Source organism: Nuphar pumila, chromosome 1, assembly GCF_984573655.1.
Source record: "Nuphar pumila chromosome 1, dmNupPumi1.hap1.1, whole genome shotgun sequence".
Lineage (NCBI taxonomy): Eukaryota > Viridiplantae > Streptophyta > Magnoliopsida > Nymphaeales > Nymphaeaceae > Nuphar > Nuphar pumila.
The window spans coordinates 131604355-131676443 of record NC_143249.1 but is presented as its reverse complement, the minus strand read 5'-3'; the positions used below and the strand labels follow the sequence as shown (position 1 = coordinate 131676443).

At 40.6% G+C, this 72089-nt stretch overlaps 3 protein-coding genes across 3 annotated transcripts; all 3 read left to right on the top strand.

The window, feature by feature from the left end:
- Nucleotides 1-4567: 4567 nt before the first annotated feature.
- On the top strand, nt 4568-4951 carry LOC149849168 (uncharacterized). Its single transcript, XM_090007497.1, has one exon. It carries the CDS (start codon nt 4568-4570, stop codon nt 4949-4951), a length of 384 nt encoding a protein of 127 aa, XP_089863623.1.
- A 14266-nt stretch (nt 4952-19217) lies between these two features.
- On the top strand, nt 19218-19601 carry LOC149849167 (uncharacterized). The gene has a single exon (XM_090007489.1). The coding sequence runs from the start codon at nt 19218-19220 to the stop codon at nt 19599-19601; it is 384 nt and encodes a 127-aa protein (XP_089863615.1).
- A 12792-nt stretch (nt 19602-32393) lies between these two features.
- LOC149849166 (uncharacterized) lies at nt 32394-34095 on the top strand. The gene is made up of 3 exons (XM_090007478.1): nt 32394-32492; nt 33442-33498; nt 33628-34095. Exons 1-3 carry the CDS (start codon nt 32394-32396, stop codon nt 34093-34095), a joined length of 624 nt encoding a protein of 207 aa, XP_089863604.1.
- The last annotated feature ends 37994 nt before the right edge of the window (nt 34096-72089 follow it).

The window sequence follows — 72089 nt, the reverse complement described above, 5'->3', positions numbered from 1 at the left end:
CGCGATATGGGTTGTATGAGTTCGTGGTGATGCCTTTTGGTCTCACAAATGCTCCCGTAGCATTCATGGATTTGATGAACCGGATCTTTTGTCCATTTGTGGACTCGTTCGTAATAGTATTTATCGACGACATCTTGGTCTATTCGGAAAGTCCATAGCAACATCGAGAGCATTTACGAATTGTTTTAAGCACACTTCGTGAGCATCAATTGTTCGCCAAGTTCCCTAAGTGTGAGTTTTGGCTCGAGCGTGTCATGTTTCTTGGCCACGTGATATCGAAGGATGGAGTATTCATCGATCCAGCGAAAGTTGAAGCAGTTCTGGGCTGGAAGCATCCTCAGAATGTGTCTGAGATTCGTAGTTTTCTTGGATTGGCCGGTTATTATCGACGTTTTATCCAAGACTTTTCGAGGATCGCATTATCTTTAACTAAGTTGTTACGTAAGGGTGTTAAGTTCGTATGGAACAACGCCTGTGAGGACAGTTTCCAGATCCTAAAGACGAAGTTGACGATCTCGCCGGTGTTAGCCTTGCCCTTGGGTAGAGGTGGTTTTGTGGTGTACACAGACGCCTCCGGTACCGGTTTAGGTTGTGTGCTTATGCAGCATGGACGAGTGATTGCGATATGCCTCCAGACAGCTGAAGACTCATGAGCAGAATTATCCGACGCACGATCTAGAATTGGCAGCAGTTGTGTTCGCTTTGAAATCATGGCGACATTACCTGTACGGGGAATCGTTTAAGGTCTTTTCAGACCACAAGAGCCTCAAGTATTTGTTCTCTTAGAAGGAGTTGAATATGAGGCAGCGACGATGGCTTGAGTTTATCAAGGACTACGATTTCACGTTGTCTTACCATCCTGGGAAGGCAAACGTTGTGGCAGATGCGCTTAGCCGCAAATCGTGTGGTGTTCTGGCTAGTCTAGTATGGATCCAGAAGCTCATTGAAGATTTCATAGCCTGGAAACCTTTTTCTGTTGGTGATGGTTTGATCAGATTGTCTGGTATGACCATTCGATCTAAGTTTCTGCCAAGGATAGTAGAAGCTCAAAAGCTTGACGGTCAGTACGCCAAGTTTCTAGCCTTGTCAGAGCAAGCAGACTCTTCTTTTAGAGTGTCTGAATATGGCAGCGTTCGTATGAAAGATCGTCTTTGGGTACCTAGCGACCCTGAGCTGAAGAACGATATTCTTGACGAAGCTCATATGTCAAAGTACACGATTCATCAGGGAGGAACAAAGATGTTCAAGGACTTACAGCGGAAGTATTGGTGGCAGGGTATGAAACGTGAGACAGCGGCTTACGTTGCAAAGTGTTTGACTTGTCAGCAAGTCAAAGCGGAACATCAGCATCCCGGTGGTACCTTGCAGAAGATTGAGATTCCTCAGTGGAAATGGGAGGATGTTACGATGGATTTAGTGGTAGGTTTACCACTGTCTAGGCATAAACACGATGCGATTTGGGTAGTTGTGGACAAACTCACCAAGTCTGCCCACTTCTTGCCGATCAGGATCAGCCAGTCGCTTGAGAGCCTGGCCGATTTGTACATTAGAGAGATCGTTTGATTGCATGGTGTGCCGAGATCTATCATTTCTGATCGTGATCCCCGATTTACTTCACGACTGTGGGGTCAATTGCAATCTGCTTTGGGGACAAGATTGAAGTTTAGTACAGCCTTTCATCCTCAGACGGATGGGCAGTCCGAGCGGACGATTCAAACGGTGGAAGATATGTTGCGTGCTTGTATGCTTGATTGGAACGGTGAATGGGATTCACACCTATGTTTGGTAGAGTTCGCGTATAACAACAGTTACCACGCTAGTATCAGGATAGCCCCGTACGAAGCGTTGTATGGTAGACCTTGTCGGTCGCCATCTTTTTGGGACGACATCAGCGATAGAGCAAGCGAAGCGCCGATTGTTCTTCAGCACTACACGCAGCAAGTGCAGAAGATCCGTGAACGTTTGAAGGCAGCGCAAGATAGGCAGAAGAGTTACGCCGATAAGAGACATCGCGAATTGTCTTTCGATGTTAGAGACATGGTTTTTGTTAGAGTTTCACCGACAAAGAGCGTGTTTCGTTTTGGAAAGAAAGGGAAGTTGAGTCTGAGGTATTGTGAACACCCCAAATTTTTCAAAATCTTTTAAATATTCCCTTCTTGCCCCTAAATTCATTTTTTGAGCAAAAAATCTAAATTCCAGTTCTTTTCTCAAGCTTTACTGAAATTAAATTCATTTTAAATTGATTTTGGATCCGGATCCATTGTCCAGATCCAAAATTGAGTCTCATTGTTCGATTTTTAAGAAAATACCAAAAATAGTTTTCAAATAGCTCGGACAGTCCATCTGACATCTGTTTGGATCCATCACATTGTATTTCTCGATTCGAGTGTCAAAAACTCGGACATTTTCTCGAAACCTGGGTCCAAACCCATTTTCTGAAGAAATTTTCTCAAAATAGCCTTGAACTCTCAGAAAAATTCTCTCTTGTAAATACTTTGCAAAAATACAAAAAAATTAGTATCCAATCTTTGTTCTCTCGTAAAGTCTTAAATTTCTCTTCCAAAAATACAAAAAAAATGAAAAATAATTGGAAAAATCACGAGACAAACAAATGAGTTTTTACTAAAAAACCTCGTTTTCTTTTTTTTTGAAAAAAAAAAAAACTTTTGTGAAAATATCTTTTTGAGGGAGCCCCCTTTTTGTAAAAATCCTAAAAAACAAAGGGGCCCTTTCATAAATTTCTTTTTAGGGTTTCTTTAGAAAACCCTCGTAAGAAAAGAGGGGAGGCGGTGCCTCTCTCCCTCTCTCAGTCTCCTTCTTCTCACCGAAACCCTCAGCCGACGGCCCTTCGCACATCTTCACCTTCTGAACCACCCATCTCTAACCAACCCGATTCCCGAATCTTCTCCATCTTCTTTAAAAACCGCAAAGAAGAAAAACCTGGCCATCCATTCTCACCCCAGCATTTTCCTTCTTTCATCGCTTCACGCATCTTCTTTTCCCCCTTTTTCTCTTATGCGCGTTTTTTTTTTAAGGAGCTCCACGCAAAGGGGAGAAGGGAATCCCTCTCCTTCCTTCTTCAGAATCCTGCAAAGCAGAGGGTCCTCAACCCTAGCAACATAAACGAACCATAAAACTACTTTCCTCCAATCCCCTCTGCGAAAAAAAGAAAAAGAAAATCCAGTAAGTAGTTCTCTCTCTCTTCGGTTATTTCCAATTTATTCTTGCTTTCTCTGTTTAGAATCCAGATAACGCACCATCGGTGGTGTTAAGTTGCCTGTGCAACGTTAACCAACCCCTGTGCAACATCAATAGGAATCTTCGGATTCCAACATCCTCTTCCCCTCATTGTGATCTTCGTGTTTCTTCAATTTGCTTAAATCTTCAGCATTCTCTTCCTCTCTATTAATCGATTATTAGTACTTCTGATTTCTTATGCTCATTTTATTTATAAGGGATATTTTGATTCCTTGTTTTAGTATCATCATCGATATATTTTTTTTTTTTTTGCTTGTTTTTGTTTTCCTTCTTTGTGACTTTTTCCTGCTTGGGTTGTTATATTTTTTTGGGGATTCAATTTCCTGTCTCTCTTTGGCCACTGCAGTTGGATCGTGCTAACATCGTAATTCCCCTGAAATTTTCATACGGCTAAGTCTCGCTGTAGCAAGAACATTAGTCTTCTGAGCTGTTTTACTTTTGGTGTGTCGTAATTCTTTTTATCACTATGATTTCCTGTATATCTTATTAACTGGTATTGGTAATCTGTCATGGTATGTGGTTTTGTTGTTCCCTATATGTGTTTCTCTCTATTTATCTCCATTTTGTCGGTATTGCTTTGCCATCTCCGATCGCCCCTGAGGTCACAACTTTATGTCCACTTCTATCCAAAGGGTTCTGATTTATGACAAATGAAGAAGAATCATGACCTCTCAAGAGCACCGTCTGTTCTGGATAAACCACATGTACTGATAATTCCATTTACCACATCGGTAATGGTTTGAGCTCCTGTATGAAACTTTAATTCTGTGTTAACAAGGCCATAATCTTTCCTTTGATTCATTAAGGCAAGGAAATATCATGGGACACTGCCCTACCAATTCACGTGTTGGAGCTGGTGTTCATGCACTGGCCTCAAAGAGGTCTGAAGATGTATAGAAGAGAATGTTCTGATGATATATTTTAGGAAATTGTGGCTAGTAATGTACCCGCTCATCTGTGTGAAATTGACATTTTAGCTAAGGTTTTCTCCATGGTGTGTTAATCATTCGGGGGCTATTGAAGGCACACGTTAAAATTTACCATCTGAGTGGAGCTGTCGAGTTGAATCCATGTCAAGAGAATAGTCGTGATCATAGATTTAACTTCAGGGGTACCTTCAGCAGAAGAATTCGATTCACTGGTGTTACTGGTATGTCAATGTTACGGATATATTGTCGTTAAAAGTAACTTCCATGATTGATTGTTACAGATACCTTGCTGTTAGAAATGAGTCATTCTTCTGGAGCTATTGTCAGCAAAACCAGTCACCTAAAACCAAGATGAGCAGGAGCCAGAAACGGAGAACGCCATGCTGGGGTTGCAGAGTTATCGAAATTCTGTGTATACAGACAAGCTTGCGAAATTCCACGAGCATGGTCGCGCAGGAGAAGTCTGGTATGGCGTTGAAGTGATGAAAATCATGGCAGTTTGGACAAAGAATCTTCGTGTTAATTTTCCTCAAGTCTACTGTAAGGATCCAAGTGGTGAGATCATCCCCAAATCTAATCCTGATGATGAAGGTTCAAAGCTCTTAGCTAGTTGGAGTGTAGTTGAAATTGAGACTGGGAACGACTCATTTCTCCAAGAGCTTATGAAGCAAGGGTTCTCAGACCTGACTGGGATTAACTACAGTGAAGGAGCAGTTGAGCTTGCAAGAAATCTTGTTGATCGTGATGGTATTTCTGATTCTTGATTTGGTGCAGGTTTTTTTTTTTTTTTTTTTGTGATCAGGTTTAATCTAATTCTTGATGCATCAAGGCATTACTTATTGCTTGACTATTACTAGCAAAAACAATTTCCCTGATTCTATGCAGCAACTTACTTTTGAAGAAGAATCTATGATAAGTATTGATCCCTTCTGCAATAAGAATAGAGACGATTTCATAAATGTTAGATAATCCAGATTAAATGTGATAAATCTTGTTATATTGTGTTAGTTACATCATTTTTTTTTTTGCCAGCATTACGTTTCTTTGCATGTTCATTTGTTGTTAATATCATACCAGAAGAATTATACTTTTCAGCTTTCCTGCTCATGTTCCCTATTGCAAATCACCCACTCACAGCACCCACTGTACACACCACACTTGCTGTTAAACCTCATTCACCCCATCATACAGTCATTTCTGTACATAGAACCTGTATGTTATTTTAAGTCTCTGTTAAGATACAGAAGTGCTCTATAACTAGGCATAGCATTCATTCAAACACATAAACCAGGTCCAGCTGGACTTCAAATATTGCATTACACCTATATCTCTTGTTTTCCTGTTTTGCATTTCACTCTCAACGTATTCATAAGTTTATCTACTCTTTATACATTCTCATTCATAAGTGCATCATTGAATCACTTGCCATATATGTCATCCACCTGCATATTCTGCAAAAAGGCACTATCCATCTCCTGTCATCACTTAACTACCCATGTTAGCATCATACACCTCCACTGATGTGTCAAGCCTTGTTTATCCTCAGTTCATGCTGTGATTTCCTATATACCTACAACCATGACAGGCACTGTTGTGGCCTTCCTCCTAGTAGATACAGCAGTACCAAGCATGATTGTAGCTTGCTGCACCCTCACTGTACTGCATATCATCCTTTTTTTTTAGAATATTGTTGTGCAAATGCATAACATACCACTTGCATAACTTATCATTCATTGCACAAATTTTCATTAATTTAGGGCATTGTGTATGCCTTCTCACATACAGGTTTCATTGGACTAAAATATCACCTATATATATATATCTGTATATATGTCTTTGTTAGCATAAAATATATGTGCATTTTCTATTTTGGCTAAGCATTGCATCTGGTACATTCTTTTCTTCATTAGAATAGGTATTTTGAGCATATCTTTGGCTCTAATATGGCATTTTCAATTATGCTTTATATTTTGCCTTCTGTTGTCCTTTGATGACCCAAATTTGCAGAAGATATGTAGAGAGATGCTACTTGTTGGTCTTAGGGTAGGACTTTGATTTCCATTGAAGGATATAATAATTGGATCTTAAATGAGAATTTACATTTCCGGTTTTAGATTAGAATGAATGAGCATTATGAATTACTTGTTCTTCATGCATTTTTTCCTTTATTTCTCAAAATCTCACATTGATGAAACACGAATGGCATTATTTCGTAAGAGGTAAATTAATCCTAAGTTGATGATCCATATCAATGGCCATAGTCAGGGTGTGGACAAAGCTTAAGATTTTTATCTTTTACGAAATAACACTGGATCCATTTTTAAAATTCATCATATTTCCTTAAATATTTTCTCCTTTTATTAGAATTTAACTTAAAATTGACTCAAAATATATACCAATGGCCATAGTCAGGGTATATTGAGAGTTAATTTCATTTTAAATTCTATAAAAGTACCAAATGTATTTTATTCTTCTCTTGAATTTAAATATAGATTATTATATAATACATTCAATGACCATAGTCAAGGATGTATTATATCTTCAATCTTGTTTTAATTCATTTAAAGAATGGAATAGCTTTTCAAAAATCCAATTTCAAATTCTTCAAATTCATTCATCATTTAGAGTAGAATTACATCATACTTTCAAAAATTCATTTTTCAAAAACTCTAAGTAAATGTAAATATCTTCCTCAATCTATTCTTATAAAATCCAATTCATCCTTTCATTTTCAAATTCAATTTCATTTTAAATCTCAAAGTTCAATCTAACTTTGGGATTTTCAAATTCATTTTATATTCAAATTCAAATTTCAAAGTTCAATTTGACTTTGAAATTCCAAATTCATTTATGTTCAAATACTCCAAATCAAATCCAAAGTTCAATTTAACTTTGAGATTCCCTTCAAAATTCAAAGGTCTAATTTGACTTTGAAATTCATTTGTATATTCAAGATTCAAATTCTAAAATTCATTTCCCAAGTTCAATTCAAACTTGGAAGTTCTTAATTCATCTCCTGAATTTAACAACTCCAAATCCACTTTAGGATCCAGGATTCATATTAGGATCTCAGACTTCAGATCCAATTCCTCTTTAAGATCCATACTCCAAATTCACTTTGGATCTAAGACTTCAGATCCAATTCCTCTTTAGGATCCAGACTCCAATTTCACTTTGGATCTTAAACTTCAGATCCAATTTCCTTATAAGATCCAGAATCCAATTTCACCTCGGATCTCAAAATTACAGATTCAATTCCATCTTAGGATCCGGAACCCAAGTCTACATCGGATCTCAGACTTCAGATCCACAATCTATCTTAGGGTCCAGAGTCCAACTCTACCCTGGATCTCAGACTTCAGATCCAATTCCACTTTTTGGATCTCAGACTTTTAGATCCAAATCCGTTATAGGATCCAGAATCCTATTCTACATTTGGATCTCAGACTTCAGATCCACTCCATTTTAGGATCCAGAACCCAAGTCCATCTTGGATTCCAAATCTCGGATCCCATTCTGTTTAGTATCCGGAATCGAATTCCAATTTTAGATTTCAATTCCATTTTCGGATATAATCTGAATCTCTTAAATCCATTTCTATTCCTAAATACCATTTGATTATCTTGGATCCATTCCAAACTTAAAAATCCAAGTTCAATTCCATCTCAAGTATTCATTTCCTTTCCTAAATTCAAATTCAAATTCAAAGTCCATTTTTGACTTTGAAACTTCATTTCCTTTCATTTCAAAGCTTCAAGTCATTCTTTTTCATTTATCCTTCCAAATCCTGATTTACTTCAAAAGCTTAGAACTCCTCTGATCTATCTCAAGTTCTAAGTTAAATTAAATCATTTCTTCACTCATTTACCAAGTTCATCTCAGAATAACTTGGAAATTTCTAAATCAATTTTCAAAAGAGCATACATTCTTGCATTGCACAAGCATGATTCTTTGTGCATTTAGAGTTAGATTAAATTCTTAGATTATATTTAGGCAAAGCAAAAGGCATAGATTCGATCCTTGGTTCGATTACCCCTGGTAAAGGCGCCAGGAACGGTCGAACCTCGTACCGACGAGCGAATCCCGTCTCTCCATTTTCCCGCAATATTTTCAAAAACGGAGGCGAGTTATTTGCTAAATATTTTCAAATTAAGGTCAAGTGAGACCGCACAAAATAGTTCCTCTTCTCTCTTTCTTTCTTTTCTCTTTTCTTTCTTTTATTCTTCTCCCTTCAAAAAGGAGGAAAATAGAGGTTAGAAAAGGAAAAGAGAAGGAAGAGAGAGAAACCATAAAGAGAGGAAAAATTTTGCGATGATCACAGTTTTGGCGACCGTGATGGGACTTTGTCTCAGTCCGGTCGAATTTATGCCTTTGCTTTGCCTTTATATAATCTAAGTCTTTATTCTAACATATGTCAGCTATATTTTCCATGCAAACCTTAGGAGCCTAGACTCTGTCCTAAGCTGACATCATTGCATATAGGATCTAAGTATGGTTTGGTAGGACCATATTGAGGAGATTATTCCATGTTCACATTAGACTTAGGACTTAAATACAACTCTCCTCAATTCTAGGGATTGAATGCAAACAATGTATGCAAGTGTATGCTTCTATTCATTTAAATTCTATCTCTTCAGGACTTGCATTAGAGCCTTCTGATTTTATTGCATGCTGAACATGTTTTCAAAAAACCTCCTTACCTATATTGTCCCGGTCTTCACGTTGCTGGGCTGTCTCACTGAACCATAGTTCGGGAGAGAGCCTCACAACTGGACCACTTATTTGGGTTCGCGCCCCCCTACCACGTATCGGTAGGTGCTCAAGGATGTTGGGAAGCCATTACCTTAGAACCGAAGAGATATCTTATATGCCACGTACTTCGAGCTTCGGCTTGAGTATATCGGCATACCTTGATTGGAATCAGATGATATAAATCTTAGAGTTAGGATTAAGGTCCTATCAGCCATTTCAAATATTGCATATAGAGTCAGCTTTAGGGAGTGCTATTTGTGCATCCTTGCTTGTATATCTGTGATTGTATGATATTTTATATATATCTTCCTTATATTTTTCAAAACCCTAGGTATATACTTCAAAATTTTCTCTTTTGTTTCTAAAACCCAGGTGTATTTTTCTTCTTCTTTTACATTTCTTCAAAAATTCTTTTGATCCTGCCTGCAAGTTCTTCAAATTTTAAATCCTTACCATTTATTCTCGAATTCCATTTTTCCTTCTATTTTCTTCTGTTTTTATATTCTTGTTTATATTTTCATAAAAATCTCTTTTCGTTAAGAGATATCCTTTTCAAAATGGTATTTTCTTTCATATTTCAGTTGGTTACTCTCCCTTGTGGAGTAAACAACACAATTGTCACAAATTTGGTGGCGACTCAATCCCTAGTAATGGGATACAATTAAATTTTTAACCTAAATCCTTCCTCTTTGTCAAAATATCTCCAAAAATTTCTTTGGTCTAAAAATCTCCACTTTTTCTCCACAGAGAGTTCTGATATTTCAAAAATGGTCACTACAAGAGGGGGAAAAGAAACAGATCCTCAACTCAGCGACAGTGAGGCGGAAGAGATGAGCTCTCCTAAATCAGTCAGGGGACAGGGTCAGAACAAGAAAGATGACATCGACCCCGCTATGTATGACATGTTCCAAAAGATGATGGCAAGGATGATGTCGGAGCAAGCTGAGGCCAAGCTGAAAGAGGCAGCTCCTAAAAGCAAGCTGAAGAAGAAGCCTGTAAAGAAGCAAGTCAGAATCATCAGAAAGAAGGTGTAGCCAGATACTACTTCTGAGGAATCAGAGTCAGTCGAAGAAGAATCGGAAGAGGAAGAGCAGATTGTCTACAAGCAGAATCCTCCGAGACAGTCTGTAAAGATAGTTGCGGAAGAGCCCGAATCTGTCAACAAGCCCAAGTCTGGGGCTCCAGCAAAGGACCTGATGAGTAAACAGATGAAGGAAATGAATCGAGCTATTAAGGATATTCAAGCCAAGGGTAAGGGCAAGCAGACCTACACCGGCGAAGATTTCTATGATGGTCTAGATGGGGACGATAACTTGGAGAATCTTCCTCGTAAGTTTCTCAAATTTGACGGGACTGGCAACCCTAAAGCCCACCTGGCCACATTTTATGCAGAGTGCAGCCGTTTCAGGAAAGATAACAGGGCTTTATTCATCTGTTTTCCCCGCAGTCTAGAGGGTGTAGCAGCCAGATGGTATGCTGATCACGTGAATCCTATCGAACTACGAGAGTTCGATAAGGTAGTAAATCTGTTCATCGAACGCTTCTTATTCAACACTGAAGCCTCATCTACATTAAATCATCTTTACAACCTGAAGCAAGGAGAGAATGAAAGAGCAGGTGATTTCATTCACAGGTGGAGAAGCACCTGTAATAAGATGAAGGTACCCATTCCTGAGGAACACGCATTGCAGGTGATCCTCAACAATTTCTCTCAGCCTATAAGGAGCCTCATCGCCACTTCCCCGGCGAAATCCTTCATCAAGTTGATCGAGCGAGCTGAATGGCTCGAAGCAGGGATAGAAAGTGGGCTTTACGAGGGCACACCTCTGGTCAAGAATGTCCAAGACCAGAAGAAGAAGGCGCAATTCGCTCATTCAGTTGATGCCTCCTGCAATAATCTTGGCAGCAGCAACAAAGGAAACAAGAACAACAGTGGCAGTGGTCCGAGAGTAGATCAGAACAAGGGGCAAAAGGAGGGATCCTTTAAAAACAATGATAAACCGCTTCCGATTGGCCTTCAGCAAAAGGGTGATCTTCAAGAGAAGCCCAAATACATCAAGTGGGAGAAAGATCGAGTCTTCACTCCGTTATCTGAGAGTTTAGAAGTGATTATGAATTACCTTTTGAAGCACGGGATGATCAAACTTCCTAAGATCGCAGATCCTCCCGTAATGTTGGGAAAATTCAAGGACCAATTCTGCAAGTACCACAGGGCAACGGGGCATGATACAGAGCACTGCTTCATCCTCAAGCACATGATACAAGACTGCATTGACAGAAGTGAGCTGATAGAGGACGAGGAAGAAAAGCAGCCAGCAGTCCTGACAGAACCATTCCCGGACCACTCAAAGAATTGATAAAGCCAAAGTTTTTGTTTGCTTTCGTCTCTTTTTGTCAGTTGTCCTGTAGGGGCTAGTCAGCCCAGTCTTCTATGAGTCTTTTTCCTTTTCAAGTTCTTGTAAATATTCAGTTGTTATCAAGCCTTTGCTTATCAAATGAAATGTCGATTTCCTTTATATCTTTTATATCCAATGCTTCTGTTCCCTTTTGCCATACTGGGGCATTTAAATTCTTGTTTTTTTCAGAATGCGGGACAATTCTGACGTCATTCATGAGAGAAATGATATTACCTATGAGGGCCTTTTCAAAAAATCATGAAATTTTAAAAATCTTCGTCAGGACCAAGGAGTTCACATATTCCTTGGTCTAACCTTTGACAAAAAAATCAACCCTCGTGTTGATCATGTCTTCAAAAATAAGTTTTTCAAACCATTATATTGAAAGATCAACCCTGGTGTTGGTCTTATTTTCCAAAATGAATTTTAAACTTTTATATTCAAAAATCAATCCTTGTGTTGATCTTATCTTTCAAAATGGATTTTAAAATCTTTATATTCAAAGATCAATCCTTGTATTGATCTTATCTTCCAAAATGGATTTCAAATCTTTTTATTCAAAAGATCAACCCTTGCGTTGGTCTTATCCTCCAAAATTGATCTCAAAACTTTTCAAAGATCAACCCTGGCGTCGTTCCTATCTTTTAAAATGGGTTATAAATCATCATATTCAAAGATCAATCATTGCATTGGTCTTATCTTCCAAAAATGGGTTTTAAATCATTATATTCAAAGATCGACCCTGTGTTGGTCTTATCTTCCAAGATTGGTTTTTAAGCATTACCTTCAAAGATCAACCCTTGTGTTGATCTTATTATCAATTTTGAACTGTTATTTTTTTTTAGAAATCAGATCTATTGTTGATCTTCTTCTTCAAAATTAGGTATTCAAAACCATTGCCTTCGAAAATTAACCCTCATGATGATCTCTCATGTTCTATTTAAAGGATCAGATCTCGCGCTGATCATTCTTCTTGTGGTGGATTTTCTTCCCCCAAAATGATTTCTCATTTATCTTTTAAATAAACGTTTTCCTTCCAAAGATCCCATATGCAGGCAGGATAAAAAAAAAAAACTCCTTTTCTCAAATCTTGTAAATCTTCAGTTAGTTCTGATATCTTTATCAGTTTCATTCATTTTATTCATATTTTTATCAAGTTTACATTAATTTTTATCAAGTTTATCAAATATGTTCGCAAAATTCCATTAAATTTTATCAATTCCATTTCCCTTTTAGGTTAAGGGATAAACCTGATGCCTCTTTCCCATGAGGTATTTTCTAAATATTCTTGGTAGCCACCCTTTCAGGTTAAGGGATAAACTTGACCCTCGTTGTCCGAGGTGTTCCCGCTCAGGTTAAGGGATAAACCTGACCCTCGTTGTCCGAGGTGTTCCCATTCAGGATAAGGGATAATCCTGAAACCCCTCGTAGGAGCCACAATGCTACCTATGAGGATTCTTTTGTAAATACAAGTTTTGCCAATCTTTATTGATTTTCTAGATTTATATCAATTTACCTTCACTAAATTTTCTTAAATTCTATTCATTTTCCCATTCAGGATAAGGGATAATCCTGAAACCCCTCGTAGGAGCAATAACGCTAACCTATGAGGATTCTTTTGCAAATACAAGTTTTATTAATCTTTGTTGATTTTCTAGATTTATATCAATTTCCCTTCATTCAATCTCTTTAAATTCTATTCCTTTTCCCATTCAGGATAAGGCATAATCCTGAAACCCCTCGTAGGAGCAATAACGCTACTTACGAGCATTCTTTTATAAATACAAGTTCTGTCAACCTTTATTGGTTTTCTAAATTTATATCAATTTCCCTTCACCTTCTTAAATTCTATTCTTTTGCCCATTCAGGATAAGGGATAATCCTGAGATCCCTCGTAGGAGCAATAACGCTACCTATGAGGATTCTTTTGTAAATGCAAGTTTTTCCAATCTTTATTGATTTTCTAGATTTATATTAATTTGCCTTAAATTCTATTCCTTTTCCCATTCAGGATAAGGGATAATCCTAAAACCCCTCGTAGGAGCAATAACGCTACCTATGAGGATTCTTTTGTAAAATACAAGTTTTGTTAATCTTTGTTGATTTTCTAGATTTATATCAATTTCCCTTCATTAAATCTTTCTAAATTCTACTCTTTTTCCCATTCAGGATAAGGGATAATCTTGAAGATCACTCATAGGGGCAACCATGCTACCTGTGAGAATTCTTTTCACAAAATAAATCAATTCCCTCAAATGTTCTACATTTTTTTCAAAGATCTATATCCTTTTGTCTTCTCAAAGTTTATTTCTTTCCTCATCACATACCTGGTCCATCTAAATCATAGATCATAAATTCTAAATCTTGTCATATCTAAATTCAAGTCTCAGGTTATCTCTTCATAAAAATCTTCTATTTTCCTTTCAGGTTAAGGGATAAACCTGAATCATTCTTTTTCTAAATTCTCTTCAAAAATGTCTATTCTATTTCCCCTTCAGGATAAGGGATAATCCTGAAACCCCGGCCATTCTTCTTGCTTCAATCTCTAAATATCTTAAAATAGGCCGATCTCCTTCCCGACTCTCAGTTGGAAAACCTAGTGTTCGCATTGGGTATTTTGCTAAGTTTCCAAATCTAAAAATCAAGTTCATCAGTCCTCGTGTTGTTTGTCTCTCAGAAAGTCTCAATCTTAAATCAAGCCATTAAATAAAATGTCCCAGCTACTTCGCTGGTCGTTAAATGATTAAATGAAATGTCCCAGCTACTTCGCTGGTCGTTAAATGATTAAATGAAATGTCCCAGCTACTTCGCTGGTCGTTAAATGATTAAATGAAATGTCCCAGCTACTTCGCTGGTCGTTAAATGATTAAATGAGATGTCCCAGCTACTTCGCTGGTCGTTAAATGATTAAATGAAATGTCCCAGCTACTTCGCTGGTCGTTAAATGATTAAATGAAATGTCCCAGCTACTTCGCTGGTCGTTAAATGATTAAATGAAATGTCCCAGCTACTTCGCTGGTCGTTAAATGATTAAATGAAATGTCCCAGCTACTTCGCTGGTCGTTAAATGAAATATCCCAACTACTTCGTTGGTCGTTAAATGAAATGTCCCAGCTACTTCGCTGGTCGCTAAATGAAAGGTTCCAGCTACTTCGCTGGTCGTTAAATGAAAGGTCCCAGTTTTTACTGGTCATTAAATGAAATGTCCTAGCTACTTTGCTGGTCGTTAAATTAAATGTCCCAGCTACTTCGCTGGTCATTAAATGAAAGGTTCCAGCTCTTTCACTGGTCGTTAAATGAAAGGTTCCAGTTTTACTGATCAGAATGTCCAAAATCATAAATTGCAATTAAAGGTCACATCAAAATCTATATTGGGTGAGTATTTCACATAGAAGTCATGAAAACTTTGCCAATTTGCTAAAAATATTTGTTGATTCCAAATAAATCTTACTGCACAAAAGAATTTCCTCGGATTACCTCTAGTATTTTCTTCATAAAAGGTGAAACTCTTTGCGAAAAAGAGGTAAAATTCAAATCTTTTTCCTGTTGATCAAATAAAAGGATGAAAGAAATATCCTCGGTATGATTAGTGAAATAAATATTCGATGACATTGAAAAGCCGGGAGCGAATTGATATTGATCATAGCTATGATGCATGTTTAAAGACGATTTCCTGGCAATTAGACAGTGAAAATATCCTGAGCCATAAAAAAATCCACTTAATTCATATCACCTTATTCAGTTTAAAGCTGCAATCAAATATCGGCAAAAGGGATCTCTCAATTGTCGTCAAGATGAAGGCGAATTAAGCGAGTAGACCCCCGGGGCCAAAGAAGATTTGAAATATCTCCAAGATGACGGAGTTTGTGACGGATCCTTCCAGGGAAAGTTTGGATCACCGTCGAGATGAAGGCGGATGTGATGGACCTACCGACAAACCCTAAATGATATTTGATTTCAGCTATCATCTAAAGACCTTCGAGCCCCACCATCATATATAATACCTGAGAAAAAGAAGGATCAGAACATCTCCGAGATGAAGGAGTTTGTGACGTACCCTTCCCTGAAAAAGAGAGAAAAATCAGGAACATCCAAAATGAAGGATGATGAAAAAGCCTGAAAAGGCCCAATGACTCAAAAAGAGTGCAAGAAGATCATCATGAGAAAACACTCAGATATCAAACTGCCTAAATTGCCAGAAATCATCTTTTCTTATGCAAAATATCTTTTATCAATGTTTTTTTCACTACTTGCTTTTATGAAATTGAGAATATTTCTTCTCTTCTTATATCAGGGAAATGAATAGCTTCCTTGAAGAAAATCATCAGCGCTAAAATTTTGAATTTGACTCTTAAGACCGAGAAGTTAACCTCGTAGGAGGAAATACTTTAGGTAAAAGAGGGAATATCTTTGCACACATATGCCCATTTTCAAGCGTTGAAGTCAACTATAAATTCATCTTATTGGCAAAATTTTCTAGATATTCTAAGAATGAAATAAATATTCAGTATCCATTTTTTATGCAACCTAGCGTTGTTTATATATCTTTCAGAAGAGTTACCCCATTCAGTTGAAGTATCTCTCCTGTCCCATCACGGTTTCAAGAAATCCGTATGGTTGTTCCCACTCAGGTTAAGGGTCAAAACCTGTACTTCCTGCGAGAGGTCATTAAATTCAAAAGTTGGTTTCAGTCTTAGCAATGAGACACTCAAAGTTCATCCCTTTCTCAAGCTTTAGAGAACCCCATTTCCTTCCTCCTTTCGCAAACCCCTTTCGGATTTGTTCGTCCAAACTCCGAAGGTCCCATCATGGTCTCTTCACTCGAAGATTCCGTATGGTCGTCCCCTTCAGGTTAAGGGTTAAGCCTGAACCTCGTACCTCAAGGTATCTTCCTTTTTCAGGTTTGGGTTTAAACCTGAGTCTCGTTTCGACGAGGTGTTTCCTTCCAAGTCCCATCATGGTTCTTCACATCGAGGAATCCATGTTTTGATCCTACTCGAGCTTCATCTCATGAGACATTTGCCAAAAATGTCCCATCAAGGTCCTCGCATATTCCTTTCCCCATTCAGGGTATCTTGATAATATCTTCGTCCCATCCAGGTCAAGGGCTAAAACCTGAGTCATTCCAAAAAGTTGATCTCACCTCATTCATGAGACTTGATCGAAACCATTTCATCATTTCGGGACCTTCACCCGAAGTCCCACCACGATTTCCTCCTTTCTATTATCTAGTCATATCATTTTCGAGGATTTCGCCTTCCCAAGATCCATTCAGGATAAGGTTTTAAGCCTGAAAACCATGTCTTTTAAATCAATTCTTCCACACCCAGTTCAGATCTGCTGATTGGGGCATTTTTCAAAATTTGGAGTGTTTTCTTTGCCACTGAGCTCGGCTTTCAACCGGCTTAGTAGCAAAGAGGGGCATCTGTGAACACCCCAAATTTTTCAAAATCTTTTAAATATTCCCTTCTTGCCCCTAAATTCATTTTTTGAGCAAAAAATCTAAATTCCAGTTCTTTTCTCAAGCTTTACTGAAATTAAATTCATTTTAAATTGATTTTGGATCCGGATCCATTGTCCAGATCCAAAATTGAGTCTCATTGTTCGATTTTTAAGAAAATACCAAAAATAGTTTTCAAATAGCTCGGACAGTCCATCTGACATCTGTTTGGATCCATCACATTGTATTTCTCGATTCGAGTGTCAAAAACTCGGACATTTTCTCGAAACCTGGGTCCAAACCCATTTTCTGAAGAAATTTTCTCAAAATAGCCTTGAACTCTCAGAAAAATTCTCTCTTGTAAATACTTTGCAAAAATACAAAAAAATTAGTGTCCAATCTTTGTTCTCTCGTAAAGTCTTAAATTTCTCTTCCAAAAATACAAAAAAAATGAAAAATAATTGGAAAAATCACGAGACAAACAAATGAGTTTTTACTAAAAAACCTCGTTTTCTTTTTTTTTGAAAAAAAAAAAACTTTTGTGAAAATATCTTTTTGAGGGAGCCCCCTCTTTGTAAAAATCCTAAAAAACAAAGGGGCCCTTTCATAAATTTCTTTTTAGGGTTTCTTTAGAAAACCCTCGTAAGAAAAGAGGGGAGGCGGTGCCTCTCTCCCTCTCTCAGTCTCCTTCTTCTCACCGAAACCCTCAGCCGACGGCCCTTCGCACATCTTCACCTTCTGAACCACCCATCTCTAACCAACCCGATTCCCGAATCTTCTCCATCTTCTTTAAAAACCGCAAAGAAGAAAAACCTGGCCATCCGTTCTCACCCCAGCATTTTCCTTCTTTCATCGCTTCACGCATCTTCTTTTCCCCCTTTTTCTCTTATGCTCGTTTTTTTTTTAAGGAGCTCCACGCAAAGGGGAGAAGGGAATCCCTCTCCTTCCTTCTTCAGAATCCTGCAAAGCAGAGGGTCCTCAACCCTAGCAACATAAACGAACCATAAAACTACTTTCCTCCAATCCCCTCTGCGAAAAAAAAAAAAAAGAAAATCCAGTAAGTAGTTCTCTCTCTCTTCGGTTATTTCCAATTTATTCTTGCTTTCTCTGTTTAGAATCCAGATAACGCACCATCGGTGGTGTTAAGTTGCCTGTGCAACGTTAACCCACCCCTGTGCAACATCAATAGGAATCTTCGGATTCCAACATCCTCTTCCCCTCATTGTGATCTTCGTGTTTCTTCAATTTGCTTAAATCTTCAGCATTCTCTTCCTCTCTATTAATCGATTATTAGTACTTCTGATTTCTTATGCTCATTTTATTTATAAGGGATATTTTGATTCCTTGTTTTAGTATCATCATCGATTTATTTTTTTTTTTTTTTGCTTGTTTTTGTTTTCCTTCTTTGTGACTTTTTCCTGCTTGGGTTGTTATATTTTTTTGGGGATTCAATTTCCTGTCTCTCTTTGGCCACTGCAGTTGGATCGTGCTAACATCGTAATTCCCCTGAAATTTTCATACGGCTAAGTCTCGCTGTAGCAAGAACATTAGTCTTCTGAGCTGTTTTACTTTTGGTGTGTCGTAATTCTTTTTATCACTATGATTTCCTGTATATCTTATTAACTGGTATTGGTAATCTGTCATGGTATGTGGTTTTGTTGTTCCCTATATGTGTTTCTCTCTATTTATCTCCATTTTGTCGGTATTGCTTTGCCATCTCCGATCGCCCCTGAGGTCACAACTTTATGTCCACTTCTATCCAAAGGGTTCTGATTTATGACAAATGAAGAAGAATCATGACCTCTCAAGAGCACCGTCTGTTCTGGATAAACCACATGTACTGATAATTCCATTTACCACATCGGTAATGGTTTGAGCTCCTGTATGAAACTTTAATTCTGTGTTAACAAGGCCATAATCTTTCCTTTGATTCATTAAGGCAAGGAAATATCATGGGACACTGCCCTACCAATTCACGTGTTGGAGCTGGTGTTCATGCACTGGCCTCAAAGAGGTCTGAAGATGTATAGAAGAGAATGTTCTGATGATATATTTTAGGAAATTGTGGCTAGTAATGTACCCGCTCATCTGTGTGAAATTGACATTTTAGCTAAGGTTTTCTCCATGGTGTGTTAATCATTCGGGGGCTATTGAAGGCACACGTTAAAATTTACCATCTGAGTGGAGCTGTCGAGTTGAATCCATGTCAAGAGAATAGTCGTGATCATAGATTTAACTTCAGGGGTACCTTCAGCAGAAGAATTCGATTCACTGGTGTTACTGGTATGTCAATGTTACGGATATATTGTCGTTAAAAGTAACTTCCATGATTGATTGTTACAGATACCTTGCTGTTAGAAATGAGTCATTCTTCTGGAGCTATTGTCAGCAAAACCAGTCAGCTAAAACCAAGATGAGCAGGAGCCAGAAACGGAGAACGCCATGCTGGGGTTGCAGAGTTATCGAAATTCTGTGTATACAGACAAGCTTGCGAAATTCCACGAGCATGGTCGCGCAGGAGAAGTCTGGTATGGCGTTGAAGTGATGAAAATCATGGCAGTTTGGACAAAGAATCTTCGTGTTAATTTTCCTCAAGTCTACTGTAAGGATCCAAGTGGTGAGATCATCCCCAAATCTAATCCTGATGATGAAGGTTCAAAGCTCTTAGCTAGTTGGAGTGTAGTTGAAATTGAGACTGGGAACGACTCATTTCTCCAAGAGCTTATGAAGCAAGGGTTCTCAGACCTGACTGGGATTAACTACAGTGAAGGAGCAGTTGAGCTTGCAAGAAATCTTGTTGATCGTGATGGTATTTCTGATTCTTGATTTGGTGCAGGTTTTTTTTTTTTTTTTTTTGTGATCAGGTTTAATCTAATTCTTGATGCATCAAGGCATTACTTATTGCTTGACTATTACTAGCAAAAACAATTTCCCTGATTCTATGCAGCAACTTACTTTTGAAGAAGAATCTATGATAAGTATTGATCCCTTCTGCAATAAGAATAGAGACGATTTCATAAATGTTAGATAATCCAGATTAAATGTGATAAATCTTGTTATATTGTGTTAGTTACATCATTTTTTTATTTTTTTATTTTTTGCCAGCATTACGTTTCTTTGCATGTTCATTTGTTGTTAATATCATACCAGAAGAATTATACTTTTCAGCTTTCCTGCTCATGTTCCCTATTGCAAATCACCCACTCACAGCACCCACTGTACACACCACACTTGCTGTTAAACCTCATTCACCCCATCATACAGTCATTTCTGTACATAGAACCTGTATGTTATTTTAAGTCTCTGTTAAGATACAGAAGTGCTCTATAACTAGGCATAGCATTCATTCAAACACATAAACCAGGTCCAGCTGGACTTTAAATATTGCATTACACCTATATCTCTTGTTTTCCTGTTTTGCATTTCACTCTCAACGTATTCATAAGTTTATCTACTCTTTATACATTCTCATTCATAAGTGCATCATTGAATCACTTGCCATATATGTCATCCACCTGCATATTCTGCAAAAAGGCACTATCCATCTCCTGTCATCACTTAACTACCCATGTTAGCATCATACACCTCCACTGATGTGTCAAGCCTTGTTTATCCTCAGTTCATGCTGTGATTTCCTATATACCTACAACCATGACAGGCACTGTTGTGGCCTTCCTCCTAGTAGATACAGCAGTACCAAGCATGATTGTAGCTTGCTGCACCCTCACTGTACTGCATATCATCCTTTTTTTTTAGAATATTGTTGTGCAAATGCATAACATACCACTTGCATAACTTATCATTCATTGCACAAATTTTCATTAATTTAGGGCATTGTGTATGCCTTCTCACATACAGGTTTCATTGGACTAAAATATCACCTATATATATATATCTGTATATATGTCTTTGTTAGCATAAAATATATGTGCATTTTCTATTTTGGCTAAGCATTGCATCTGGTACATTCTTTTCTTCATTAGAATAGGTATTTTGAGCATATCTTTGGCTCTAATATGGCATTTTCAATTATGCTTTATATTTTGCCTTCTGTTGTCCTTTGATGACCCAAATTTGCAGAAGATATGTAGAGAGATGCTACTTGTTGGTCTTAGGGTAGGACTTTGATTTCCATTGAAGGATATAATAATTGGATCTTAAATGAGAATTTACATTTCCGGTTTTAGATTAGAATGAATGAGCATTATGAATTACTTGTTCTTCATGCATTTTTTCCTTTATTTCTCAAAATCTCACATTGATGAAACACGAATGGCATTATTTCGTAAGAGGTAAATTAATCCTAAGTTGATGATCCATATCAATGGCCATAGTCAGGGTGTGGACAAAGCTTAAGATTTTTATCTTTTACGAAATAACACTGGATCCATTTTTAAAATTCATCATATTTCCTTAAATATTTTCTCCTTTTATTAGAATTTAACTTAAAATTGACTCAAAATATATACCAATGGCCATAGTCAGGGTATATTGAGAGTTAATTTCATTTTAAATTCTATAAAAGCACCAAATGTATTTTATTCTTCTCTTGAATTTAAATATAGATTATTATATAATACATTCAATGACCATAGTCAAGGATGTATTATATCTTCAATCTTGTTTTAATTCATTTAAAGAATGGAATAGCTTTTCAAAAATCCAATTTCAAATTCATTCATCATTTAGAGTAGAATTACATCATACTTTCAAAAATTCATTTTTCAAAAACTCTAAGTAAATGTAAATATCTTCCTCAATCTATTCTTATAAAATCCAATTCATCCTTTCATTTTCAAATTCAATTTCATTTTAAATCTCAAAGTTCAATCTAACTTTGGGATTTTCAAATTCATTTTATATTCAAATTCAAATTTCAAAGTTCAATTTGACTTTGAAATTCCAAATTCATTTATGTTCAAATACTCCAAATCAAATCCAAAGTTCAATTTAACTTTGAGATTCCCTTCAAAATTCAAAGGTCTAATTTGACTTTGAAATTCATTTGTATATTCAAGATTCAAATTCTAAAATTCATTTCCCAAGTTCAATTCAAACTTGGAAGTTCTTAATTCATCTCCTAAATTTAACAACTCCAAATCCACTTTAGGATCCAGGATTCATATTAGGATCTCAGACTTCAGATCCAATTCCTCTTTAAGATCCATACTCCAAATTCACTTTGGATCTAAGACTTCAGATCCAATTCCTCTTTAGGATCCAGACTCCAATTTCACTTTGGATCTTAAACTTCAGATCCAATTTCCTTATAAGATCCAGAATCCAATTTCACCTCGGATCTCAAAATTACAGATTCAATTCCATCTTAGGATCCGGAACCCAAGTCTACATCGGATCTCAGACTTCAGATCCACAATCTATCTTAGGGTTCAGAGTCCAACTCTACTCTGGATCTCAGACTTTAGATCCAATTCCACTTTTTGGATCTCAGACTTTTAGATCCAAATCCGTTATAGGATCCAGAATCCTATTCTACATTTGGATCTCAGACTTCAGATCCACTCCATTTTAGGATCCAGAACCCAAGTCCATCTTGGATTCCAAATCTCGGATCCCATTCTGTTTAGTATCCGGAATCCAATTCCAATTTTAGATTTCAATTCCATTTTCGGATATAATCTGAATCTCTTAAATCCATTTCTATTCCTAAATACCATTTGATTATCTTGGATCCATTCCAAACTTAAAAATCCAAGTTCAATTCCATCTCAAGTATTCATTTCCTTTCCTAAATTCAAATTCAAATTCAAAGTCCATTTTTGACTTTGAAACTTCATTTCCTTTCATTTCAAAGCTTCAAGTCATTCTTTTTCATTTATCCTTCCAAATCCTGATTTACTTCAAAAGCTTAGAACTCCTCTGATCTATCTCAAGTTCTAAGTTAAATTAAATCATTTCTTCACTCCTTTACCAAGTTCATCTCAGAATAACTTGGAAATTTCTAAATCAATTTTCAAAAGAGCATACATTCTTGCATTGCACAAGCATGATTCTTTGTGCATTTAGAGTTAGATTAAATTCTTAGATTATATTTAGGCAAAGCAAAAGGCATAGATTCGATCCTTGGTTCGATTACCCCTGGTAAAGGCGCCAGGAACGGTCGAACCTCGTACCGACGAGCGAATCCCGTCTCTCCATTTTTCCGCAATATTTTCAAAAACGGAGGCGAGTTATTTGCTAAATATTTTCAAATTAAGGTCAAGTGAGACCGCACAAAATAGTTCCTCTTCTCTCTTTCTTTCTTTTCTCTTTTCTTTCTTTTATTCTTCTCCCTTCAAAAAGGAGGAAAATAGAGGTTAGAAAAGGAAAAGAGAAGGAAGAGAGAGAAACCATAAAGAGAGGAAAATTTTTGCGATGATCACAGGTATGTTGGACCATTTGAGATCGTGGCGAGGATTGGTGAAGTGGCATATCGTGTTAAGTTGCCTCCACAATATGCCCACATTCACAATGTTTTCCACGTGTCAATGCTCAGAAAGTATATTCCTGACCCATCACATGTCATACGTTACGAAGATGTGGACGTGCAGGAAGATTTGACCTTGTCAGAAAGGCCTATCGAGATTGTTAATCGACGAGATCAAGTTTTGCGTACCAAGACTATTCCGCTAGTTAAGGTACGATGGCAGCACCATGGCATCGAAGAATGCACATGGGAACCAGAAGCGAGCATGAGGGAGACTTATCCAGAACTTTTTGTAACCCCCTAAGGGTGATTTCGCGGACGAAATCCTTTTTAAGGAGGGGAGGATGTAAGATCCACGATTCTAATTTTGATGATTATAGTGTAATTATATGGAAATCGATGAATTTCTATGTTTTGGCAATTTCTGAAGAATTGCTTATTTTGAGAACCGGGTAAATCGCATAATATTATGTAAATAAAGCAATTTCGGGAAATCTAGAACGAATTAACACCTGAAACTTTTAGGTTAAAATTGGAATAGAGTGGTAGTGATACACCCTAAAATTTAGACCCGAACGACGAGGAAACCTCGTCAGTGCATGTGAATTTCGAGTATTGATTTAATTTTGGACCCGAATCTTAGAATGCTTAATTTCAACGAACGAGTGGTGATTTCCTTGAGAGGCATCAACCATTCTACGTTAATTAAGGTTATAAAGAGAATGAAATAATTTGTTGTGATTAAATTATTATTTTGTTTCATTAAATAAGCGTTTTCTTATGATGTACACTATTGACGGGTTTTGGTTTTTGGTCCATATCACCTAGTGGATCCAAGACCCATGGACGACCCCTATAGTGGACATCCATAGCCATGGTTGACCAGCTGGTCAAGGGTGGACCAGATGGGTGGCATTTTTGCAAGAGAGTTGCATGGTTTTTAAAAGAGGGCCTCTATTGGCCATTTATCTTTTCAAAAACCTCATGATGGAGCCCAAAGCCCATCATGAGGGGCGTCTTTTCCAAAAGGAGAGCATGGGGCTGGTACCCCATGGCAATTTTGAAACAAATTTAAAAGTTTTTAAATACTCAAAACCGGTTGGGCCTAAAGGGCGGCTAGCCTTGGGCAGCCCTTGAAAATTTTCAAAACATTGATGGCTTTTCAAAATTGTATTTTTGAAAGTCTTTCTAAAAAGTTTAAAACCTTGACATACATTGGCTATGGGGGGGCGTGGAGCACCCCAGCCCTCCATCTTGGAGGGGTAAATCCTAGCCATCCAACCTAAATGTACAACCTATAAAACTCTTAGAAAAAAAATGGGCCCCTCTCTCTCTCTTGTTGGGCGATTTTTTTTCAAGAACTCTCTCTCTCTCCCAAAATTCCTCTCTTTCCCTCTCACTTGCTTACTCCCTCCAACCGTGGGAACCTCTTAACGTGCAGCTGCAACATCACCTTCCTCTTCTTCAAGTAGCTAAGGTGAAGATTCACCTCACTTGTTACGATTTTGGTATGAAAAGGAAGCCGGTGGGACTTTGCATCTTTGCATGCAAGACTAAACGGTGGATTAGCTCTAAGATTTGTAGTTGTAATCCTGAATCACCATGGATTTGCATTATCATTTTGCAGCATGCATTTGCAATATTTGCTTTTTGGATTTTTCTCTCGATTTCATTTTGGTTTTAATCACCTTCTATGCTTGTTGTTGTCTTCCTTCTCAACAAAAATGCTGTTACATTTTTCCTTCCTACTGTATTTCACGGTGTGTTCACAGCTATAGCAATTTCTTCGGGTGTGCTGGTCCGAGCTGGGCTTGTCCAGCCTACACCCACTTCATTTGACATGATCTTGGGAGTGTTGGGACGCCGGTTGGTGCATTCCATCCCTCTGCATTCTTTTATTTTTTTCTGGTGTTTCTTCTTGTGGTGATTGGGCTCAATCCAGTCCCCACGCGTTGGGACTGGTATTGCAACAACGATTTGGGCTTGGGTCACGTCGTGACCAGCCTTGCTTGAGCGTGGAACCCTGGCCTTTTCAGCAGCAAGGTAATGCTTGCTTTGTTTTTTTTATTTACCTTATTGTCGACCTTTTTGGTTCAAGGGTCGGTTCACTCGGTTGGCGCAGCAGGACCCAAGTGGTCTGACCGACCAGGGGACCCTATTGTTCGGTGCCAAACCCTCTTTGGGTTGGCTGCTCAACCGCCCCTTGTGAGCTCTTGCTCATGCTACTGGGAAGAGCATCAGACTTGGTCCAACAGACCAGACCCTTTTGCCAACCAGTTTTCGCCTTAGCTGGAGCTGGACGCCCTGCGGGTAGCTCGCGCGCCCAGCATAAGCCCTCTATGAGCTTTTCCTTTCTTTCGGAGGTAAGTTTTGTTGTTTCATTTTCTTTTTGTTTTCTTTGTCTCGGACTGTTGCCAGTCGGAACCATGGGTTCAGACCAGCACTACAGTCCGTCTTGACCGGTTGGGTGCAAGTTTGGGCCCAGCCCGATTTACCTCCTTGGCTGTGGCTGGGTGCGCACCGCTAGGGTGTTGTGCACCCCTGGCATTCGGTTAGCACCTTGAGGGTGCAGGTCTGGACCGAGACTTCAGACCTGAACCTCTTGGCACCTAGGGCTAGCCGCGACTCACCCATGTTGGAGCCGAGTGCCAGCCACTTGGTGCTGGACACCCCGGGCTATCCTTTCCGGCTGAGCCACTTTGGGCTCAGGTCTGAACTGAGAAGTTCAGACCCTACCCTGTCTTAGCAGTCGTTTGGTCCTAAGGACCAGACCTCCCCTTGATCAGCCTTAGTGCCTCTTTTCACTAGAATAGCCATTGACCTTTGCCGGCGGCTTGTATCAGCCCCAACCAAAACCCTTTATTGATTTGGCCCGAATTATGGGTCAGACCAGATCCGGTGGGCATGTATGATAGTAGGGTCCAGAAGACCAGACCATCGTTTGAGATTGGAACCCCTTTTGGCCGCAAGTGTGTAAACTTCAAGTTGGCACCCTTGCAGCTCCGGAATTCGACTATCATGGCTATTAAACACTTTTCTTCAAAACCAGCATGACTCCATTACTAACTGAACCATAGTAGACCCAATTTCGGGTTTAGTTAGCCTACACCTCCTTCACACCTCGGTTAGGGTTTTGGCATAAGTGCACATACCTTGGGTTGCATCGAGTCGATATATATATATAAGTGTGATTGTGTACAAACATACGTGTATATAAGTATAGGTATGTGGAACCTTGAGTATCTTTGTAACGTGAATATATGTATATATATATATATATGTATATACGTACCCATAGAGGTTAATAACATTTAAATGACTACTTCGGTATGACCGAATGGATGTGCGACTGTAAGACCCACTGTATTTCTGAGGAAATTTTATGTGTAATATATTTCTGTGTTGGTGATTTCTCTCTTTAACGCGAGAATTGCTCGTAATTTATGCATTTATTGCTTTACGAGGTGATTCAAGGCAAACCATGACGAATTAAATCTCGATATTTTTAGAGTTGATTTATATTATACCCGATTAGACTTATCTTGAATTTGGAACCTAAACGAGGATATTACCTCATTATTTTAAGTAATTGGCGAAAAAAGGGTATATTGGTAAAATATGAGTCATAACGAGGATAAAATTCATCAGATTTGAAAACCTAAGTAAATGATTTCAATACTTAGGTTGGATTTTATGAAATGTAAGTTTGAAATAAAACATTTAAATGTTTGAAACCTAGCTTTTAAATGAAAAACAACCATGGTTTTTTAAAACAATCAAATTGGAATTTTGTGAAATTAAGTGAGGTTTTTTCAAAAACAAAACTTCAAAAGGAAGTTATTTTGGAAGTTTTAATAAAGTGGTTAGCATGGGGCCCACGTGAGCATGAGCTCAGCCCATGCTACCTTTGAAATTTTTTTTTTCAAAGAAATGCATTTAATAGGGGGTTTTCAGAAAAAAATCAAAAAGCAAGTGTATTTGGGGAAAAATTAAAACATAGGTTTGTCTTTGGAATTTTAAGAAGGTGGGTAGCATGAAGCCACGTGATGCTACTTTCTTTAAAAACAAAAAAAAAAAGAGAAGTTTGAGAAAAAAAATAGCATTGATGGTGGTTTGACTAAAGGTCAAACAAGGGGACAAGCTCTCCTTAAATTAAGGAGAGTTGGTGAAGGCTAGTGAAAGGGGTTGTTGAACCCTTGAGCTAGGTCTCTCAAGGGGTCAACCCTTGAAGACCTAGAGGATAGATAGAGGGGAGGGGGGGGCATGAGATGGGAGAGCCACCCATCTTGCTCTCCCAAATCTCAGCCCTCCATTGGGTTTGAGGTTTATAAAAGGGGGACAGGAGAGAGAAAAATTCTTCTCTCTTCCCCTCCTCCAACGTTTTTCCCTTCTCTCTTTCTTCTTCTAAGTAGAGAAAGTGTGTGAGGGTAGCACTACCTCCAGCTGAAGGACTCCATCCCCTTTTTGCAAGGTGAGTTAACCATTTTTCGTTTTCATTTCTTTTTTTGGTTTGCCATGAGCAAGAAGGTATGCTATAAGAACGGAATCGGTGCACGTATAACGTGCAAACCGATTCGTAATGGCCTCAAGCCACGAAAGTGCCGAGTGGAAACGTAGTCCACTTCGTTTAGGTTGCATTTGAGCTATGTGTTATGCCTTGAAATTTCATGGGTTGCTTCTTGTAAGCTTAGTTTTAAAAAAAAAAAAAACGTTATATTTCTCGTTTTTTCGAGTTGTCAGGGAACCCTCCGGAAAAATGAGCGTATCTCCCTGGATACGCATCAGATCGGAGCGTTCTTGGACCTGTCGGAAAGCTTAGACTGAGATACACAACTACTTAGTTGTCAACATTGGCTGTTTCGGCCTGCAGAGTCGACGAAAATCCTCGTCTTTGGCTGACACGTTTTTCCGTCAGCAACCCAGGAACGTTCCGAGTGACGCCTGGTTTTCCTGCAATAATTTCTGGACCGTATATCGGAATGTGGATTTCTTGGATTCTCTAGAAAGCTAACGAAACCATCTACGAATCTCGTGTTTATTACCTTCGCCGTAAATGCCTGTAGATCGTCGGAAAAGGGCAGCCTTTCCACTGCAATATGGGAAAAATATATATATATATATACATAGGTATGTAGTTTTGGGGTTTTGGTGATTTTTTTGTCCTTCGTTTGCATGTTGGGACAGTACTACCTGTCCGCTCTGTACCCGTATGGGACAGACCTCACTAGGTGCATATTGGTCCGAGCACGAGCTCGACCAAGTGCACCTAGCTGGTCCTTTTTGCGCAGCTTATGGCTGTCGGGCGCTAGGCGCCCTACTTCGTTGGGCGCACTCTTGGCAGGCTGTGGGCTGGACCTGGTCTGAGCACTTGTTGGGTCAGACCAGGGGCTTCCTTGTGACCCAGTTGGGTCTGGTCACGGTTGGACCAGACCCCGCTGCGTGGTCTTGGCCGGCCCAATTGGGCCTAGCCTTGCCGAGCCATCGTGGGGCTCTCCTTTCGTTTAGCCAGGTGCGGGTGCACCCGGGTGTGCGTGGTGTTGGCCTTCAGACCAGTGCTGCAGCACGGCAGCGCTTGGTCTGCAGTTAAGGTGCAGACCAAGGTGGACTTGGGCCCAGTGGCCTAGTCACGCAGCAGGCCCACATGGGCCTCGCTCCCTCGCCCTTAGCGCCACTTGTGGTACCGGGTGCTAAGGCACCAGGCAACCCCGTTGCCCCGTTAACAGCCGTGGGGTTGGGTTAACAGCCATGGTTTGAGCCATTCTCGGGTTCAGACCAGTGTTCTTTGGGACCTCGCAAGGTCTGGCCCAAAAGGGGCAGACCTCACGGTCTCGCCGTTGGGTCGATTGGAATAGCACCAACCGGTTTCCCCTTTTGAGGCACCAGTTCGGCCTGAAACACCTTGGATTCAGACCAATGTGGGTTCATGGGCATAGCCAGGTCTGATCCCGTGGGGAGTAGACCTAGTTGGGCATCCCTTGGGAGCTCAACAGTTTGGTTGCGGTTTTCCCTTCATTACAGCAAACCTGCAAGGCGAAGGAATAGCTAGTTACAGCAAGGAAATTGGCTTGTGAGCAACGAGATCGTTGCGACCTTGGGCATCGGTTGCTTGTGTCCCGCTGCCCCATCGTGGCAGCGATGTGTTGAGCTTATATCGAGTGTCATGCTACACACTTGCCCGTGTTTTCCCACCTTCTTTGGGTGCCCCTGGCAGTTGGCTTCGCTCGTGCCCCGTGTGTGCGGGCAGTGTGCGACCATGCTTTGATATGCTAATGTAATCCTGATTAGAATGGGATTAAGTTAGGTCTCGTTTCTGATACTCGTGAGTGTCAATTTCGCGAAGATCCTTCGCAGAAGGCCTAGCTGGGTGAGACTTGCCATAGTACGATGTTTGATTTACGCATATTTGGATAAATATGTGGTCCAGGCTCTGGACACTCCTCGCATATACAATGGCTATCGTATATGCATTTTGAGCCTTGTGCCGCTCAAAAATAGCGAGTTGTGTCATTTTAAAAATATAATTGTTTGTATCGTTGCCTCGGCTTGATACCTGTGCGATTGATTTTGACTTTACGACCTTTCCTGTTTCGCACGTGCACGTTGGCACATGTTGATCGTAGTTCACTGAATGCGGGTAGTCGAGTGTTACTTGTTGATTCATGTTCACATGTGATGATTGTTTTACGCACCAGAGGCGTGCTTCACACTCGACGCGACATACGCTTGAAAGCTAGAACACCATTTGGGTATTTGCACAGTTTGACCTGTTTAGGTTTGGGACTCGGTTGGAGTCTTTGGGCAATGGCCCACGATCATGAGAGAGCTCATATACTGAGATACCCTAGAGATGGAAATAGTAGTGATGTGAGATCGCTTTCACCGGCAACGTGCTCTTCTTGGGTCGGGTGAGGCCGAGCACGTGGGTGACATGGCTAAGACCTCGCTGCGTGACCCATGGGGACCACGAGGCATTGGTGAAGTTTTAAATTTGTGCAAAGGGCACGTGTTGGATACGCGTGCATTTTCATAGTGCGAATATAATAGTATGATCACTTGTTCACTGCTTTGTTGAATACCACTTGGCCATTGCCGTGTTCGCACATGAATAGATAGGAGATATGTAAATATAAACATTTACGTTTGTTGGTTGAGCAATTTGCACCTATTGACATGTACGTCATATAGAATGCGACATCGATACACATATATATATATATATAGGTGGTATTTCACCTCTTGGAATTAAGCTAATGCTTGTCGCATTCCCTGATTGTAATGTATGATTTGCCTTTGTCGGCAAGGCTCTTCACTATGCTGGTTGTGCTGGAGCACGTAAATGTTCGAGTGTGACCTCGACATTTCTGCTCGTGTTGCCCTGCGGGGAACACAAGGCCAGATGGGCCTAAGTACCTCGGAATGAGGAATCGTGACTAGATATGCCTAATTTTGGATTGGGATACGCGATGATTTTCATCATCGTAAGGGCTCCATTATTAAATTGCTTTACTGCTTAAATGTCTGATTAGTTTCGTGTGCATTTGCATTGGGCACACGATTTACCCTTGGCTTTTGATCCATCCCAAACGTGAAAGAGGGGACTTGAGGTACATTGAAGAACTATATACTTGTCTTTGAAGACTGTTATGGATGTTATGACCTGCGTGGCGAGTTGTGTGGGTTGTAGACCCATTTTGTGAGTTGAGAAAATGTGTGGTTACACGTGTCCTTCTTTCGTAGTGTGCTTCAGATATATAATTGATGAAACGCTCATCTTTGTCCTCGAATGCAAATACTAATTCCATAGTCCTACTCACCGTGTGGTCACGATAGTACTGCTTAGCTTGGATCGTGAAGCTAGAATGGTACTTTCCTTGCTTACTTACTTAAATGCTTGATATTATTGTCTAAGTGTGTTAATGCCTGATATTGTCGCTTGTCACTGGGCATTATCCTCACTTCACTGGTAGTGGTAGCACTGTTCTTGTACTTATCTTGTACTTGGTTCCCTAGGTGCTTGTTGTACACTCGTGGTTTGGCTCAGTTCTTTATTTTGCTTAGTCCTTCGTTATGTTGTTTACTTTAGCACTGCTCATACATCTGTTCAATTGTTGTACCCTGCTGCTTAGCTTTCGTTTCATTGTTCAGTAGTTGCGTGTTTTGTTTTTCTTTGTTCAGTTCGTAGTAGTCGTTCTACTTGCTACTTTCACTGTTGCTTAGACTTGTAACACGTACACTTGCTAACATGATGGAACACTTTCTAACTGTTCCATCATGTTAGCAATAGCCTGTTACTTGTAGTTTTCAAGCATGACATATCTGTATCCTGTTTCATGCTTTATACATTATGCTTTTTCATAGAAATGATAAATGTATGGAAGGTTTATCTCACCAACTCGCAAGAGTACTGACCCTGTTTTATGGGGATACAGGTGTTTGGCTTCTAGTGGTGCGATGGAGCTCGATGTGCGGCGGAGGACTGAACCCACACTCTAGAACTCAAAGATCTTGGCAGGGGTTGTTGGAAAAGGGAAATGATGTGTACTGCTCACGTATCAATTTGTAATAAATAAAATGTTTCTTCTTGTGACCCGCTCAAAATTTCCAACTGTTTTCCCTTGCTAATTTTCCTTTTTGCTCAATGCCTTCAAAAAAAATTTTACTCTGAAAATTTAAGGATTTTCCAAGTTGGGATTTTGGGGCGTCACAGATCTTGGTATCAGAGCAATGTTTTAGGTGTGTGGTTCAAGTCCCTGCACACATCGACCATCGCACTGTAAGTATGCCTCATTTAGCATGATTGTGATTCTGTTGTTTAGTTGCTTTTCCTGCATGCTTGAGGTAGTTTTCTCGTAAAGGGTTTTTGTTGCGCATGTGGATGTGGATTCCCAAGCTAGTTCGTACTTTATTTGTGTTTTTCAACTTCGTTGGATATGTTCGTAATCTTATCTTTGTGAAGGATATATTTCTGGAAGCGATCTTTCGGACAAAAGGTTAGAGCCCTGTCTGTGCCGATTGAATCTTTGTGTTCCTCGTTGGAGGATGTTGTTGTTCCCAGTTGTTCTTGGTGATGAGAACATGTGCGCCTAGCAGTGGCTTTTGCGTTGCCAATGATGGCAATCGACTCCTGAGAGGGTCGTCGTTGGGAACAACATAACACCGGACTTCAGGGTGTTGTTGCTCTTGAGGGAGCGATGTGGGAGTTCTTGTTTCCCAACCACAGTCGAAAGGAATTGTGGTGTGATGAGTTGGCTCAGGTGGTGACTCCTGATAGTGCCAACAATGCCGTCAGGGTGGTGACTCTCTGACGATGCCATTAGGGTGGTGATTCCCTAGTGATGCTACTGAAGTGGTGACTCTTCAGTATTGCCGTTAGAGTGGTGACTCTCTGACGATGCCATTAGGGTGGTGATTCCCTAGTGATGCTACTGAAGTGGTGACTCTTCAGTATTGCCGTTAGAGTGGTGACTCTCTAACGATGCCGTCAGGGTGGTGATTCCCTAGTGATGCTACTGAAGTGGTGACTCTTCAGTATTGCCGTTAGAGTGGTGACTCTCTAACGATGCCGTCAGAGTGGTGATTCTCTGATGATGCCATTAGGGTGGTGATTCCTCACTATTGCTGTTAGAGTGGTGACTCTCTAACGATGCCGTCAGAGTGGTGATTCTTTGGCGCTGCCATTAGGGTGGTGATTCCCTAGTGATGCTACTGGGGTGGTGACTCTCCAGTAATGCCGCTAGAGTGGTGATTCTCTAGTGATGCCGTTAGAGTGGTGACTCTCTAACGATGCCGTCAGGGTAGTGACTCTTTGACGTTGCCATTGGGGTGGTGATTCCCTAATGATGTCGCTGGGGTGGTGACTCTCCAGCAAGGCCACTAGAGAGGTGATTTCCTAAAGATGCCATTAGAGTGGTGACTCTCTAATGAAGGTTGTTGAAGTAATGATTCTTCAACGATGCCATTTGAATAACGATCCTCTTGTGATGATGTCGGAGTGGTGATCCTCCGGACAACGTGTTAGAGTGGTGATTCTCTAACGTTGGTCATCAAGAATGGTGATTTTCTGATGACAGCGGCCCTATGCGGTGTCGCTTGTGTTATTGCACAATTAGAATTGTGTTGTGGCACTATTTGAATTATGCATTGTGTGCTCGAAACCTTAAAAGATTATTGTGGCTATTAGTTAGCAAACATGATTGTGAAACTGATTAATTTATTATTCTTTTTTTTCTGTGCTAATAGATGGCATGGAAGGCCAGATGCGACGATATCATGGGTACTGTGAACAACCTTGCGGAGGTTGTGCATCAGCAGGTGGTTGCGATGCAACAGATGGGCGCGAACCTTCAGCGGGTCGCCCATGATAGGCAGAACGTAGGTACTGTCACCTACAAGCGCTTTATGGAAATGGATCCTCCTGCTTTTAAGGGTAAGACAGACCCTGAAGCTGCCGAGTCATGGTTACGAGAGATAGAACGTATTTTTCGCGTTCTGGGTGTCCCAGAAGAGCAGAAAGTGGACTTCGGCACCTATCGTTTGAAGGACCACGCTGAGAAGTGGTGGGACACGATCTCTATGGTTAAATTCCAAAACAGGAATGTCACGTGGGATGAATTTGTAGAGGTTTTTAACTCTGCATATTTTTCCAAGCATGAACGAAGCAAGAAGATGCAAGAATTTTTGGACCTGCAACAGGGGACGATGACCCTGTCTGATTATATCACCAAGTTTCGCGGTTTGGAACGATATTGTCCGAATGTGTACATCCTAGAAAAGGATCGAGCAATGAAGTTTGCTCGTGGGTTGAAGCCAACTCTGAGAACCAATGTGTTCACTAACGGACCAAAGTCACTTGACGAGGCCATCGAGGTAGCAACACTATTGGAAGAAGCCTAGATCGAGGAGCAGAAGAACCAGTGGAATGGAACCAGATCGCAGACCAAGAATCTCTCATGTACCAGTGAGAAGGATCCCAGTGGAGATGAGTCCACACCGCCTGCAAAGAAGCAAAAGCGTCAGGTGGACTACCAGAACCGTCAGCAACGGAGTCGATCTCGACAACCAAATGTCCAACGAAAGTGTAGACGGTGCAACAAGGATCATGCTTTTGGAGTTTGCCCTCTCTATGACGGCAAGTGTTTCAAGTGTGAACAACCCGGGCATATTGCCAAGTTTTGTCCTAAGAGGTCTATTGGAGATCGTGCTTATACGGAATAGACTCCATCGACAGAAGAGGACGTGATGATAAACAAGGAAGCTGTCAAGATCGTGAATCATCGAGATCAAAGTTTTGCGTACCGATACCATTCTGTTGGTCAAGGTGTGTTGGCGACTCCATGGCATCGAAGAATGCTCATGGGAGCCTGAAGCGTGTATAAGGGAAGACTATCCTGACTTTTGTGTTTGTGATTTCGCGGACGAAATCCTCTTTAAGGAGGGTAGGATGTAAGACCCACTGTATTTCCGAGGAAATTTTATGTGTAATATATTTCTGTGTTGGTGATTTCTCGCTTTAACGCGAGAATTGCTCGTAATTTATGCATTTATTGCTTTACGAGGTGATTCAGGGCAAACCATGACGAATTAAATCTCGATATTTTTAGAGTTGATTTATATTATACCCGATTAGACTTATCTTGAATTTGGAACCTAAACGAGGATATTACCTCGTTATTTTAAGTAATTGGCGAACAAAGGGTATATTGGTAAAATATGAGTCATAACGAGGATAAAATTCGTCAGATTTGAAAACCTAAGTAAATGATTTCAATACTTAGGTTGGATTTTAAGAAATGTAAGTTTGAAATAAAACATTTAAATGTTTGAAACCTAGCTTTTAAATGAAAAACAACCATGGTTTTTGAAAACAATCAAATTGGAATTTTGTGAAATTAAGTGAGGTTTTTTCAAAAAAAAAAACTTCAAAAGGAAGTTATTTTGGAAGTTTTAATAAAGTGGTTAGCATGGGGCCCACGTGAGCATGAGCTCAGCCCATGCTACCTTTGAAAAAAAAAATGTCAAAGAAATGCATTTAATAGGGGGTTTTCGGAAAAAAATCAAAAAGCAAGTGTATTTGGGGAAAAATTAAAACATAGATTTGTCTTTGGAATTTTAAGAAGGTGGGTAGCATGAAGCCACGTGAGCATGGGCTCAGCCCATGCTACTTTCTTTAAAAAAAAAGAGAAGTTTGAGAAAAAAAAATAGCATTGATGGTGGTTTGACTAAAGGTCAAACAAGGGGACAAGCTCTCCTTAAATTAAGGAGAGTTGGTGAAGGCTAGTGAAAGGGGTTGTTGAACCCTTGAGCTAGGTCTCTCAAGGGGTTGTAATAAATAAAATGTTTCTTCTTGTGACCCGCTCAGAATTTCCAACTGTTTTCCCTTGCTAATTTTCCTTTTTGCGCAATGCCTTCAAAAAAAATTTTACTCTGAAAATTTAAGGATTTTCCAAGTTGGGATTTTGGGGCGTCACAACGACACTCTTGTGTCCCGTCCAAATATTTCTCTTGATGATGTTACACTTCGAATCGATTAATGTTATCCTGCGTTCATTATGACAAACGGTTTGTCTCGGGTCCACGGGCGCGGCACCCCAAACCGTGGTAAAGCCTATGTAATACTCATTAGATGGGTTATTTTCAGAATTCACCTTCGACATGTATGTGTGTCGTATTGCGAAAGGAAAACCGTTATGCTTTAGTTTACATTCGACAGACCAGAAAGGTGTATAGTTGAACACTATCGCAGTTGCATCTTCCGTGCAAGAGCAACGATTCACCTTGGGGGAAACCAATGTTATTCCCATTATACCGGATGATGGGCTAAAATTCAATTTCAAACCCTTGAAGTATGAAAATGTCGACAAATGCAATCATAACACTGAAATACGTAATACAGTGCAGTTTAATATCATGTAATGTCTCTATTGTTATATTTGTGTAGAGGATAGAAATTGTGATACTCTTACACCTTGCACTTGACACTTCTTGACACAGTTGTGAGTAGTACGTACCCGGAGGAGGTACATCGCTGAGGCATCAGTAAGCGCATTAGGTGCACTTACCTTATGAAAAGAGAGAAAATTGAACACCATAGTGTATGAATATTGATATGATTTGTTATGGACTCAGTTGGAGTCTTCGGGCAGTGGCCCTTGTGTTGTGTGGACTCTTGTGTGATATACCCTAAACAGAAAATGAAATAATATGGTGTTTTGACTTCTTTCACGAGCAGTGTGCTCCGTTGGCCGTGTGAGGCTGAGCACGTGGATGGGCAGGCCAAGTCCTCGTTTTGCGTATCCTGCAGGGACCATGAGGCAGATTCCTCGTTGTGAGGTATGTTTGAACCTTAGCCTTAAGAAAGATAAAACCTGCTTCGCCCCATTCACAAAATGGTTCACCTTGGGAGAGGGTGGATGGTACAACCCTGAGTGACTTGTCGTTACTACGACACGTGTTTTGACAGGAGCTTGTAAACACCCCAAATTTTCACCCTCATCCAGTGTTTGTCCATTTCATATGTAATTGCATATCACTGCATACATTTTGCATATCATTTCATCGCATTGCATGTCATCCCATCTCATTTTCGAGATCCAGCACTCCTGTTTTCAAAACATTCAATCCAGATTTAAGTTTTAAAGCTTGCTTTCAAAATCAATTTCAAAACCTGGGTTTTTAGTCAACATTCTATCATTTTCCAACCCTAGGACCTCATGTTTCGAAATATTTTCTCAGAAAACAATCTGGATTCATTTTAACTTAAAATTTCAATTGATTGAAATTCACAGATGAGGCCCATTGAGGTGGTGTCACTTCTGAATTTCTCTATTCATCAAATTTTTGAAAGTTTCAGTCAGATCAGGACTCTGTCCCAGAGTCCTAATCCAGTCAGGAGTCTGTTCGGGGGTCTGTTTTACTCCCATTGTCAGTCTTTTACCATTGTTTTCAAAATTTAGGTCATTTTACAGAGTCCAGTTAATTCAGGACTCTATTTTAGAGGTCGGTCGAGTTAGGAGTCTGACCCTGACTGTGTTTTTTTGACTTATTTCGTCAATTTTTTATAAAATCTTTCAAAAATTCTTCCATTTGAATTCTAAAATCTAAAATCTAAGAATCCTAAGAGTTCAGGACTCTAACTCGGAGTTCCAGTTCGCTTGAGACCCTATTTTCAAAGATCTTGAATTTCAAATACTGATTTTAACCCCTTTTCAAAGCCATTTTCAGTGTTTATTTCAAAATTCTTCAAAACTCGATGTGGGCCCACTCAGTTGGCACCATATCCAGAGGAGTTCTAATCCAGTTAGGACCCCATGCCATTTCAAAACTTTCATTTTAAAAGTTTGCTTTTGAAAATCCTTTTGAAAACTCCTTCAGTTTCAAGTTTTAAAATCGCTTTTTGAAAAACTCAAGTAGGGCCCACTCGGGGTGGCGCCATATTCGAGTAAGTCAGGGCTAGACTAGGGTTAGTCAGTGTCTTGGTTAGTGTTAGGGGTTTAGAAGAGTTAAAATTTATTTTGAAAACTCATTTTGAAAGTTAGTTTTTAAAACTAGTGTTTTTAAAGGGTTTTAAAAGGTGTTTTAAAACTCAAATGTTAAAAATGCCAAGTGGCATTACATTTGGGGATTTTTTAGGAGAGTCTAGGGGTTAATTAGGTATTAAATAGGATAATCTAGGCTAGGTGTAGGATAGTCTTTACACCCCAAAATCGCCCCCCCCTTTAGAGTCCAAAATTTCCAAAATTTCCATTTTTTTTAAAACCTAAAAATTTTCTATAAAAAGGGGCTATAGGGGGGACGATTTTTTCAGCCACCTCTTGAGCAAATCTTGGAGCTTCTCTCTCCTCTCCAGCTTTCCTCCATTGCTGCAACTCCAAGGTAAATAATTTCTTCAATTTTTAGTATTTTATTTAGTGTTTTTTAATGATTTAAACCTAGATTTAGCCTTGGACACCCCTCCTTATATGGATTCAATCAAGATTCAACCTCAAGAACCATCAAGAACGGTCCAAGAAGGTGATCTAACCCTGTTTTGTGTGTTTTACAGGGATTTTAATCCATTAAAAGTGATTTGAGCATGATTCTTTGCATTATTAACCAATAAAATACATGATTTACCCTTTTAATGGGTTAAATCTATGTTTTAAAGGTGATATTGAATTCCAGCCATTGATTCCCTGATTTTTTATTTATTTAATGGTTTATTCATATTTGTTTTACGTTGTATAGCATAGGAATAATTTTTATTTATTGTTTTACGGTTTATTTTATTGATTTACATTAGTTAATGCATGTTTTATTAAGTTTCTTAGTTTTCTGTGTGTTTTAGGTTTAGAACAGTAAAGATAATGTTATTTCGGATTTAAATCCTTGTTGTTTATTTCTGATTTTTTTTTATATGTGATGCATGCTTATGTGATTGAACTACTGTAAAAAAAAATCAGAGATTTTGGACTTCGGGAACCCTGTCAGAAAAATCAGACATCAAGTCGGGTTTTTAAATCTTTAAAATCGGTGTTAAAATCAAGAAGGTAACTTGCTGTGATGATATTTTTCTCATCCTATGTCCGATTTTAGATCTGTAAAGTGCCATGGATTCATATTGATTAGATCTGTCTACTGTGAAATTTTCAGAATTTTTGACCACTGTTTAGTATTTTTCCTCTGTCAGAGACTCTGATTTTTAATTTAAAACTCGTTAGGGTTTACCAAAACCCTAATCAGACTTGTGTTATTCGTAAATCCCAAAATACAGATCCGATTCATGATCTGTAAAAGGTGAGTACTATTATTTTTCTAATATATGTTCATTGTTAAAATCTCATATATTTTGGATTAGTATTGTTATTTATCTCAGGATTTTTAATCCGAAGTGTCAGTTTGGACCAAGGTTAAAATCAATATATTCAAGTCCGGATTGTCGGATGGGGATCTCCCTGGTTTTAAAGGCTTTTTCATATCTGTAATAAGGAAAAGTTCTGTTTTCCTGTCTATTTAGTTTCTGTCAAAAATCAAAAATTTTCATGGAGGATTGACCCCTGGTTTGGGTCTTGGACTGAGACTGGTTGGTGAACTAGGTCAAAAATGGCAATATTCAAAGACTTAATCAAGTTTCGGATTAATTTAATGCCAAAAAAATATTTTTATAATTCTAATTTGATATTAGGGTTATAACAAGTGCATGTACCAATTTTGAGGATTTTTAGAATCCGTTTGATGCTTTAATGGCTTGAATTGCAAAACAGGGCGCCCGAAGAATTCCAAAACACTGCTAAAATCACAAAATTTGTGATATTCTTGGATTTTCGTGCATAAGCATATATTTTTAGGGTTTAATCATATTCATAGTCATATTAGGATACTGTAGGTTAAATTTAATGTTCATTTGATTTCATTTAGCGCATAAAACCTAAGTTTTACCAAAATATTTTCTGAAAAACCCTGATTTCAAGGCCATAATCTTGCTATCAGGGGTAATTTGGTCATTTGACCTCAATTTCGAAGTCCCTAACCCTAGTTTTCACATTTTTAAGCATGTCATATCATATTTAGTTTGATTTATTTTCATTTGAACTTCAAAACTTGCATTTTATCAAATATCTTTCTAAAAACCCTAATTTCAAGGCCATAGTCTTGTTATTAAGGGTATTTTGGTCATTTTGACCCCAATTTCGAAATTTCAAATTCCATTTTCATATTTATTCAATCTTATTTCATATTTTATCAATTTTGATTTAAGGGAATCATGGAAAAGGCTTATATCTAGAAAAATCCAGTAATTTCTAGATATTACTGGATAAACCTAGAAAAGCCAACATATCATCACTAACAAAGTTTTCTAGTTTTGCAGGTACATTGAAGATTTTAATTTCATGTATTTAAATTCAACAGTGATGCAAATTAAATTAAATTTGGAATAAGAATTTAAATTTCAGTTAGACTAGGATTGCATTGCATATAGTTTAATTCTGCAAATATTAATATCTGATGAATGTATCATTCATGCATATTTTCATAAATTCACTATGGTCTACACGAATGACACATACACTAGCTTTTATGAAGTTTATAAACTTGGTGGAATTCGTATTTATGGCCATAGTCAGAATACGAATGATACCCAGATTTATGATCTTCACATTAGCCACATTCAGCCTACACTCTTAGGCTAACTTCAAAATGCACTGCATTTCTCAAAAATACAAAAAGTATTTCTCAATTCCTCAAATCCATATTCATTCATTTCATGCATTTGCCAATTCCAATTCAAATCTCAATTCAAAGAAGTTCATTTTCTCAAAATTTTCAAGTCATATGGAGAAATCGATTTTCTCAGAATATGAAAATCTCAAAGTATGTTTCAAGTGTTTCTCAAATTCAAAACTCAAATATCAAGTTATATATTCAATTCCAAGTTTGAATTCAGAGAAACCAAGTTTTCTCAGAATCAATTTTCACAAAATTTCAAGATTTCCCCAGAAGTTGATTTTTACTTTTCTCAGAAGTACATTTCAAATCCCAATTCACGATTTTCCATGTGATATCTATTCCAAGTGTTTCAGTTATTCAAAGCAAACATCATGTTTTCAAATAAGCATTTTCAAAAAATTCATAGCACATGCCTGATTCTATGTGCATTTAGAAATTAGAATATGATTTAGACAAGTTGAATAGAGCAGAGCAGTAGATTGATCCTTGGTTCGATTACCCCTAGTAAAGGCGCCAGGAACGGTCGAACCTCGTACCGACAGGTGAGTCCCATTCTACGAAATTTTCCCGCATTTTAAAACGAAGGCGAGTTATTTTCAAAAACTTTTCAAAGGTCAGTTTGACTCGCAAAAAGTTAAAAAAATTTGCGATGATAACAGGTTTGGCGACCGAGATGGGACCTGTCTTCGCCTGATCAATTTAATGCTCTACTTAGTTCAAGTTGTCAAAATCGATTTCCATGGAATGTCGGCTTTTAATTTATGCTATCATGTGAACCTAGGAGCCTAGGCTTGAACCCAGCTGACATGGACTGCATGTAGACTAGGTATGGTTTGGTAGGACCATATTGAGGAGGAAATTTTCATGCTCACATAGACTTAGGTCTAATACAACCCTCCTCAATCTAGGTTTGATTGAAAACAATGTTTGCTTCTTCAAATATTTCAAAATTCTATCTCTTTAGGACTTAGAGCCCTCTGTTTTCTTGCATGTGCTCATATTTCAAAAACCACCCCCACCTATATTGTCCCGGTCTTCACGTTGCTGGGCTCTCTTCCAGAACCATAGTTCGGGACAGAGCCTCACAACTGGGCCACCTATTTGGGTGAAAACCCCCCTGCCACGTACCAAGGGCCATAGTCCAATGTATATCGGCAGGTGCTCAAGGATGTTGGAAAACTTGAACCTAGAACCGGAGAAATTGATTTTATGCCATGTACATTGAGCCTTGGCTTGAGTATATAGGCATAACTGGATTGGATACAGTTGATCTGAACCTTAGAGTTAGGATTAAGGTCCTACAGCTATTTCAAAATTTGTGCATCTAGAGTCAGCTTTTAGGAAATGTTGTATGTGCATACTTGTTTATGCAGGATGTGATTGAATATGTTATAGTCATTTTCTTTGTATTTTCCATATTTTCCCAATTTTCTAAAAAAACTGGACGATTTTCTCAAAAGTTCCCCAATCTATGTCCATGTACTGTCCAGGTTTTAAATCCTGGACGATTTTCAAATACCTTATTTTCTGAAGTACTTCTTTATATTTCAATAAACCCTGGACGATTTTCCAAATTTCCCTCCATTTTCTTCAAAACTCCAGGTTATTTTCCATCCTTTCTTTCTTCTGGATCTCGAATTTCCTGCTTTATTTTTATCCTGCCTGCATTTTCCTCAAATTTCCTGTATTTTCCCAAGTCTTATTCCAATTTTCCATGTTTTTCAGTCTAATGGCATCCAGTCAGCTTGATTCAGTCTTCCCTGAGGGTCACATCTCCTACGAGGTGCGACAAAGTCTTCCCGAGCATCGAGTCCTCAGCACCGGATCCTTCTTTCCCCGGTGGTACTATTTATGGTTCAAGAATTTCTCTCGTATGTTTCCGGACCACTTGGATGATTGTGGGTTAGAACTGGCGTCCGCAATGGGAAAGTAGACAGTCAACGACAATTTGATCCATGCACTAGCAGAACGGTGGAATCCGAGCACTTCTACCTTCTGGTTCCCGTGGGGCGAGATGACGGTGCTGATAGATGAATTTTCAGAAATCATGGGATTGCCCGAGCCAGCCGGTCAGCCTGGAGATCCATTGGAGAAACAGTTTTTGATTAATGTCAAGGGTCTGGACCCTAAAGATGCTTTAGCTCGCATGACAGGGCGTAAGTCTTGGCCGCTGATCGAGAAAGATGGAAATGAATATGTGAATCTGCTCGAAATCTACAAACAGTATGGGACATTTGCAGAAGTCAGCTCGTTGTCCAGGACAGCTCGAGAAAGAATTCAGCATGCGATGGTTCTGTGCACGGTAGGATTAGCTTTCTTTCCCGACGGACGGAATTATATGGATGTCAGAATAGTTCAGCCTTCGCACCTCTCGATTGCCATGGCCGGACTCGCCTTTCTATACCGAGGGTTGACTCGTTTCGCACTCGGAGAATCAATTCTAGTCGAAGGGTGTACCTATGCGTTGCAGTCTTGGTTCCTCCGGCATGTGCCAGCCCGAGCCAGTTCCTTCAGACACAATGGTAAAAAGCTTCTGCCAGTTGCGTGATACCGGTTCTTCATCGATAACCTTCAGGAGGAAGAAGTCGTATGGGACTACTTCGATCGTCAGGAATCACCTCCCAGATACACATGCATACGACAAGCAGTTCAGGCTACTTGGCCCCTTCTTCTGCGCATACTATCATCCAGAGCGGTGTGTCAGGCAGTTCTCTCAGAGGCAGAAGCGCGTAGAGATTCGTCCACTAGCAGGGGTTCTGCCAGAATTCGACCTCGCATCAGATCAGTGGTCCGGAGCATACCATTCTGCCAGACATGGCTGGGATTCCTTTGTCAATCTTACTATTTTTCCTGGCCCTCGTGTGTCTTCTGATTATCTGGAGTGGTGGAAAATTGTCTGTCCCCCTCCCCTCTGTCAAGTGTATTATTGATAAAATCATGTTTTTCCCCTCAATAAAATTTTACATCTCATCTTGGTTTGACGACCTCGCCTAGGTAACAAGGCATATTTCCAGTTGTTTATTTTGCAAAGAATAGCAAAGCAATTGTCGTAATTCCAGCGACGACTCAATCCCTAGTATTGGGATACTCTTTCAATTGTCTACCAAAATTCTCAACAAATATCTTCCTACAACCCAATTTCTTTCAAAATCCTAAACCATCAGTTCTACCTTGTAGAGAGCACCAGTGACATTCAGAAGAATATTTGTGATACTCGATGGTTCATACACGGTCTGGAAAAAAAACCCTATCAGTTGAAGGCATTGCATACTCAGTCGCTTCAGAAGAGGAAATGGACTCACCCCGTGGTCAAGGCCAGCAAGCAGAAGATGACGTAGAACTCCAGATGTACGCCATGTTCAAATAGATGATGAGTAAGATGCTGGCAGAGCAAGCTGAAGCCAGTACTGAGCAGATTCAGATAAAGCAGAAGGATAAGGGTCGTGCCACTAAGATTGTGAAAATTATCAAAAAGCAGAGTCGTCACGAGGAAATGTCTGACGAATCAGAATCAGCGGATGATACTGACAAGGAATATGAAACTAAGCAGGAATTCAAAAGGTTGACTCAGGGCCAGGGGTCGGCTTATAAGTCCCGGACTCAGTCTGTTGACGACCCTACTCAGTCACAGCTAAAAGACATGATGAAAATGGTCAAAGATCTGCAGGCCCGCGACAAGGGCAAGAAAGTCTTCACCAACGAAGACTTCTATGATGGTTTGGACGGGGATGATAATCTGGATAATCTCCCCAGAAATTTATCAAGTTTGATGGTTCTGGCGACCCTAAGGCTCATCTCGCCATGTTTTTCGTTGAGTGTTCACGATTCAAGCGTGACAATCGGGCACTCTTCCTTTGCTTCCCTCGCAGTCTAGAGGGAACGACAGCTAAATGGTACTCAGAGCATGTCAATCCAATCGAATTAAAGGAATTTGACAAGGTGGTGAACATGTTCATTGATCGATTCCTCTTTAATGATGAGGCGCTCCCAACCCTCAGCCATCTCTGTGGCCTGAAGCAGAGAGAGAATGAAAAAGCTAGAGACTTCATCCACCGCTGGAGGTCGGCTTGTAATAAAATGAGAGATCCCATATCAGAGGGACACGCTTTGTCCCTAATTCTGAGTAATTTCTCGCAGCTGCTGAAAGGCCTCATCTCCACCGCACCGTCCAGAACCTTTATTGAATTAACAGAGCGAGCCGAATGTCTCGAATTGAGCATGGAGAATGGTTTTTACAAAGGCTTTACCTTCACCAAAAACAACAGCCAGAATGAGTCAAAGAAGAAGACTCACTTCACTAATTCTGTCAATAATAATAAATGGAATCATCGCAAGGGACAGAATGGAGACTTCTGTTATGGGGCAGGAGGTTCAAACAGGAATGATCAGAAGGGGAAGCCGATCCCGCAATTCAGCAAGCCGCTTCAGCCAGAGCAGGGACCAAAACCCCGAGAGAAAGTGAAGCATGAAGGATGGAGCTATGACAGAAAATTCACTCCATTAGATCAATCACTCGAGTACATGTTGACCAAGGAGATGGTCAAGTTGCCAAGGCTGGTCGATCCTCCCGTTCCTATGGGAAAATTCAAAGATCAATTCTGCAAATTTCACAAAACAGTGGGGCACAATACCGAGAATTGCTTCGTTCTCAAGAACATAGTTCAAGATCTTATTGACAAAAATCTTCTGATAGAAGGTGCCGAAGACGAAAATATAGAAATTCTGAAATAACCATTTCTCCCTCATAATACAGCGGTCATCTCTGAAGAAATGCACTAAGGGCATTTGCTTGTCTTTTCTTTTCTACTCTTTTGCCGGGATGATATCCCATTTCATTTCCATCATTGTCATTTTGATCAATTCTATCTTTCAATAAAGTTGCAAGTTTCCTTTATCTATCTGGATGCCATTTGTCTCTTTACTTCTCATTATCAAATCTTTGCAAAATTGTCATTACCTTGATCTCTTATTTTTCCAATTATCTCTCTCAATAAAAGCAATTTATTTCATGATGAGTGATTTCCCTGAATCAATTTACCCTCCAATTTTCAGAATGTCTTCCCGATCTATCAAGAAGCTCGTCCTTAACTCAAACGCCTGTTCGAAATCAGCAGTAATTCATCAGGTCAAAATAAGAGCAGAATGCAGACAGACTACAAAGCAGTCAGAAGAGTCTGCAGAGTTCGATTCAGCTCTTCAAGAATTACCAGAATTTGCATCAGTTCAGAAACAAGATGAGCCATCATCCTTAGTTCAGGATCCGACTGAGGACATCAATATTGGATCAGAAGATGATCCCAGAATTACCAAAGAAAGAGCAGCGAGCAATTCAGCGCATGTCTGCTCGATATTTTATTCTTGCTGATGCCCTTTATCGTCGTGGATTCAGTTCTGAATATTCCAGATGTTTGGACGAAGACGAGGCCAGAGAAATCGTGCGAGAAGCGCATAAAGGTATTTGCGGTGGTCAGGTCGGCTACCAAACCCTTGTTAAACAAATCATCCGAGCAGGATACTACTGGAGAACTATGCAGCAAGATTGCTATCATTTTGTGAAGAAGTGCGTTCAATGTCAGGTGCATGCGCCTTCCATTCATGCGCCAGCGACATACTTGCAATCTGTCGTCTCGCCATGACCATTTTCCATGTGGGCTTTCGATGTTGTAGGCCCCATCACTCCTTCAGCTTCCAATGGTCACAAGTATTTTCTTGCCGCAACAAAATATTTTACTAAATGGGTAGAAGCAGTCACTCTACGCACAGTAGAAGGTTGACATGTGGTCTCATTCATCCACAAGAATATCTTATGTTGTTTCGGCATACCACATGATATTGTGTCAGATAATGGCAGTCATTTCAAGAATGAGAACATTCTGCTTAAAGTTCAGAATTCATCATCATTTTTCTGCTCCTTATTACCCTCAAGGGAATGGTCAGGCAGAGGCCACCAACAAAATTTTAATTCGAATCCTGGAGCGAACTTTGGAAGCAGGTCGTGACTGGCATGAAAAGATTCATGACGCACTATGGGCATACAGAACCACCATTCAAACTCCAACTAATGCTACTCCGTCAGAACTTGTCTACGGAACCGAAGTAGTACTGCCTTTACATGTTCAGAAACCTGCTCTGAAATTTGCATCACTTCTAGAATTACCTCTTGATCAGTATCAGCAACAGCGACTGGTACAACTTGATTTGCTCGATGAAAGAAGGCTCAGAGCAGCAGAACATGCTCAATCCTATCGCCAGAGGATAGCCAGACAATATGCAAAATCCGTCATTGAAAGAAAATTTCGAGTCAATGATCTAGTACTCAGATCAACAGCTTATCTCAGGCACCGCCTGGGTGGCAAGTGGTCGCCAGATTGGGAGGGTCCTTATGTTGTCAAAGAAGCACTACCTCGCAATTCATATCGGCTCATCAATGCCGACGGAATAGAATTGTCAGATCCCGTCAATGCTCGACATTTGAAAAAATTCTATACTTGAATCCTTTCCTATTCTTTGTAATTTTTCCAAATTTCTTTCAATAATAATCAAGTTTTCTTTCCCAGCTATACTGGGGCATTTTTAAAATTTCGTTTTTATCTACCAATACTCTGTATGTAGGCAGGATCAAACAAATCTCTCATTTTGCACACATGTGCACCCATTTACATTCATTTGCATTTGCATGCATTCATTTGCATTCATATGCATCGATTTGCATTTGCATCGAATTCCCCATTCAGGATAAGGGATAAATCCTGAGGCCCCGACAGTTGCCCAAGCTGTCGTAAGGGTAAAGACTGAAAATCTTCCATCAAAATCAATTAGTAATTCTTCAGAATCCAGTGTTCGTGCTGGTAATCTTTCAAAAATCCAGTGTTCATGCTGGTAAACTTTCAAAACCCAGTGCTCGTACTGGTAACCTATTAAAACCCAGCGCTCGTACTGGTAACCATTTAAAATCCAGTGCTCGTACTGGTAATCTTTCAAAATCCAGTGCTCGTACTGGTAATTTTCCAAAATCCAGCGCTCGTACTGGTAATCTTCCGAAACCCGGTATTCGTACTGGTAATTTTTCAAAACATAATGCTTGTATTGGCATATTTTCAAAATCCGGTGTTTACACTGGTACACTTTAAAATTCAGTGTCCACTGATTTAGTTTTCCTTCGGAATTCGAGTTCCGACTCGAATTTCTTTTCCTTATAACCGGTTTAGTTTCCCTTTGAGATTCGAGTTCCGACTCGAATTTCCTTTCCTTCTAATTAATTTAGTTTTCCTTCAGAATTCGAGTTCCGACTCGAATTTCTTTTCCTTCTAACCGGTTTAGTTTTCCTTTGAGATTCGAGTTCCGACTCGAATTTCCTTTCCTTCTAATTAACCTAGTTTTCCTTCAGGAATTCGAGTTCCGACTAGAATTTCTTTTCCTTATAACCGGTTTAGTTTTCCTTTGGGATTCGAGTTCCGACTCGAATTTTCTTTCCTTGTAATTAATCTAGTTTTCCTCAGGAATTCGAGTTCCGAATCGAATTTCTTTTCCTTCTAACCGGTTTAGTTTCCCTTTGAGATTCGAGTTCCGACTCGAATTTCCTTTCCTTCTAATTAATTTAGTTTTCCTTCGGAATTCGAGTTCCGACTCAAATTTCTTTTCCTTCTAACCGGTTTAGTTTTCCTTTGAGATTCGAGTTCCGACTCGAATTTCCTTTCCTTCTAATTAACCTAGTTTTCCTTCAGGAATTTGAGTTCCGGCTCGAATTTCTTTTCCATATAACCGGTTTAGTTTTCCTTTGGGATTCGAGTTCCGACTCGAATTTCCTTTCCTTATAATTAATCTAGTTTTCCTTCGGGATTCGAGTTCCGACTCGAATCTTCTTTCCTTCCAGTTAATCTAGTTTTCCTTCAGGATTCGAGTTCCGACTCGAATTTTCTTTCCTTCCACGCCGGTTTAAGTTTGCCTTTGGGATTCGAGTTCCGACTCGAATCTTCTTTCCTTCTAGTTGATCTAGTTTTCCTCTGGGATTCGAGTTCCGACTTGAATTTCCTTTCCTTCCAACCGGTCTAGTTTTCCTTTGGGATTCGAGTTCCGACTCGAATCTTCTTTCCTTCTAGTTGATCTAGTTTTTTTTCGGGATTCGAGTTCCGACTCGAATTTCTTTTCCTTCCAACCGGTCTAGTTTTCCTTCAGGATTCGAGTTCCGACTCGAATCTTCTTTCCTTCTAGTTGATCTAGTTTCCTTCGGGATTCGGGTTCCGACTCGAATTTCTTCTCCTTCCAAATTGATCTACCTTTCCTTCAGGATTCGAGTTCCGACTCGGATTTCTTTTCCTTCCATAATGGACCTGGTTTTCCTTCGAAGATTCGGGTTCCGACTCGAGTTTTCTTTTCCTTCAGAGTTGGTCTAGAAAATTCAAGTTTCGACTTGAATTTTCTTTCAAAATCCAATTCGCTTAGCTTTCCTTTACAAGTTTGAACTTCTACTCAAACTACCCTGCAAGTTGGTCTAGAAGATCCGAGTTCCGACCCAAATTTTCTTTCAAAATCCAATTCATCTAGTTTTCCTTGAAGAGTTGAATTCCGATTTGAATCTTCCCTCAAAAACCCAGTTTAGCACCTGGTTCATTCAAAGCTCACAAGTTGGAATCATTCCTTCTTAAGCTATGATCCTTAGGTTGAATTCCTATGGAATTGATAGTTCGTAGGTCGAACCCCTGCGGAACCAATGTCGTTCTTAATAGAACCAATGTCGTTCTTAGGCTGAATCCCTATAGAACCCATGTCATTCTCAGTAAACCAATTCACAATTTCGACCTTTTTAGCCAATCAATTTCCAATTTCCAATTTTTAAATTCCCAATTTTCAGATTTCCAACTTCCAATTTCAAATACCAAATTTCAGAACCCAAATTTCAAATTTCCAAAATTCGACCCTTTTGGGTCACCCAATACCCAATTTCAATCATTTTCTCTTGCGAGAGACCCTTTTTATAGGGAGAGTTCGAGGGAGCTCGCTCTTTTCGCATGCTATCCAATTCGTTCACTTAGCCCCTTTTCAGGGAGAGTTTGAAGGGACTCATGTCTTTGTGAACCGTTTGCAAAACAAAATTCCAAATTTCACACAAGGAACCCTTTTTATAGGGAAAGGCTCGACAAAGACTTGCCTTCCTTGTGGCCCCATAATTTCAGACTAGGCCATTTCATCATGAAGGACCCTCTTTTCAGGGAGAGTGTGATGAACTCGTTCCTTCATGACCAATTTACCAATCTCACCAATTCCGGCCCCCTTTCCATAAGAGAAGCCTAATGTTAGGAAGTTTTGACGAAAGCTTAATTTCTCTTCGAAAGTTCGTTTTGCAAACACCTCCTCTTCAGGGAAGAGAGGAGTAATTTCTAATTCCAATTTCTGAATCTTCTCCTTTGGGGAAAGGAGAAGAGAATTTCTGTCATGGATGTGTTGCGTTGTGCTTCAAATGCTCGCTTTCACAAAGGATTTCAAGAAAAATTTTGCCAATTTGTCATTAAATATTTGTTGATTTCAAAAATCTTTATTGCACAAAATTATTACTTCAGAATACCCCAAGTATTACTTCCGAAAGGACAAAGCTTTCGTGAAAAAGGATTCAAAGTTCAAAACCTTTCTATTGGCCAACCAAAAGGATGAAGAATAAATCCGCGATATGGCCAGCAAAGAGAATTCAATGTTGTTGCAAAGCCATGAGTGATTGATATTGATCGCAGTCAATGGCACATTTTTAAAGACCATTCTTGAAAAATAAAGCAGTCGAAATATCCTGGGTGACACAGAAAAATCCACTCAATCTCCATATCTCCTCAATCACCTAAGCTGCAATTAAATATCTGCAAAAGGGATCTCTCAATTGTCGTCAAGATGAAGGCGAATTAGGCGAGTAGACCCCCGGGGCCAAAGAAGATCTGAATCATCTCCAAGATGACGGAGTTTGTGACGGATCCTTCCGGGGAAAGTTCAGATCACCGTCGAGATGAAGGCGAGTGTGATGAGCCTACCGACAAACCCTAAAAGATATTTAATTCCAGCTATCATCAAGAGATTTCCTACCAAAGAGCCAATAATCATCATGATAATCCCTGAGAGAAAAGAAGGATCGGAACATCTCTGAGATGAAGGAGTTTGTGACGTACCCTTCCAAAAAAAAAAGAGAGAGACAAGTCAGGACATCTCCAAAATGAAGGATGATGTAATTCCCGAAAAATCCAAGAGAGCTCCAATTCTGTCAAAAAGAGTGCAGAAAGATCATCATGAGAAAAGAATCCCAGGATATCAGACTGCCGAATCTATCAAGAATCTTCTTTAATTTTGTGAAATTCTTTTATCAATATTCTTTCACCAATAGCTCTCGCAATATCAAGAATACTTTCTTTTTCGTCCATATTAAGGAAATTGATAGCTTCCTTGAAAGAAAGCCAATCGCAAGCAATTTGAATTCGAATCTTGATTCTACGGAGTTAAGCCCAGTTGGAGGTAATACTTCAGGTAGAAAAGAGGGAATACTTTCAAGACAATGTGCATCATTTTCAATTATTTTGAATCAACAACAATTTTCAACATTTTGACAATATTTTCTAGCTATTCTGGCATAAAGCGAGAGCTTGAGGTTCATCTTTGGCGCATCTTGACACCATCCCTTTTAGGACTTGATTACCGGAGTTTTCAAGATTCCTTCCCTTCTTTGGTATAATTTGAGCGCACGGGCTCTTAGATTCGCACACTTCCCTGTGTCCCCACTGTCCCACCATAGACAGTCCAATTTCGGCTTGAGGTTAAGCCACCAATTTCAGCAAAAGGCAATTTCTAAAGCTATTTAGTCTCATCAATGAGATGCCCAAAATCAAACCCTTTTCAAGCTTTAGGGACCCCAATTTTCTTTCGTTTGCAAAACCCCTATCGGATTCATTGTGCGGAAATCCGAAGGTTCCATCACGGTCTCTTCTTTCGAATATTCCGTCCATTTTCTGCCCAATCAGGTTAAGGGTATAAACCTGGGCCTCCTTTGATGAGGTATTCCATTTTCTGCCCAATCAGGTTAAGGGTATAAACCTGAGCCTCCTTTGATGAGGTATTCCATTTTCCACCCAATCAGGTCAAGGGTACAAACCTGAGCCTTCTTTGATGAGGTATTCCATTTTCAATCTGGTCAGGTTAAGGGTTAAGCCTGAGCTTCGTTCCATACGAGGTATTTCCCGTCCCATCCAGGTTAAGGGTAAAACCTGAATCTCATTTCTTTTTTTGAAGTAAAATTTTCTCCTTATTCTCCATTTCATATCTACCATCATCATTTGAATTAATACCCAGTCAGACTTATCCAACTGAGGCATTTTTATGGTTCAAATTTGGTATGTTTTCTTTGCCACTAAGCTCGGCCCTATACCGGCTTAGTAGCAAAGAGGGGCATCTGTAAACACCCCAAATTTTCACCCTCATCCAGTGTTTGTCCATTTCATATGTAATTGCATATCACTGCAAACATTTTGCATATCATTGCATAACATTGCATGTCATTGCATGTCATTGCATGTCATCCCATCTCATTTTCGAGATCCAGCACTCCTGTTTTCAAAACATTCAATCCAGATTTGAGTTTTAAAGCTTGATTTCAAAATCAATTTCAAAACCTGGGTTTTTAGTCAACATTCTATCATTTTCCAACCCCAGGACCTCATGTTTCAAAATATTTTCTCAGAAAATAATCTGGATTCATTTTAACTTCAAATTTCAATTGATTTCAATTCACAGATGAGGCCCATTGAGGTGGTGTCGCTTCTGAATTTTTCTATTCATCAAATTTCTCAAATTTTTGAAAGTTTCAGTCAGATCAGGACTCTGTCCCAGAGTCCTAATCCAGTCAGGAGTCTGTTCGGGGGTCTGTTTTACTCCCATTGTCAGTCTTTTACCATTGTTTTCAAAATTTAGGTCATTTTACAGAGTCCAGTTAATTCAGGACTCTATTTTAGAGGTCGGTCGAGTTAGGAGTCTGACCCTGACTGTGTTTTTTTGACTTATTTCGTCAATTTTTGATAAAATCTTTCGAAAATTCTTCCATTTGAATTCTAAAATCTAAAATCTCAGAATCCTAAGAGTTCAGGACTCTAACTCGGAGTTCCAGTTCGCTTGAGACCCTATTTTCAAAGATCTTGAATTTCAAATACTGATTTTAACCCCTTTTCAAAGCCATTTTCAGTGTTTATTTCAAAATTCTTCAAAACTCGATGTGGGCCCACTCAGTTGGCACCATATCCAGAGGAGTTCTAATCCAGTTAGGACCCCATGCCATTTCAAAACTTTCATTTTAAAAGTTTGCTTTTGAAAATCCTTTTGAAAACTCCTTCAGTTTCAAGTTTTAAAATCGCTTTTTGAAAAACTCAAGTAGGGCCCACTCGGGGTGGCGCCATATTCGAGTAAGTCAGGGCTAGACTAGGGTTAGTCAGTGTCTTGGTTAGTGTTAGGGGTTTAGAAGAGTTAAAATTTATTTTGAAAACTCATTTTGAAAGTTAGTTTTTAAAACTAGTGTTTTTAAAGGTTTTTAAAAGGTGTTTTAAAACTCAAATGTTAAAAATGCCAAGTGGCATTACATTTGGGGATTTTTTAGAAGAGTCGAGGGGTTAATTAGGTATTAAGTAGGATAATCTTGGCTAGGAGTAGGATAGTCTTTACACCCCAAAATCGCCCCCCCCCCTTTAGAGTCCAAAATTTCCAAAATTTCCATTTTTTTTAAAACCTAAAAATTTTCTATAAAAAGGGGCTATAGGGGGGACGATTTTTCCAGCCACCTCTTGAGCAAATCTTGGAGCTTCTCTCTCCTCTCCAGCTTTCCTCCATTGCTGCAACTCCAAGGTAAATAATTTCTTCAATTTTTAGTATTTTATTTAGTGTTTTTTAATGATTTAAACCTAGATTTAGCCTTGGACACCCCTCCTTATGTGGATTCAATCAAGATTCAACCTCAAGAACCATCAAGAACGGTCCAAGAAGGTGATCTAACCCTGTTTTGTGTGTTTTACAGGGATTTTAATCCATTAAAAGTGATTTGAGCATGATTCTTTGCATTATTAACCAATAAAATACATGATTTACCCTTTTAATGGGTTAAATCTATGTTTTAAAGGTGATATTGAATTCCAGCCATTGATTCCCTGATTTTTTATTTATTTAATGGTTTATTCATGTTTTTTTTACGTTGTATAGCATAGGAATAATTTTTATTTACTGTTTTACGGTTTATTTTATTGATTTACATTAGTTAATGCATGTTTTATTAAGTTTCTTAGTTTTCTGTGTGTTTTAGGTTTAGAACAGTAAAGATAATGTTATTTCGGATTTAAATTCTTGTTGTTTATTTCTGATTTTTTTTTATATGTGATGCATGCTTATGTGATTGAACTACTGTAAAAAAAATCAGAGATTTTGGACTTCGGGAACCCTGTCAGAAAAATCAGACATCAAGTCGGGTTTTTAAATCTTTAAAATCGATGTTAAAATCAAGAAGGTAACCTGCTGTGATGATATTTTTCTCATCCTATGTCTGATTTTAGATCTGTAAAGTGCCATAGATTCACATTGATTAGATCTGTCTACTGTGAAATTTTCAGAATTTTTGACTACTGTTTAGTATTTTTCCTTTGTCAGAGACTCTGATTTTTAATTTAAAACTCGTTAGGGTTTACCAAAACCCTAATCAGACTTGTGTTATTCGTAAATCCAAAAATAAAAATCTGATTCATAATCTGTATAAGGTGAGTACTTGTTATTTTTCTAATATCTATTCACTGTTAAAATCTCAGATATTTTGGATTAATATTGTTATTTATCTCAGGATTTTTAATCCGAAGTGTCAGTTTGGACCAAGGTTAAAATCATTATATTCAAGTCCGGATTGTCGGATGGGGATCTCCCTGGTTTTAAAGGATTTTTCATATCTGTAAAAAGGAAAAGTTCTGTTTTCTTGTCTATTTGGTCTCTGTCAAAAATCAGAAATTTTCATGGAGGATTGACCCCTGGTTCGGGTCTTGGACTGAGACTGGTTGGTGAACTAGGTCAAAAATGGCAATATTCAAAGACTTAATGCAATTTTCGGATTAATTTAAGGCCAAAAAAATATTTTTATAATTCTAATTTGATATTAGGGTTATAACAAGTGCAGGTACCAATTTTGAGGATTTTTAGAATCCGTTTGATGCTTGAATGGCTTGAATTGCAAAACAGGGCACCCGAAGAATTCCAAAACACTGCTAAAATCACAAAATTTGTGATATTCTTGGATTTTCGTGCATAAGCATATATTTTTAGGGTTTAATCATATTCATAATCATATTAGGATACTGTAGGTTAAATTTGATGTTCATTTGATTTCATTTAGCGCATAAAACCTAAGTTTTACCAAAATATTTTCTGAAAAACCCTGATTTCAAGGCCATAGTCTTGCTAGCAGGGGTAATTTGGTCATTTGACCTCAATTTCGAAGTCCCTAACCCTAGTTTTCACATTTTTAAGCATGTTATATCATATTTAGTTTGATTTATTTTCATTTGAACTTCAAAACTTGCATTTTATCAAATATCTTTCTAAAAACCTTAATTTCAAGGCCATAGTCTTGTTATTAGGGGTATTTTGGTCATTTTGACCCCAATTTCAAAATTTCAAATTCCATTTTCATATTTATTCAATCTTATTTCATATTTTATCAATTTTGATTTAAGGGAATCATGGAAAAGGCTTATATCTAGAAAAATCCAGTAATTTCTAGATATTACTGGATAAACCTAGAAAAGCCAACATATCATCACTAACAAAGTTTTCTAGTTTTGCAGGTACATTAAAGATTTTAATTTTATGTATTTAAATTCAATAGTGATGTAAATTAAATTAAATTTGGAATAAGAATTTAAATTTCAGCTTAGACTAGGATTGCATTGCATATAGTTTAATTCTGCAAATATTAATATCTGATGAATGTATCATTCATGCACATTTTCATAAATTCACTATGGTCTACACGAATGACACATACACTAGCTTTTATGAAGTTTATAAACTTGGTGGAATTCGTATTTATGGCCATAGTCAGAATACGAATGATACCCAGATTTATGATCTTCACATTAGCCACATTCAGCCTACACTCTTAGGCTAACTTCAAAATGCACTGCATTTCTCAAAAATACAAAAAGTATTTCTCAATTCCTCAAATCCATATTCATTCATTTCATGCATTTGCCAATTCCAATTCAAATCTCAATTTAAAGAAGTTCATTTTCTCAAAATTTTCTAAGTCATATGGAGAAATCAATTTTCTCAGAATATGAAAATCTCAAAGTATGTTTCAAGTGTTTCTCAAATTCAAAACTCAAATATCAAGTTATATATTCAATTCCAAGTTTGAATTCAGAGAAACCAAGTTTTCTCAGAATCAATTTTCACAAAATTTCAAGATTTCCCCAGAAATTGATTTTTACTTTTCTCAGAAGTATATTTCAAATCCCAATTCACGATTTTCCATGTGATATCTATTCCAAGTGTTTCAGTTATTCAAAGCAAACATCATGTTTTCAAATAAGCATTTTCAGAAAATTCATAGCACATGCCTGATTCTATGTGCATTCAGAAATTAGAATATGATTTAGACAAGTTGAATAGAGCAGAGCAGTAGATTGATCCTTGGTTCGATTACCCCTGGTAAAGGCGCCAGGAACGGTCGAACCTCGTACCGACAGGCGAGTCCCATTCTACGGAATTTTCCCGCATTTTAAAACGGAGGCGAGTTATTTTCAAAAACTTTTCAAAGGCCAGTTTGACTCGCAAAAAGTTAAAAAATTTTGCGATGATAACAGAGCTGTAGCATTCCTTTGGCCTCCAGTCACTCAAAGTCAGGGAGGTCGAGGTTACCTTCCTAGGACCTCACTACAACAGTAGTATGGATTGCAATCCTTGCCTATGCGAGTGTTTTCTCCTAGCTGTGTGCTGCTCGCATATGGTTTTCTCAATCTGTAGCTTCCCCGGTTACCACACTATAATTTGAATAACAGACGCCGGGTGCATGTCTCACGTAATGCGAGGTTCCTTCGCGTACCCGAAGGAGTAATCAAAAGAACTTAAAGACTAACCAAATAGCTGACTTACTGTAGTTGCTACTTTACTTGTTATGTAGATTCTATTTCAGTTACTTTACTTGTTCCAGTTGTTACTTGGTTACTTTACTTATATGACACTTATTACAGTTAGTTACTGCTTTGTGTACTTGTTTTACTGTTCCTTCAGTTGTTACTTGTTAGTTGACTAGTACTTGTCACTGTACACTTACCACTTGTTAGCTTACTTTCGGTTTTCCCTGTGAATTGATTTATATATCTGCTTGTATTTGTTTCTTCACCACCTCGCAAGAGGACTGACCCCGTTTTATGGGAATGTAGGTGACGAACAGGTATAGTGCGGATGCGATGACACACGGTGGAGGCTCGAGGGACCCACACACTTGACCTGCAGTTCCTGTACCTGGTGGTCTCTTTTTTGGGGTTTTGGTTGTTTATTGGGATATAATCCCTGTTTTGTACTTTTGTACTTACATTTTGTAAAGCCTTTAAATTGTTGGGGTGGTTACCCTCCTTATTTCACAGTTACGCCCTTGTACACATCGTTAGTTACATCGTTTCCACTTGTTGCACTTATCTGTGGCGGTCGCCTAGACTTGTGCCTTTGTTGTTTTCCCCACGCTTACTTTCCGTTGGTTTTCTACTTAAACCTTTCAAAAAAAAAATTCCTTAAAAATTCCAAGTTTTCCAAAGTCGGGGTTTGGGGCGCCACACGTAGGTCTGCTACAACAACCAATACGAGCCCCACTCAGCTCGCTCATTGCTGCAATTTGGGTGCAGCCCACTCCAACGCCACCTAGTGGCTAGCAACGCCACCCGGGTGCATCGGCTAAGGCGCTCAAAACCAACCACGTTGGGAGGTCTGGTCCGTTGGACCAGATTTGGCACCACCCCGAGTCTATCCCATGTGTCAGACCGGGACTGCCAAAGGGGCAGCAGCCCGCACACTACGCCACATAGTGGTCACGTATCTCGGCCGAGTGCACTTAGCACCCGACGTCGGTCATTGCGCCAACCGCGAAACAGTGCAAATGTGGGGTCTGGTTCGCTGGACCAGACCCTAGCTGGTACCACCCTGGTCTGACCCATGCGTCAGACCAGGCTGCTAAAGGGGGCAGCAACCCGCAGTGGGGTGTCCTGGCCAGCAGAACCACCCGCAGCCCGCACCAAGGCAGGTGCGGCTGGGACATCGCCAAGGGACGAGTTGGGCCCAACTACCAGCTGATCTGGTCCGTGTCGGACCAGACCCTGCTGGGTCTAGAGGGAAGCACCCTGGTCCAGGGCTCGGACCAGCGGGGTGTCTGCAGCCCACTAGCTGCAAGGGTGCCGGCTGGAAGGAGCACCAACGGTGGCGACCCTGGTTGCAACGCGCATCCGGTTTCCCCAAGTAGGTGGGGCGTCCCAAGGGGTACCCTTCCCCATCTGGTTGGGGGAGGTCCTTCGGATGGGTCTGGGCCCCTAGGTGGGTCATACCACCCTGCTAAACGAGAAGGTAGCAGCGCATTAGGCGAAACCACAACGAGCTTTGCTTCTTATATATATATATATATATATATGTATATCGACAGAAAGCACCTAAAAGACAGCCCAATTAGGGGTCCTTATGTGCTGATTTAGTGAAATAGATGAACACGAATAGCGTAGAAATGCTCGTTGGCTTCGCACAGAGACCAAGAATCCAGGAGATGCTGCAGAAATACCGGACAGTGTATGGGGCTTTCTAGACTGCTGACGAAGTTCTGACAGTCTGTTAAAACGTGAATTTTTTGAAGGGTTTTCATACTGAAACAGAGAATGTCATCAACATGAAAGTTGTAAAGCATCGTCTTAGCTTTTCAAAATGTCCAAGAACGTTTCGATCCGATCGGTATCTAGTGAGATACGATCGTTTTAGCAGAGGCATCTTGAACATTCCAGAATTCCGAAAATCCAAAAGAAGGCTATTCCGTGCAAAATCATTCAAGGTGAGTCTGTGCACATGCCAATGTGTCATCTCAGTGATCTAGCACCCTCATGAACCATTCAAAATCCAAATAAAATCTAACCCCAACCCTTTACCCCTCATACTACAAGTTTTTTTTTCAAAAAAATGGAAACACAAAGTTGTGAACTTCACCTCGAGGTCTTCGGTTGGAGACGAAAAGAATGGAGTGCTTGAGTTCTCCACACACCCTCACCAAGCCTCTCTTACACTCTCTAAGCCTCTCTCACACACCTCACTACTTGGGAGAGAAATTGAGAGAAGGGGAAAACGTTGGAGGAAGAGAGAAGGATTTTTCTCTCTCCTCCCCCTCTCAAGCCCTTCTTATAGCCCCCATTTCAAATGGAGGGCTGGGATTTCATGGGGAGGATGGAGGGTCCTCCATCTCCCCCCCCCCTCCCCTCAAAGCTAGGCCTCCCTAGGTGCCCTAGGTCCACATGGGTGGACCTAGATTGGCCTAGGTCAAGGGTTCAACAACCCTTTCCCATAGACCCCACCAACTCTCCTTGAATTAAGGAGAGTTGTCCCCTCCTTTTTGACCTTGGGTCAAAAAGCTACTTTTTCAAAAGCTTTTTTTCTTTTTTTCTTTTTTTCTTTTTTAAAGGAAGTAGCATGGGCTGAGCCCATGCCCATGTGGCTTCATGCCACCAACTACTTGAAATTCCAAAAACCACCCCAAACTATGCCATTTTCAAACTTTTTAAAAATTCCTTGTTAAATGCTCCTTTTTGACTTTTTATATATATTTTTTTTTCCAAGGTAGCATGGGCTGAGCTCATGCTCACGTGGACCCCATGCTAACCACCTTTTGAAAATTCCCAATCACTCCTTTTGAAAATTTCAAAAAAGCTCACTTTGGTTATACAAAATTCCATTTCGAGTCTTTTTGAAAAACCTTGATCATTTCTCATTTAAAGGCTAGGTTTCAATGACTTCAATAATTCATTTCAAACTTACATTTTATGTATTAAAACCTAAGCTTTAAAATTATTCATTTAGATTTTCAATTTCAATGAAATTTGCTCTCGTCGATACTCGTTTATCGATAATTCACATAAAATAACAAGGTTTTTTTCCAGCGTTTGGGTTCCAAATTCGAGGTGAGTCTAATTAAATATATTATGAATCAAATTTAGGAATATCAGACCTTAATTTATTATGGTTTGTCCTTAATTGCTTTGTACCTCAAAAATTACGCGATTCAAGACCTCGTATAATTGTAAGTGCATACATATATATGCACGACTTTACGAAAATACCTCATAATCATACAAAAAATTTTATCCACTAAATTATATCATATATTCAATTATCACATAAAATATCATGGGCCTTACACCTAAAGCCCGGAGGGGCTGAACAAGTGGCTAGGCCACGGGGGCCCTGCCACCCTTATCCACGCCCAGCTGGCAGGCCAAGAGGGGCTGACAGCCATACGGCCACAGCCAGCATGTGCTGCCCCGGGTGTGCCAACACCCGGCTAAGCCTAGAGCACCCAAAAAGGTGTTAGGCTAGCCAAGGGCCCGAACGGCCTAAACAAGACCCCTAGCGAGGTCTGGTCCAATGGTGACCAGACCCAGCCAGGTCACGAGAAACCCCTGGTCTGAACCCAGTGGTTCGGACCAGGGTGTTGGGCTAAGCCCACCCCCTTAGCTGAGGTGCGGCTAAGCCAAAGGGCCCGCATAGGTGGGTCAAACCTACGGGTCTGGCCTGGACCCTATTGGTCCAGGCCCAGCCGACTACAAGGGGGCTAGGGCACATGGGGATGTACCTCATAGGCACCTCTGGTCTGGCCCAAAAGTGGGTCCAGACCCAGGGCACCTGCTAGGTGCGCAACAGCCCACAAGGGGCGCCAAGGGGAAAATAGTAGGGCGCCCACCCAAGTTAGGTGGCGCCACCCCTAGGAGGAGGTCTGGACCACTGGGGGTCCAGACCCAGCCTGACTACCCCAGCAACTGAGGTTGCTGGGGGCATGCCACGCCTGGTCTGACCCAACGATGGGTCCAAACCAGGCCCACAAAGGGGCCATCGCGCCACCGAGGGGTGCGCCCAGCACAAGCCCGGGTGCTCTAAGCACCCGGCCTCAAGCTGCACAACAGCCACACAGGTAAGGGGGGGGGGGGGGGGGGTTCAACCATATGCTACAGACCTTAGGTCTGTATCACTGGCTTAGCCCGGCCATGGGCTGAGCCAGGTCGCACCAACCTGGTGCGCCTACCATGTGGGTGCGCCAAGAAGGTGGCCCGGGTGCCACGCGCACTTGACCCTCAGCTACTCCTAGGCAGTGAGCAAGGGGGCAAAAGGGGGCCTACATAGGTCCGTGGTTTGAGCCAAATGGTGGCTCGGACTAGGGCTGTGGCCCTTGATCACGTAGGTCAGACCCATTTGAAAACTCTCGGGTGCTAAGGCACCGGGGTGGTGTGTTTGGGTCAACAAAAGGGAGGGGGCTCTCCAACGGTGGGCTCACCTCATAGGTGAGTCCACCCTGGGTGGGTCTGGGCCCAGGGTGGCCCAGACCACCTGCCCAACCGTGGGCTACAGCAGTCCAACTAGGACTGCTGTGCGCCCAAGCTGCAGCCGGCCCAACAATAAGAAGGGAGAAGCCCGGACTGACCGACTTTGGTCAGTCCGGGGCTCGTTGCAGGGTCTGCAACGGACCCAGCCCACATGCTGTGGGCCCAGCAAGGCCACCAAGGACCTGGGCTGGCCATGGAAAGGCCCAGCTCAGCGCCCTACCAAAGCATCAGCCCCAAAGGGGCGCTCTACCCTTAAAAAACCACAACCGAACAAAAAAAAAAATTCAAACTAAATGAAGAGGCATGGAGAGGGGAGCTCACCTTGGTGCTGGGTTGGCTTAGCTGAGGCAACCACAATGTGAGCAGAGGAGGGAGTAGAGAGTTGGAGAAGAGAGGAAGAAGAGAGAGGGTGTCGACCCTCTCTCTCTTCCCTTCCCTTGTTTAAAAAGGGAGAAGGAGAGATGGACGGTGGGGGAGGGAAGGAGGGGAGATGAGAGGTCTCCCCCTCCCACGCCCCACCCTCTCCTAGAGCCTATCGGGGGGGGGGGGGTCAAGGGTGGCCCCAACCACCACCAACCACTCCCCTTAATTTAAGGGGAGTGGTTGGTCTTGACCTTTCAAGGTCAAGGTCAAACCAAAAAGAAAATCGCCATTTTCAAAATCCCCCCCTTTTTTTTTAAATTAATTATTTTTTTTTAAATGAGTAGGGGCTACTCCCCCAAATTGTGGGTTGTACCCACCCACTTCTCAAAATTCCTTTTTAAGGCCCCAAGTTAGCTATTTTTTAAACTTTTCAAAAATGCCTATGAAAGGTGAGTTTTTTGTAAATATGTTTTTCATAAACCCTTAAAATGACATGGGCTAAGGTGGAGCCCATGCCAAACCTTTTCTAAATGCCAAAACCCACCCCATGTAAAAATGTTTTCAAAAACCCACTTCAAGGTTTTTACGAATTTGCAATTTACTCTTGGTTGATCTTTTGTAAATGGTATTTTTAAAACAATAATTTTCAATAAAAGCTTTGGAAAATCGTCAACCAAAGATATAAAAACCGACTTTCATCCTAGGCATTGCATTTGGGTCCCATTCTCGATTTTGTCTTCATTTCTATTTTGTTGGGAATTTTCAATTCCCCCATTCATTTCTTGCAACATATCAACATACATTTTGCTGCTTAAACCCTTCGATGGCTTCACTTCACCTGCATTTCTGCTAATCACGTCCAGTATAAAATTTGTTTGGATGTCAGCGGATCGGCGATGAGATTTTGAATAGACCCACGGGAAGTACCTTGGGAGAAACACACTTCGGGGCTTCAGGTCTTTAGGTCGATTAGAAAGGCATCATCAATCTGGTGAAACTGGGGAATATTTGAGCAATTGATGCTTTAATCTTTTGAGTGATCTGAAAGAGGAATCTGAGTTGCTTTCGTTAGTTTGATTTGTTAATTAAGAAATATTCATTTACAGGACTGAAAGGTCTCCAATTCCCCATGGATGTGGCTCTTTCTATGCTTATAGATCCCAGTAACCCTTCTTGCATCTTTGTTGTCCCACAGCCCCAAACATTCCACCAGTAATAATGTTGAACCCTGATGAACATAAGATCGCCTATGTTTTAAACTGCAGGGGTAGTCTGAGTTTGGTTCCTTGACTCTAGTTCACTCTGGATAACTTAAATAAAGCAGTGCAGATCAGAAATGGGGCGTGGCGCCAGGTTTGAATGCATATTAAGTTCAATACATATATTTTGTTGTAAATTCCATTGTATGTCTCACATTTGATTTTATCATGATATTTAGATTTCAATTCTTGCACATTTTTGCATGAATACCTGGTGTTTATCATAGTCAGTTCTATATTGAATTTAATGGTTCATCCAATAAAGATGGTTTGATCATTCCCCTTTATTTCGTCGGGGCATCGCGGATTGCTCTGTAGCTTTAAGTTTGGCTTCCAAATGAAAGTGCATTGAAACACAGGTATTGGAGTACCAAGTTGTTCAATGATGCAGAGCACCAAAGTTTTCAAATGACTGTTCGAAGGAAGACGGAAATGAGATCACTAAGAGGCTAAATAAATTTCTCTTTCCCACATGATTCGTTTGTCAAGCTGCGTGAGGGTGGGACCCACCATGGAGATGCTAGTATTTGTTGTTACAAATTGAGCTGGGCCGAGCTAATGTTGGGTGATTGTAATATCAGCTGCGTGTCACCCTCTGCAAAATTATTCCCTAAAAACCAATCTGCAAAATCAATTCGTTATGATATATCAATCTGGAGTCTTTTCACATAAATCAAATTGCTAAATCAGGTTACGGCAAACAGGTGAGAGCCATTCATCCATTTTTTTTTTACTGTTTAAGGCTTATACATGGTATGGTGCATATTGCGATCAAACATTCAATGTGATTTCTTGTGTCCTATCTGCTAATATGAATCATCCAAGGGATCTTTTGGATTTGGATCCAAAGAGAGCAGTTTACTTTGAAACCAATGAGATAGGATCCTATGACTATTTGCTAAGAAATAGGTCTCGCATGTTGAGAACTGCAGAAAATGGTATTAGGAATGTCTCAGTACTGGTGAAATGAAACTATATTCATTGGATTTAAGAAGTATAGCCTTCCAAGGACATCTTTCTGTTAAAGATGTAAAACTTAACTGATCTTCTGTAATGAACAAGTCAAATAGCAATGTTGTGAGTCCAGTGAAAATGGTGGTTTACAAATAATGTGTCTGACTAGGTGTAACGCCTCGGATTTCCAAAACAAAGCTAAGTTAAAATTTTCATGAATTTCTTTTTTTTTTTTTCATTGCAGCGGAACTTAGAAAAGCTTTTAGCAGCGGAATAAGACGATAATGAGTCGTCAGTTTTAGAAAACCCCGAGCACGTTGCAGGTATATGGCCAAGCAACTCATTGACCACCAAAGTGTTCCATTTTATCGAAAACCACTTGTTTATTACAACATCACTGCTTAGAAAAGCAGTATAGGTTCAATAAAAGGAAGCAGTACAACTCTGTCTAGAGAAACCCTGGAACTCGATGCCGCCTTGCTCCGCATATCGTCACGCAGGTCCAACACCTGAAATCCCCATAAAACGGGGTCAGAACCACTGATGGTCTGGTAAGCATGCAGTCATACATCCATTCAACTCAAGTACGATAATGACCACTCAGGGTCGCAATGCGCAATAACGACGCTCAAGCCTCCAAGACTTAGCGTATATCGCAAGAGCCTCCGTAGGGCTATGAGTTGAACATCCGCTCGAGTCCTCATGACTTAGAGCAAGCCTTTTCAGGGCTGTGATTTGAATAGCCGCTTAAGTCTCTACGACTTAGCCATGACCTCTTCCGGGTCTCAAAGTGATGTCTAGCTCAAGTCTTCATACTTGGCACATCCGTATCCCACGCATCTAAGGACAACTCCTCGAGCTTCGCTTAGTCGTGCGGATACAACACGGGTCTTTGCCCAGTCGGTCCAGTAGTATACCAAACATGACACCTTCACAAAGGTTATGCAGGACTGACTCAACACGTCATCCACTCATACATTCAAAGCATCGCTGTACCTAGAACTAATGCATTGTTTGATAATTAACCGCTCCCGCCTTTGGTACGCAGGTAGAGCTATTGTCCGGGCATCAACGCGACGTTCTGGGGGTTGATTATTCTATGTATTTTAGATACCCCAGAGGCCTGTTGACCCTATCCATAGTAGGGAAGTGTGTTTCAACTGGGAGAATCCTACTAGGCCCATATTCGGATGCATCCTCTACTTGCAGTAGTTGGGTTCAATCCTTAGATCTTAAGGATAACCACGACCCCAAAACCCATGAGTGACTGAGGCCATCGTGGACTCTATCAGGTCCAAAGTAAAATACATGTCACTCAAGGCTGTACCATCACTGTTATTCCACAGTGAGCATAATTCCTGAAGGGGTCTGCCAGTCTTACAATTACTTGGACAGAATCTGCATGCCATTTAGGCAGCCCGTGCTTTCAGCACTACGAGAGTATGTACTCGACCCCATTCAGTCTTCCCCAACACAGTCATTACTGAGAGGGTACCCCTAACATGATCTTCAACCGCGGGGTATGTGCGACCTTAAGTCTTATTCATATGCATGCAGAACACCGCTCTTTGGCACTTCGGCCACCACGAGCATCACACCTCTTTGGGTGGAAACAACACACTCTGGCTCTTCGGCCCTTACGAGTCTGGTTGTGTAATAGTTCTCAATGAGCATGCATATGACTCGATCTAAATAGATCGGCTACTCGGCGTATTTTTACGCAACAAGTCCAACCTAGCCAAGGCGCAACCTCTACTCCGGCTCAGCGGCCCTTACGAGCAAGGTGCCCTTGCAGGCACAAGGATACGAGCCGATCTGGCATCGTTCCATCAACGGACATCATTATGCCGTTCCATTGGTTCCGGCAGCTCTTCTGCCGACCATTTCGTCAGCACCTCCCCTGCTCTACCGGCAGTGGTGCGACGAACCCTTCTACGTTATAGAGGGCAAACCATGAACTGGGTAGCACTCTGCTATATGTCAGAGTATCCTGCTACGTTCTTTCTTAGCTATTCTTAGCTTCTTTAGAAATTTCAGCAGCACTTCCTCTCTTTTACGGAGAAAGCGTGCGTTTCTTTTATCCATTTCAGCGGCATCTCCCCTCTTTGGTAGGAAATCGCCACGCTTAATTCGGGAAATGGATGCGCACCGTTGTGCGTACTTTGCATCCATCAAGGTTGCAGGAACCCTGGGCCATAGCCAGGCCATACGTATTTGACTTAGTCTTTACGTAAAGAGCATTTTGCCAAAAAGCGAAGCCTTTCCAATAGGGGCTTCATTCGTCAAGCAGAATCTTGAACGAGGAGCGGTCAAGGAATCGCATGGGCGATTTGGAGCGCTATATATGTAGTATAAGCAGAAGCCTGTGCTTTATACAGCGGCGGCGTAAAGAAATGCATATACTATTGTTCAGGGTGTGTAACTGAACGAAATATTCTACATATATAACAAAGCAGAAGCCTTGGCATCGTTCGACGCGACGGCGTAAGTAAATACATTGCAGAAAGCAGGAGCCTTGGCATCGTTCGACGCGACGGCGTAAGTAAATGCATAATCGGAAGTGCAGTAATCGGAAGTGCAGAAAACAGGGAGCCTTAGCATCATACGACGCGACGGCAAAGGTAAATTACATAGCCTGTGCGATATAAGACGCGTCGGCAGAATCAACAGATATACACCTAGATCTGTATCCAACGATAGTTACGAGGCGAGCGAGTGAACACCGAAGTGTCCTAGAGGGCTCAACCAAGAACTAGGGTGAGATACTATTTTTGAAGAACGCATATACTGCGCATTCGAACATATATATCCGACGATAGTTACGAGACGAGCGGGTGAACACCGAAGTGTCCAAAAAGGGCTCAATCAAGAACTAAAGCAAGATACTACTTCAGAAAGTATATTCTATATACAAACAATCAAATACTTGAGAGAGATGGATCAACGAAGCGAACTTACTTCAAATCGTGGAAGAAACGGCTCCGGGTTGCTTCTTTAGCTTCTAGCCTTCCTTCGAGAGGTCAGACTAAGTCAGATGAAGCTGACTTAGTTGAGAAAGAGGTAGAGTAGGTCAAGCTACTCAACCTAAGTGGTTTGAACCAAACAGGGTTCGATCCAAGTCAACTGGGTTCAGCAGGTTCGAACTCAGCTCAAGTAGGCTAGGTTTGGGTTCAGAAATCCAAACCGGAATCTGGACCAAAAAGGACTTTGACTTTGACTTTAAACCCAACTAGGTTCAAGTCAAGTCAACTGGGTTTGGACCAGGTCAAGTGGGTTCAGACCCAGGTCAGGTGGGTTAGGACCAGGTCAGGCAGGCTCAGGCTAAGTCAGGTGGGCTCAGGTGGGCTAGGCTAGGTAGGGGAGGTTTAGGAGAGAGAGAGAAGGCAAGAGAGAGAGGGGGGGTCAAAATTATGAGAAGAGAGAGAGTGGGGAGGGCTATTTATAGCCCAATTCCACCTCCTCTTGGGTTTTTCCATGCCCCTTTTACCCCCTTGGCTTCTTTTTAATTCCAAGAGGTTCCTTTTGAGGTGGGGCCCACAAGATATTTCCATAGGATATTTTGTGGGTCCCACAAGATATTTTCTGAGGAATATTTCTGTGGGTCCCACCAATATTTCTGTGGGTCCCGCAAGAATTTCGGGTTTCCAGCGATTTTTTCCGAAAAAATTCTGAGTACGCCATTCCCTTCGTATTGACGTAACTAAGAAAGTTGGCTCGTACGAATCTATTGATTTCGTTTAGGTAGGAAGTTATGGCTTCCAGAGGGTTTGAGCATATATTCGCAATTCGACAAATATCCTAAGTATAACTGGCTCGCAGGAATTGATTCGTTTCGCATTCTGAGAAGAAATGCTATTTTTACCGGTAAATGCCTCATGAATTTTATTCAGATATTTTCTGAAAAATTGCCCCCTTAAAGGAATTTCGTCCGCGAAATTCAGCTAAGAGTACACGGTGAAGAGTTCAAGATATTTATCCTGCATATCCGATTCGGGCTCCCAAGTGCAATCATCGATTCCATGATGCTGCCACCTCACTTTAACAAGTGGAATGACCTTCGTTCTTAGCACTTGCTCCCGTCGGTCCATGATCTCCACTGGCCTTTCTTCTACCGTCATATCTTCTCGGATGTCAATGTCTTCATGTTGAATGACGTGAGAAGGATCATGAACGTACTTTCTAAGCATTGATACGTGAAATACATCATGTATTTGCGCGTATTGTGGTGGCAATGCTACTCGGTAGGCAGTCTCTCCGATCCGGCTCAAAACTTCGAAGGGACCAACGAATCTGGGGCTGAGCTTCCCCTTCTTTCCAAAATGAAACACACTCTTGGTTGGAGAGACCTTGATAAAAACCTTATCTCCAACCGCAAAAGTGAGTTCCCTACGCCGCTGATCGGCGTAGCTCTTCTGTCGACTCTGAGCAGTCAGTAGCTTCTTTCTGATCATGTGGACCTGCTCAGTGTAATGCTGCAACACAATGGGCGAGTCCAAGGTTCGCTCACCCACTTCACCCCAATGGATTGGTGATCTACAGGGTCGTCCATACAAGGCTTCATAGGGCGCCATCCCAATGCTAGCGTGGTGGCTATTATTATAAGCAAATTCGGCCAACGCTAGGTGGGAATCCCAATCACCTTTCCATTCCAGCATACAGGCTCTTAGCATATCTTCAAGAGTCTGTATGGTTCGTTCTGATTGCCCATCTGTTTGGGGATGGAATGCTGTACTGAACTTGAGTTTCGTCCCCAGGGCTCTCTGAAGCTGCTCCCAAAAGTGAGAGGTGAACTTCGGGTCACGATCAGATATGATCGAAATCGGCATTCCATGGAGTCTAACGATTTTCCAAATGTAGATCTCCGCCAATCGTTCAGTTGAGTATCGAGTGTTGATTGGCAGAAAATGAGCAGACTTGGTGAGTCTGTCCACGATCACCCATATTGAGTCATGTTGTCTCTTGGATCGAGGCAATCCAACGATGAAATCCATCGTAATGCCTTCCCATTTCCATTCTGGAATCTCGATCCGTTGCATCTTTCCACCAGGGCGCTGATGTTCGATCTTAACTTGCTGGCAGATCAAACACTTCGAGACAAACGTAGCCACATCACGTTTCATACCCCTCCACCAGTACTTTCTCTGTAAATCTCGGAACATCTTCGTACCTCCAGGGTGAATGGTGTACTTGCTATTATGAGCCTCCTGGAGTACTTCCTGTCTTAGCTCAGGGTTATTTGGAACCCAAATCCTTTCTTCCATCCATATTCCTCCATCTTCTTTCAAATGGAAGAAAGTATCATCTTTTTCAGCACGAGCTTTCAATTCCAAGTACTGGGGATCCTTGAACTGTTCGGCTACGATGCGATCGAGGAACTCAATGTGGATCGTCAAACATGACATTTGGATTCTGCCAGAATCAGCCAAAAATGGCTTCCAGTTGACGAAATCCTCCATCAACTTCCATTGTCCGGTTAGGCTGGCCAGAGTGCCAACAGTCTTGCGACTAAGGGCATCTGCTACAACATTCGCCTTTCCAGGGTGATAGGAAAGCGTGAATTCATAGTCTTTGAGGAATTCCAGCCATCGCCGTTGCCGCATATTGAGTTCTTTTTGAGAAAAGAGGTATTTTAGGCTTTTATGGTCCGACATGACCTCAAATTTCTCTCCATACAGGTAGTGTCGCCAGATTTTAAGCGCGAACACTACCGCGACAAGCTCCAAGTCGTGGGTTGGATAGTTTTTCTCATGGACTCTCAACTGTCGTAACACATAGGCGATTACTTTGCCATGTTGCATCAACACACAACCCAGACCTGTTTCCGAGGCATCGGTATATGCCACGAAGCCTCCCTGACCAGAAGGTAAGGTAAGGACAGAGGCAGTGGTAAGCCTCTGTTTGAGAACCTCAAAACACTCCTTACACTGGTCAGTCCATTCAAACTTGACTCCCTTTTTCAGCAATTTCGTCATCGGTACGGCGATTCGGGAGAAGTCCTGTATGAACTTCCGATAATATCCGGCAAGTCCAAGGAAGCTGCGGACCTCAGTGATATTTTCTGGCTGCTTCCAGTCCGTCACAGCTTCCACCTTCGCAGGATCTACTGCGATTCCATCTTTTGAGATCACATGACCAAGGAACGTCACTTTGTCTAGCCAGAATTCACATTTTGAAAACTTAGCATAGAGTTGGTTATCTTGAAGGGTTTTCAAGACGATTTTTAAGTGCTCCATGTGTTGTTCCTTGTTCTCAGAATATACGAGAATGTCATCAATAAAGACGATGACAAAGCTATCCAAATATGGTCTGAATATCCGGTTCATTAGATCCATAAAGGCAGCAGGCGCATTAGTGAGTCCGAAGGGCATTACTACGAACTCATAATGGCCATATCTCGTTCTGAAGGCGGTCTTAGGTATATCCTCTTCCTTTACTCTGAGTTGATGGTATCCTGACCTGAGGTCGATCTTGGAGAACACCCTCGTTGTTCTGAGCTGATCGAATAAGTCCTCAATCCGAGGCAACGGGTACTTATTCTTAACAGTTGCCTGGTTAAGCATCCGATAATCGATGCATAACCGAAGGGATCCATCCTTCTTCTTTACAAACAGCACTGGGGCTCCCCACGGTGACACACTAGGAAGGATGAACCCTTGTTCCATCAGTTCTTCCAACTGACACTTCAACTCACTGAGTTCAGCTGGCGCCATTCGATACGGGGCTTTGAATATCGACGCTGTTCCAGGTAAGGATTGAATTCCAAATTCAACCTCACGAAGTGGCGGAAGTCCTGGCAATTCCTCAGGAAATACATTGGGAAACTCCCGTACCACTTCCAAACTCTCAAGGGGTTGGTCGTTGGATTTTTCCACTGAGAGACTCAACAGGAAGGCCACACAACCCTTCCTAAGGTATTTTTGTACCTTAAGTGCTGATATGAGCCTTTTCTGTGGAACAGGTTTGGATAACCGGTATTCCATCTTAGGCAATCCGGGTCGAGATAGAATTACTCTGCCCTCGCGGCACAAAATCTTGGCATTATTCTGAGCCAACCAATTCATTCCCAGAATGACATCGTACTGTATCATATCAATCAGGATGGCGTCAGTAGGCAAATGTTGCCCTGCTATCTCAATATCCAAATTTTTCACACACCGGATACATTTGGTGCGTGAACCCAATGGGTTATATACTTCAATCATTTTATCAATCGGTTGCACCGAGGCGTGGAGTTGTTCGGTGAAATCGTCAGAGATAAACGTATGAGTAGCACCACAATCAAACAAGACGTAAGCTGCATGTCCATTAACAGGTACGGTGCCTTCAATCAGGTCACCATTTTCGACTTGTTCAGTCGTTACAGCATATACACGACCTGCAGCAGGCCTTTGTTCTATTCTAGGTGGAGGTCGTTGAAACTGAGAACGTTGTGGTGCTGGTCGAGAGGGTCCGGCAGATCCGGCATTACTCCTCTGTTCATCTGCAGCCTTCTTGGCGCAATCCCTTATAAAGTGGCCCATCTTGCCACAATACAAGCACCCACCAATGTCACGAGGACATGGCTTTCCAGGGTGGTTCATACGACACCTTGGGCAGCTGAAGTTGGACTGCTGACCATTCGGAGTTGGGTTCTGTCTTGGCCTCACGACTTGCTGAGTGTTGTTCCCTCCTTGGAACTTCTTCTTTTGAAAGGGTTGTCGTGAACCCTGGCCACTTGGGAACGTCCTTTTACGATTCTCACCATTCACTATGGGCTTTTTTGCTACGATCACTTTAGATCGTGCCCAGTCCTCTTGGATTTTTGAAGTTGCTGCTACCGCAGCCTGAAAAGTCGAAGGCATGCTTGTTATCACTCGAGATCGCAGCCCTTCTCGCAGACCATTCACATATTTGTCGGCTCTTTCTTGGTATGTTTCGAACAATCGAGAGCAGTAGCGCTCTAGATTCTGAAATTTGGTGGTATAGTCCATTAGACTCATACCGCTCTGTTCCAACTCCAGAAACTCCATCTTTTTCTTGTTTCTGGAATGCAATGGGAAGTAGTTATCCATAAAAGTCCTCCAAAAGTCAGTCCAAGGAATGGCTTCGACTTGTGAGAACTGGATAAGTTTAGTGGTATCCCACCACTTCCGTGCATTGTCTTTCAACCGATACGTGCCAAAATTGGTCTTCTTTTCCTCTGGTACTCCCAGTACTAAGAAGGCACGTTCCGTCTCTTCGATCCAACTCTCCGCGAGCTCAGGATCGGCTCTGCCAATGAAAACTGGCGGGTCAAGCTTGAGGAACTTCTCATAAGTCACTCCTCCCAGGTGCTCGTTTCGTGGTGCGACTGGTTTTGGCCTCGTTTCACGGATGGCTGTAACCAGGTTGTTGAGTGTCTCCAACAGGAATCCCTGCGTATGGGACTCCTCGCTTGATATGGTTCTCCTCGTCGTAGGAGCCATTTATCTATGCACACACAAGCACTTGTTTTTAGTTTCTCAATGTATATATGGAAGTAAAA

What these genes read in the sequence shown, in the direction of transcription:
- LOC149849168 (XM_090007497.1), top strand. Translation starts at nt 4,568, where the DNA reads ATGCTGGGGTTGCAGAGTTATCGAAATTCTGTGTATACAGACAAGCTT.
- LOC149849166 (XM_090007478.1), top strand. Translation starts at nt 32,394, where the DNA reads ATGTGGGAGTTCTTGTTTCCCAACCACAGTCGAAAGGAATTGTGGTGT. An exon ending in GTGCCAACAATGCCGTCAGG is followed by an intron (nt 32,493 to 33,441) that starts GTGGTGACTCTC and finishes CTGTGCTAATAG; the next exon opens with ATGGCATGGAAGGCCAGATG. An exon ending in CTGTGAACAACCTTGCGGAG is followed by an intron (nt 33,499 to 33,627) that starts GTTGTGCATCAG and finishes CCTGCTTTTAAG; the next exon opens with GGTAAGACAGACCCTGAAGC.
- LOC149849167 (XM_090007489.1), top strand. Translation starts at nt 19,218, where the DNA reads ATGCTGGGGTTGCAGAGTTATCGAAATTCTGTGTATACAGACAAGCTT.